Genomic DNA, 72089 nt, shown 5'->3' with positions numbered 1-72089 from the left:
TACGCTTCTGCTACAGCTAAAATTACTACAGACTGGAGATTAACTTACGGACCATATTTATTTTTGTGACTATTAACGTACATGTCATATAGTTCCATATTGCCTGCATAACACAGATACTCATAGTAAGTCAATTAAATAAGTAAAGCACGTATAAAGATGTGAGAAGTTTGCAAACTCTTTAAGAGTTTTCTGGATTTCAGTGTTATTCAACAAACAATACCCACCACATTTTGCTCTTGCATACCGTTATTGAGTCAAGATTTTAAAATATCAAGGTCACTGATGGAAAAAGTATATGAATCCATATATAATCATTAGCGTTACCTTGTGTATTGGAAATAACTTTAACGGTTTCTGGTTAGGCATTATTTTAGGATGTCGTTCTTGCCCTGAAACCCCACTGCACTCCAGGGGGTTTAGGATCAGGACCCTAGCCAGTTTTAAATATAGAACTTCTTCTGTTTCAGCCATTTTGTATTTTTTGTTCTGTGTTGTGATTGAATGACATGTTGTATGGCTCCTTTATGTTTTAATCCACAGACCAATGCATTTATTGATACAGTTTAGAGCAAACTGGTTTCTCCATTATTCCCAACCATCAACACAATATTAGACTCCCTAACCCTCAGCCATGTTTCACACATATTACTGTATAAGGTTTAACTGTTGGTATTCAGCGTTTTGTTTTCTCTCAAAAGCTGTATACTTTTTCCAAAAGATTGAGCCCTTGCTTCATGACCACAGAGCGCTGCAGCATTGCTTTTTTTTTTACAATTTAAAGGTTGTTCTCTTTAACATGAATAAAAGCAATAGTTCCTATTATCTAGTTTCACTTGAGTAAAAAACAGATTACATTTTAGGTCAGATTTATTTAGAAATATTGATTATGCAAAATGGGTTCACAAATTTTTAAACACCACTGTAATTATGTGTTTATTTTGCAGGCAGTATTTCTGTGACATTTATCAGGCACGCTTTTAACTGTCCATCTATTCTGATCTCTTTGTTATTTCAGGTTGGCTGTGTTTGACGCAGCTGTGCTGTGATTATTCCCATACACACCATACTGGAGTAAACGTCTTAAAGTGACACTAAACTCAGGAGTTAAATCTTAAAAATGCATTTAAGTACCCTATTAACAAAAATGTAACTTATTTGTGTATCACTCGGCTGTATATCTTCAAATCATCCCTGAATTTGTGCTGACACTGTCCTACCTTCTGGAGGGTGGCTACTTTTGTTCTCCATGGTCTCTGTGTAAAGTAGCCACCACTCCAAGCTCGTTCCCATGATGCTCTACAATCTCACGTTAAGTTAGCCAATTTGTATTGAAGAGTCAAAAGAAATCTCACCTCTCCAATTCCTTAGCCGCCATCAGGACTCCCCAGGTGCTGGTCTGAGCGATACGAGTATTAAAAACTTGTTTTACATGAATGCACCACAATACCCAGATGGTTCCATAGGTGCTTTGTGGTGCTGGCAGGGTATATTAGAGTGCCCTTCAAAATAAATGTCATAGCAATGCACCACAGCACTGGTTGTTTGTTACAATTTTGCACAATAAAACACGTGTTACATTGCACGTTACTACAATGTATAGGTGTGAAGCCAGCATATCTCATATTTGCTTATTGGCAATTAACCTAATAAGATTTAATTTTGTACCTGTGTTTGTACTTGATGTGAAGCCAGCCATCAGTTTGCAGTTATTAACTGATTTATCTGCAATTTGGGCTACTACTAGGTCTTTTTTAAGACTCGCACCATGTTTCTCTAATTAGTCATATATCAGAGTGGTAATTGATCTCTTTTTTTTACCTGTCGCATATTGCTTATTGGCAATTACCCTAATATGATTTAATTTTGTAACTGTGTTTGTACTTGAACAACTGTTTTTTATTTCAAAGTTTAACCAACTCTACTATTTTAAACAATGCCACAAAAAGGTTAAATAGATTATTTGTATCTACGGGTGCAAAGGGTAACTTGATGATGACTTTGTTTACTTTCACTGTTGGAATGTTGCAAAACGCCCCTCGTTCCTTTTTAAATCAAAAAATGTGTGTTATGACAATAAAGAAATTAAGCGAAGGTGAATAGGATATTGATGGTCACAGTAGCAAACCCTCTGCGGCATCCCAAAACTCTACATGCACAACACATTCTTTTTTTTTGCCTTTCTTATTGCATTAATCAGTTAGTTAGTAAAATGTTCTTAATGTTAACTTAAACCTTATTAATAAAAACTATGGATACAATTCTTTAAAATAAATCATAAAGTTGTTGTGAAGACTAGCCTAGCTACTACTTATCTCTCAGGACACACTTCTCCGCAAACATTGGATTGATATGTCTACTACTCTGGCTATAATATTTTACAAATTTGATTAACTCTTTCTGCCTTTACTTGTTTGGGTATACTGTAAATTACACATCCACCGGACAATTCTGTCCTTTGTTTTGGCCTTCTTATCTGCCTGTGAGCCATTAGTGGGGCAAACCCAAGAGCCATGACCTGGAAAAGTCATGTATTAAACTGTATTGAAAATCTTTTTAGGAGTTCTTAGTGAAGGCCAAGCACTTCTAACCCTAAACCATGAGCCAACACCTAACGCAGGTAAAATAGTTGATCCACGCTAATCTGTGACAATTTACTCAGGCTGTGTTTTCAGCTAATCTGACAAAATTGTTGCAACTCCTGTCTCACTGTGTCCAGCTACAAGAAGATTCACATTATTAAGCTACTTCTGGATGAATATCTAGCTCCAAAGGAAAACAGTTGTCTGCCTATGATCCTACACTTTAATTTGCTGCAAAGTTCCTGCATCTCTACTACACTTTGGAGATTCTTTAAGTACTAACATCATCTGCTTAAGATTTAGAACTTGTTTTAATATTTGGCCTTTGCATCTAATTTTCTACATCTTTCCAGTTAAAGTACAAAGTCTGCTTCATATAAGAAATGGCAGACCAAAAATGATTTCACAGTCTGTAACAGGAGATAGGTTTTGGCTGTTTTCCAAATATAAACAATGTAATACACCTTCACTTGCTGAACAATTTTGACCAGCACTTTCCTCAAAATTAAGAGTAAAAGTCTCTAGGAGATGGTTCTAAAAGTTTGGGAACAGCCTCCAGTAGAGAAAACATACAGTAAAAGACCTGTAAAAAAAGTTTAGATTTCCAGGACAGATTACAATTATCCATCCCTACAACTAGTTCTATGGTACTGTCTTTTCTTTTAGTGTGGCGAAAGGATATTGGTTATGTGCTGATGTCATTTGATGGTCTAAAGAGGGAAATGTAAGCTATAAGAGCACAGACCTCTTGAAAATGCAGGATGCCTGGCAGTATTAGCTTCAATATTTTTTAAGCCATTGACCTTCGACAATGATGTAGCTAGTAAAAGCACAATAAAGTCAGAACTCCTGATCTGCATGTTTGCAGGGCAAGTGACCCAGAAAGCAATTAAACCTCTAAAGAAACATGACATAGCTAGGGGATGATGGGCACCTAAATAGAAGCAGCATGTGTTCAGCACAAAGGACCACCAGCTTCCCCAAAGATGTAAGGCATTGGCTCTTTGTGTAGAATAAATTACAACAGGTATAACCTAGGAAAATATCAGAGTGGACACCACATTTCAATAGAAACAGGCACTGTGTAACAGAATCCGGTATTTAGGCAAATTTATATAAATAAAGACAAAGAAACAGTTACACCAGGAAGGGAGAATCACATACCTCTGGAGCCATGGATTGGGAAACAAATATGAGTAGGCAACAGGTACAATTGCACCTGAGGGCTGGACACTTATAAGGAATATATAATATATGTACATAAGGATATAAAAAGGAATATGTTCTGTATCACAGTAGACCACCAATAAAATGGAAACTACCTATCATAGAATTGAGGATATATACTACTTATCGTGCTAGTGCATATGTAGCTGGGCAAAGTACTGTGCATAGAAAAAAATGCAGGAAATCCTGCAAGAAACCATAGCCTTGGAAGACGATTTGTATTCTAGCAAGACAATTACCCTAATCATAAGGTCAACTTGACACAATCATGGTTTAATAGCAGCAATATTAATATCTTGGAATGGTCAAGTCAGAGTCCAGACCTCAGTCCCATAGAAAATTAGAGGCTGGATTTTAATAAGGCTGGTGACTCACTTTTATAGGCACCGTAAATCAAGTATTGAGCTCAGGGGCGTCCCAAAGCCAAGTGACACCCGGAGCGGAGACCGGGTGATGCCCCCGCCATGCGTCAAGCATGCGTTCCCATCTTATTGAAGCCTTCCGGCAGCCATCTTGGTGATGAACGCCGGCAGAGATAGGAGGGTACGTTCACGCGGGATGAGGCATGCTGCTGGGTCCCCTCCTCTCTCCTGACACTGACTTTTCAGAGGGGGTGACACCAAAATGACTGTCAGTCATTTTGGTGTAACCCCTCCAATGGTGGCACCCGGTGTGACGCCACTGATTGAGCTATACTCCATTACAACCAAAAAGTGGCATTGTGTTCACAATACACATGATGGCTACACTGCATTAAACAAAATCAAGCTTTATTATAAAATGTTGTGAGATTCCATAATCGGAGTATCAGAGTAGGTTGCCTTCTTGGTGTGGGTGAGTAGGGTGAAAACAGTGCCAGAAAGTGCTGAAATGACATGGCCTACTCTCATACTTTGTAAATAAGATTATTAAATGTCACAACATATACCATTTCTCTTTTTTTCTGCCAGATTCCTTTATTTGTGCAGGTTATATTGTCCAGTTTTCCTTTTATTTACAGCCAGAACCTAAGATACAGAGACTATACTATTTTATGATACACCTGTCTGAGCAGACAAAGCTTTTCTGTGGTGTGATATTATATTCCTATAGATTTCATAGTGTATCCTAAGTAAGTCATGCTGCTTATTTTCTGTGACCAGTATGGTTCCAGTTTTGCTGGTTATCTTGTGATTATTATTATATATTTTAGTGATTTACATGTTTTGCTTTTAATTTTTCTTAATCCTTTTTATGATTATGGGATATACTAAGAATAATTATTATGGGTTTTATATAGGGATGCCCCGATACCGGTACTAGCATCGGTATCGGGACCGATACAGGGCATTTTGACAAGTACTTGTCAAAATGCCCCGATACATAGCGCCGAAGCTTGCGCTATGGTTTTTTTTTTCTTACCTCGCCGAGCTTCAAGTCACTGCTGCTCCGGTGGGCGGCGCTCCAGGTGGGGTCCTAATTTAGGTGGCCAGCGACTGCCCAGAGGACCCAGTGACGCACAGCAGTGACGCAACGCTCCTCTTCAGCTCAGTGCCGGGGAGCAGCGGCTAGTCAGTGCTTGTCCGGTGGGAGGAGCTCCAGGTGAGATCCTAATTTAGCTGGCCGACACCTCTGGGCCAGCTAAATTAGGACCCCACCTGGAGCTCCTCCCACCGGAGCAGCGCTGACTCGTCGCTGCTCTCCTGCACAGTGAGTGAGGGCAAGGGGGGGCACTATTAAGCAGGGGATAAATGTAGTACATAGTACAGGTACATATAGAGTGCACTGCAACAATAGATTTACAATTATCCTCTGCTAACATGAATGGTTAAATGATCCATAGTACAGGGCAACAGTGTATTAGCAGTGTGTACTCTACACTGTAGAACATATAGAGTACACACTGCTAGGACACTGGACGTGTGTAATGTATATGTAGTACATATATACAGCACACACCTCCACTACACTACAACAATAAAGTTACAATTCTCCCCTGCTAACATGAATAGGTTAAGTCATGATCCATAGTAACATAACATGTAGTCGTACTATGGATCATTTAAAATCACTTGTCCCTTTAAGAAAAAGTATCGGTAATTGGTATCAGCAAGTACATGAGGGGAAGTACTTGTACTTGGTCTTGAAAAAGTGGTATCGGGACATGCCTAGTTTTATTGATTATTGCTCATTATATATCACTAAACTTAAGTATTTCTGTAGCATTTCACTTGTGTTTTGCAATTAAGAAGGAAACCAGGAGCTAAGATTCAAACAACAAGAGATTAAGTGGATAAACAAACCTAATACTACTATAAGTTGTTTTGTCACATTTTCTTATGTATATGTTTCTTTTTAGGATAGTTGTAACATATATTGCTGCTGCCCTCTGCAATTAAGGCTGGCATTCAACATGCTTTCATAATTTAAATATTATTAAGCTGTTACTATATTTTCTTGGTGCAGTGCTTGCATTTCATTAGTTTTCAGTTTATGTAATTTCCACTATCTGTACATTTAAGTCTATACTGTATGATACCATGTTACTTATAGAGTTGCAATGGCCTTAATAAGGGGCATTTGCATGAATTTATTGTCAATTTACAATTTGTGACATTAAATTCATGTCGGTGCTGAAAACCTTGATTTGCTTTATCTACATATTGGATCATTAGGCAGATCCTATTTGACACCCACCATTCGCTTTAAAGATACAAACATACACCTGCAATATACAATGGTACCTCGGTTCACGAACGCTTCTGTTCCCGAATAATTCGGTTCGCGAACAGGAAGTTCGGCAAAATTTTGCCTCCGTTCGTGAACTCTGCATCGGGTGACGAACATGACCGCAGCCATCTTCCCCGCTCTGACATGTGGTCGTTGCTTCCTCTAGTCGAGATCACGGTCGCAGACAGACCTTCACTTGCTGTGAAGTTTTTTTGTGTGCTTTTTAGCACATACAGTACTGTACAGTATTATTCAATCCAGCATGGCTCCAAAGAAAGTGCAGAGCAAGCATGGTGGTAAAAAAAAATGTGCAGAGCGGTAATGAAGGTGACAAGAATGTGCAGAGCCTTAATGAAGGTGACAAGAACTTGCAGAGCGGTAATGAAGGTAACCAGAAAGTGCAGAGCAAGCATAGTGGGGAAAAGAAAGTGCAGAGCGGTAATGAAGGTAACCAGAATGTGCAGAGTGGTAATGAAGGTGACCAGAATGTGCAGAGCGGTAATGAAGGTGACAAGAACGTGGAGAGCAAGAATTGTAAGAAGAAGGTTTTGAAGAAAATAAACATTGAATTGAAGAAGGACATTTTAGAAAAGCATGAGCGTGGTATTCGTGTGACTAATCTGGCCTCGGAGTACAAGATGGCGAAGTCGACAATCTCGACTATTTTGAAGAATAAAGATGCCATCAAAAGAGCTGATGTGGCAAAAGGAGTAACAATGTTAACCAAGCAGAGGACACCAGTCCTGGAAGAGGTGGAAACATTTTTGTTAGTGTGGTTGAATGAGAAACCGCTGGCAGGGGATAGTGTTAGTGAAGCTATGCTCTGTGAAAAAGCGAAGAAATTGCACAGTGATTTGCTGCAGCAAAACCCCTCCACAAGTTCATCTGGTGATGAATTTAAAGCCAGTAGAGGGTGGTTTGATAAATTCCGCAAGAGAAGTGGCATCCACAGTGAGATAAGACATGGTGAGACTTCCAGTTCTGACAAGGCCGCTGCAGAAGCCTACAAGAAAGACTTTGCGGAATTCATGAAGGCAGAAGGATATATCGCTCAACAAGTGTTCAACTGCGATGAATCAGGGCTCTTTTGGAAGAAGATGCCGAACAGAACCTATATCACGCAGAAGGAAAAGGCACTGCCGGGGCTCAAGCCCATGAAGGACAGATTGACCATTTTGCTGTGTGCGAACGCAAACGCAGATCTGAAGATTAATCCACTACTGGTGTACCATTCCCAGACCTCTCATAGATTCAAGGAACAGAATGTGAACAAGGACAGACTGCCGGTCATATGGAGGGCCAATGCGAAAGCTTGGGTCACAAGGCAATTGTTAATAAAAAATGGTTGCACGAGGTGTTCCCAACAACTGTTACAAAATATCTGTCAGACAACCAACTGCCTGAAAGGTGCCTTGGTGGAGGATATGGACGCTGAGTGTGACTTCATAAGGATCAATCTCCTCCCCAACACGACACCTCTTTTGCAGCCCATGGACCAGCATGTGATCTACAACTTCAAGAAGCTGTACACAGGCACTCTTCACCAGGTGTTTTAATGTCACTGAAGAGACGTCCTTGACTCTGAAAGAGTTTTGGAATAAACATTTCAATGTCCTCTACTGCATCAACCTCATTGACAAAGACTGGGAAAATGTCACGTACCGGACCTTAAACAGCCTGGAGGAAACTGTGGCCAGAATGTGTCACTGAACGTGACTTGGAAGAGTCTGATGCACAGGTAGTGGAGGAGATTGTGTCCATGGGCAAGAATATGGGTCTGGACGTCGATGGGGCAGACATTGAGTTGCTTGTTGAGGACCATAAGGAGGAGCTGACGACGCAAGAACTTGCTGAATTCCAGATTGAGCAGCAGAAGGTGCTTGTTGAGGAGCATTCCACTGAGGAAGAGGAAGACAGGGAGGAGGTTAGCAGTGATGTGATAAAATCCGTAATGGAAAAATGGAATGAGTGCCAGAATTTCTTTGAAAAGCACCACCCCAACATAACTGTGACGAACAGAGTGTTGAATCTGATGAACGATAACGTGATCTCCCCGATGTCCTTATGGAAGTTGACTCTCCCTCCAAACAATAACTCCTCCCCACCCACCTTCCTGTCCTCCAAGCCAGAAGTCGACCCAAGAAAGGTTAGTGTTCACTCTCTTCATACTGTACTGTACTTTGTTTAATATTTTTGTGGTTAAATTTTTTTTAACATATGGTTCAGAACTGATTAACCTCATTTACATTGAACCCTATGGGAAAATGTGATTCTGTTCATGACCCAAATCGGTTTGCGACCACGTTCATAGGGATCAGAACTGATTAACCTTGTTTACATTGAACCTTATGGGGAAATTTGATTCGGTTGACGAACAATTCAGTTCGCGACCAGAATTGTGGAACCAATTAAAGGAGAACTATGGGGTTCTATCTTTTTTTTATTAATGCATTCCTTAGGCTAAATAAGTAAATAATGTAACTTACTCTAATTAGCCAAAATGCACAGTAAGGCTGTAATCCCTTATTTAAGGTGGTGGGCGGGGCTAAGCGCCGCAATGAGAAGACATCCCGACGTATATGACGGGATCCTCCCCACTGATGACTGACAGTGACATCGGATCCGATCAGCAGGGATCTCCAGTGACATAATTTACGATATATGGACTTTCCCATTTGTAGTAAATGCTGAAGAGAGAGAGAGAGGGGGGAAGGAGCTGGCACATGGGGACGTGCAGATAAGGAGAGAGCTGCTGCGCATGTCCATATATTCGTGGACGCGCAGCAGCTCTCAAGAATCACTGTCAGTCATCAGTGGGGAGGATCCCGTCAGATACGTCGGGATGTCTTCTCATTGCGGCGCTTAGCCCCGCCCACAACCTTAAATAAGGGTTTACAGCCTTACTGTGCATTTTGGCTAATTAGAGTAAATTACATTATTTACTTATTTAGCCTAAGGAATGCATTAATAAAAAAAAGATATAACCTCATAGTTCTCCTTTAAATTAATGAACCGAGGTACCACTGTATTTTTAATTGTCCATGCATTCTGTTTGTGTGAAAATTGGAGTCAATGTGAATAAGCCTTCATTGTGCTCTTTATTGACTCCAAATATTAGGTGTTCTATGCTCATAGGGGGGACACAGGTGCATCGATAAATAATTTTGATGTGCTCCAGTGATATCACTACTCACAAAATATGAGAATATATTTTTCAGGATAACTTAAGTTATAATAAACACATTCTTTCTTTAATGTGGTTTAAACCATGTGCAACCTAAATCCTGTAAATACGTTCGAAATCCATTAAGCATAAACAAATTTATTATGTTAAAAGAATAATGACTATATGCAATGTGTACACAACAAAGCAAAGTTAAAAAAAACAACTAATCTACCAGTCTATTACACTTGCACATCATTCTCTTCATCCCCTGACCCCTGCCTACCATTATTAGGAGGAGGAGGGGATCCTTTAATAAAGTATTGAAATCCCTTGTGCCTGCTGAATCTCCCTTTAGCCTTATGGACATCTGTGAAGTTTTAACCAGTATTACCACGTATTCCTTTCTGGCTGGAGCTCCACTGTCGCTTAAGTCTCCAAAGCCTGCAGTGATTTACGTTAAGGCTGATCCACTTGTTTGCTTCAAGTTAAGAGCGACTGGAAGAGACCGTGCCAGGTAACCTTACTAAAGCATAAACACGTTGACAAAATAATTAAGGCAGTATAAAAGCTTAATTTACACTACACACATAAATGTTTTGGAGGAATTATACTAATGGACTAAACAAGTGGGGATAAGGGGATAAATTACAACATTCTAATGCAGCACATTGGTGTAAACATGTCAAGATTTAAGCAAAGGATTTTGACAAATGCATTAGATTTTGCCTGCTCTGGAGAAAATAGAAAAGGGTAATGTGAAAGAACTCTAACATATAATATTATTTAAAAAAAATAAAAGAAAAGAAACAAATGAATACTTTGTATAGGTCATAATGCTAACCATACATAGGGTGATTTATAGGAAGCTTTAACAAAGTTTAGAAGACCATTCTTTAAATATGTAACAAGTTTGATCAACAAGCAGCATCCAGGGTACCAAAACCATCTGATAGCAGACAAGATTGGAAATATAATAATACAAAACACAGAAATTTCACAGAACACTTACCAGCTAGCCTGCAAGAAAAGCAAATTACGCTGTCTAACAATATGCATTAAAGGTTTTACCTGCACATAACATATAGGCTGGGAAATATAGGCTGAAATGATTTTACAACTGAGAAATCTTCATCTGCAGACAAATATTTTTCAGAAATGTTGCCAATTTAATCTTTAAGTATACAGAGGAATTATCGCCTCAAAGATATGTGCAACTAATAAAAGAACAAATAGCTGAAAAGAATGAGCCATCACGTTAAAATTGTGCAAGTTCTGTAAAGTGATTACAAAGTATGTCCCATCATTTTTATTTATTTTTTACCTTCCTAATGTCCATCAAATCTTTTTTGAATCTTCCCCAAAATTGAGCCATTTACCTATATCCAACATAGATTTTATGGGTTATTTAGATTTGTGTGGTGCTTTTGAATGCTTTTCCAGTCGGATCTTTGAAAACATCACAGAAGTGCGAAGTCAGTGATGTGATCACATCAGACAAGGTTAAACCAATGGTACCCCAAGTTACAGGAGATAGAATGACTGGCACTCAGTTAAATGTTACCACATTATCATTTGTAGTCTGGTTGTTGAATTATCATGCTGTTATATGAATATGTTTTTAAATGTTTGCATTTGTATACCAGTCATTCTACTTTATCATTTGCAAAATCTCTCCAATATCAAATTTACCTTTTAAAAGAAAACCATCAGCAATAAAATATAGAATCTGCCATTGTCAACTTGCTTTTGAAGGTGCAAGTTTATACTTAAAAAAATGTAAGGAGCCAGGTGGAAAAGCTGCATTGTTATATAGGTGTGGTAATTGTGCAACCATGTTATTGCCCCTGTACAATCTGAAAGTATGAAATGGTGCCTGAATAAATATGTAATAGCGTGTAGCTATTGAACTGTTTTGATTGCATGTGTGGGATGCTAGATTTGGTGTTTTTATAGTAAAGAGCTTTCCAGACTCAAAAGGACAATGGTTTTATTATCTTAGCTGCATTAAAACACTGTAGCTTTCCATTAACACATACGTAAAAGTTAGTTAAAAAAACGGAACAATCATTAAAAAATAACTGATTTTTTGTGTGGTGATGAGTATTAGCTTATCTAGTTTTAGTAGTGGGGGGGTAATTTTAAGCCAAGGATTTAATTTAGGGGTTTGGTTCACGTTAGAGGTAAGTTGGTTGAGCATGTGCTAAAGTACATGTAAAACCCAAACTTTCTGTTTTAGTTTGGATTCAACTGGTGAGGAGTTAATACCTCTGTTAGGGTGCTGTGGTGATTTACTCTCTCTGTTTGCCTTGGAGATCATTGTCACTGGGGCTGAAAGTGATAGGAAATCCAAAATCTTTGAGTTGTCACCGAAACAGAAATACAGGACAAGTCTTCCAATAGGGAAGGTCCAAGAGGAGATTGCCGTTGCATTGGAGAGATTGCCTCTAACCTCCTGTTGTGTCTAAAAGACATGAAGTAAAGGTAGATCTTCCCAATGGGATACAGATGGCAAAAAACATGGGGTTAAACATGTTATAACCATTCCCTACTACAACACTTTAAGGGTTGGGTTTAAAATAGATTAACAGTTAGTAAGCCACTATTTTTTTTTTGGTGTGACAACAGTATACTGCATGCAGTATAAGTTTTCAGTGCTCCAAATTTGCATGATACAATTTCTGCCATCAAATCTCTCATTGCAAAAACTACAAAGCCAATTTTCAAAGCAAACTTTCAAACATCCATTGAACTTGTCAATCCCATTCTAGTGAGTTAACAATTCTTTTGCTTTTAGCTACAGGGATTGCATTCCCATGGCAAGAGCACCAGCAAGTGTGCAGCCCTGTGCTTATTAAACCAGTCTGCAGGGCTATCTGGCCATCAGCATCAGACTGCCCTCATTTGCACCATTGATGCATACTTTGTTAAAAATAGTATATAACACTTTGTTTAAAATAGCACAAAGCAACCCCCCTCCACACACATACACTGTTCTTCACATAATAAAAAAAAACCTTTAAGTTGTAAATAAATATCAAGAGCTTTTTTTTATATAAAGTTTTGTTTATATGATGTACCTCATTTTTATTTAACTTTCCTTGAAAAGAGCTTCGATAGATCAAATTCACCAGGAAAGAAGTGGGCAACCAATTTAATGCCTTAATTATAGTCCCGAATTATGAGGAACTGTTTTGCCGGGAGCATGTCCTATTTAACCGCAAATCCCAAATTTAAGTTGCTTATGGGCGCATATGAAGCACACTTAAAGGTCTTCTTTGGGGTACCAGCCTGTATGCCTAGTGTTTTATGTTTTTGATTGATGGAGCCACACCTATTTCTTTTTGTTTTGTTTTTTTAAATACTTAGTATCAAGCAACCTACCTGCAAAGCAATTTATTTTCGGTTATCTTTTTCTAAAAGAAAATAATTTTAAACTACACTTGGGATCGGAGTGGATCTGGGAACACAGAATAATGGTAATTAACCCAAAAAATGGAACAGTATAAATTAACAGTATAGGAGTGCCATCAGAAGTATCAAAATTAGCCTAACACAAATAAAAGGGTGTGCAAGGAAGTATCCTTCTTACCATCTTGTCTTGAATTGTAATTGTAATGTCTTCCTTATATTGTAAAGCGCTGTGCAAACTGTTGGCGCTATATAAATCCTGTATAATAATAACAATATTAATATAATAAGTATATGTGGATCATCAGAATATAGGGTAACAATGGTAAACAAAGAAAACCTGTACTGTTGGGAATATGACCTCGCTGACCTCGCTGACCTCTCCTGAAAATGCTAATTGCCTCGCCGTCATGCTGATCTAATGGCTTAAATAACCGATTAATTTAATAAAGCAGGCCATACACATTTATTTTTTCTTGGTCAGCCCATTGGCTGAACGAGAGAAAACTGCTTTACTGTAACTTTCCTGAGCTGACAACCAGTTAGAATGTACAGAAGGAGGACACCCATTAATTTCCATTAATCTTTCAGAACTGGTATAGCAATGCCAACAACTAAATACGAGAAGGCTCATATCTGAAATGAACCATGCTAAGAGATAGTTCTGGCAGGGGGCCACATAAAAACAAATTTCTCTAGTCAGCATGGAAAATAATTGCAATAATAATGGTATGAAATAAAAATGCCTTAAAGCTGTATAATAACTCATTTGTAGCTCATGAAATGTCCTGATTGCCATTTCTACCCTACCTATTGTTAAATCGCCACTGTTTAGGAGGACCCTATTACTAAATGCATTTACATCTATGCATGCATGTTACTACAAAACATGGTCCATGCACCAAAATATGCACATGGCCCTACACTTTTCATTGTACCACAATACAGTGCAGGTCTCAACTGGAGTATGTATTTGGTTGGTTTGGCTTGGTGCAAGGATTAAATGCATTGTTCATGTTGGAAACCACTGGAAATGAATGGGTGCATCTACAGAATGCATGCACAAGGAGTTCATGCATGATGACATACATGTGTTGGAGTCTAAAAAGATACATGCCCTAAGAGGAAAATGTGGGTTGCTATTGCTTACTTTCTGAGAATGCTACTTGCCTGGCTGTCTCTGGAGCATTTAATACTCTGAGTCACTGACCTGGAAAAAGTATGCAGCAGAGTTGGTGACAGTGGAGTCAGAACTTCTGATCTGCATGTTGCTCATAGTCAGTATGTCAGAAAGTACTAATGACAGTGGATCAGCATGACATGTCAGCCATCTAGCATTTTTAGAAGGAACCTTCAGAAATGACAGCCTACAGGTACAGGTTTCAGTTCTTCAACACAGCTAAGCTCATTGTTACTGTTTGTCAATATGTGTAAAATTGGCATTAATTAGTTGCTCTATACTTACAGTTACTTAACAACAAGATTAAACAATCATTTTAGAGGGATTTAAATCAGAAACAGGTAAACACATATTTGTTTTTGTCTAACTAATAGGATATAATTAGCAGATCTTCCATTGTGGGGTAAAAATTAATCATCCCCATTATCAGTGGGGACACAATAGGACAATCTGCCATCTGCAGGGAAGGACACTGGGCTCTGTACCTGGCCAGCCTTGCCTCCTCTCATCACTTCGCATGTGCAAGCTCCCTTGTGTTCATTGCTATTGTGCAGAAACAACACACTGGCTGCCTTTGAGTAATGATAGAGGAGAGGCTTCCTGGAGACAGAGGCTTGGGCTGTTCTGCCAGGGGATATACACCCACTTCCATTTCACCAATTATAGAGGACACGGTTAATATGCATGGTCTGGCCCCACAGCCTACCTGTGAAGCATCCAATATTCCAATATGACGTCTCACAGCATGTACATCCCTCTCCTCCACTGCCAATCAGAGAAGGAGGCAAATATTTACTCATAGCCAAGTCACAGCCCCCTGCCCCCTGATGACCCAATAAAAAATAATGGGCAACATTATTTAGCATAGAGGAGCGGGGCTCCTAAAATACCATCTGATCTGGGTGTAAAATACTCTTGGTACGCAACTGCTGGTGTGCTTGCCACTCATACTGCCAATGAGCTTTCGCACGTTTCATCAAGGAACCCTAAAAACACAGGCACCATCCATTGTCATTACACTAACCTGAAGGCAATAACTATACCATTAGACTAAGAACCCCTCCACTAAAGCTGCACATTGCAGATAATGCGGAGAAGCCTAAATCATATGTGAGGCAAACTGCTTATTTAGAAAAAAAATAAAAAATCTTAGTATGTACAGGCAGGCTATCTGCCTGTCTGCCGAAAATCACACAACTTGTGGATAACAATTGTCTGGATCAGAAAGATCGATATGCACATATTTAGGAAAATAAAATATTAGCAAATTGCAGATTTTCCTGATTCAATCATTACCAATCAAAAAAGAGAACCCCAGCTCATCCACTTAAAGTTATGAAAGAGCTCTACCACATTTCTGGGGCCCTAATTTTGCTTCCTTAGGCCCCATTCACACCAGGGTGGTTTGGTTGCGCGGATTTGTCCTCGCTGAACCGCCGACATGAACAATCCCATACATTCCTATGGGGGACCGTTCATGCAATCGTGCACCTCTGCACAATCCGAACCACCTGCTGCCCAAAATGCCCCCTGAGCTATTTTTTTACGATGATCAGCACATTTTCCATATAGATTGCAATGGAAATGCACTGATCAGCATTTTTGAGCGTTTTTAATTGCGTTTCAGCTCTGAAACCTGATTAAAAACATCCAAAAACCTCCTTTAATAAATTGTGCTGAAACGCTTCCGCCCTGGTGTGAATGGGGCCTTAAGCTGGCCATGCACTGGTAGATTTGGATACGTATATACAGTAAGTACAAAAAATCTTGTCAAAACATTTAATAATGCCATCAGAGACTTGACCTTTGCTTGAAATTTTGCTTGATTTTAACATTTGATTTTGCAAATGAAGAGTTTCTCAAATGAAAACCACATTCACTGTTTAGAATTTTCATCGAGAAAATTTTTCCATCGTGCTCCTTTCATTTTTTTTCATGACTGCAGTGGAAAACAATCCTTGATTACGTCTAATTAACTATTTGAACATTAAACAAACATTCAGAAAACTATTTTTTTTAGCAAAAAAAAAACAAAGAAACTGGTGTATGGCCAGCTTTACTCCTTTACACAGCCTAAACACATTTCCCTCCAGCTCTCATTATCTCTAAAGCAGACCACTGAAATCACAATCTGTCACATTAGCATCATGCAGAGAAACAAAGCTAGTTTGCAGGCACCTGGAGATTCTTGCTATTAAGCGTAAGGGAGCCATTTTTGTCCACAGGTACACTTTAAGGCAAGAATGACAGAGGAGCAGAGATGATGTGTAAGATGGGAAGGTTCAAACAATAAAGTGGTAAAATTAATTTGGAAATCAGAGAAGAGAGAGTTTAGGGAGTGAAGGATGTTAGGGAGGAAGCTAGAGTGGTTTGTGCAGACACACAAGGTTGCATGCTAAAGCCATTTTTTTTCAGTTTTTGTTTTAGTACAATATGCCGCAAAAAAGGCAGTAACTGCATTAAAAGGCCACATAGCTCATGTTAAGTTTATGTAAAGCATGTTTGTACATCAAGAACTACTCTTAGTATTATTTCTCCTCTAGTGCTATTCAGCCACCCAGGAACACATGTCTTTGGACAATGCAAGGGTAAGCATTAGTGAGTAGGGAAAACAAGTTCATGGCTCATTACTGTTGTCATGCAGTGACTTCTGGCTTGCAACTCTTCGTAAAAAAGGAAATAGTGATATGAAGTTGAGACAGAGAGAGCAAAAAAATCTATACAAGTGCTTTGGATTTTGTGCTGAGGGGGTTGAAGGAAGTAGAGATGAAATTATTTAGGTTATAATTAAAATTACATGGCACATGAACCATCATAAAGCATTGGCCAGAAACTGCCAACATGTTAGCCGGGACCATATAATACTAGGTATTTGGCGAGTATTTCCGTTCATGTTAATAATGACACTTGTAAACAAGTCAATACGATTTTGTAGAACAATGGAGGAAGAGTAGAAATACTGAAAACTTGGAATAACGGCAATAGTGTTTTTAACTTTTTGATGGATATTTGATCTTTTACGTCTAGTCAAATTATGTAATTTTTCTTCAATATTCTGGTAAGAGGTAACTGTGAAAGTACTTTAGGAGTCGATTCCTACTCCACACCACATGTCCCACCCTTGTTTGTTTCTACGTGCTACTGTATATTATTATTTATACCGGTTATTACCTTTCCACAAAGTAGCACAGCTAGTTTATTTTTTTATTTCAAACAAAGCATTTTTTTCCTCAATGTCAGTATATTTTATTGGCCATACCTTATTCTGAAATAATTTCTAGGATGTTTTTGGACAAATGTGAAGGAGATCTGAGTGATCTAAGAGGGGACAATACACCATCATCATGTCCTGTAGAAGGGGAAGAAGATGAAATTCCAAAAAAGAAACATCGCAGAAACAGAACAACCTTTACTACCTACCAACTGCATGAATTAGAAAGAGCATTTGAGCGTTCCCACTACCCAGATGTATATAGCCGAGAAGAGCTTGCAATGAAAGTTAGCCTGCCAGAGGTTCGAGTACAGGTGAGACTAGCATAAGATGGGGAGGGTTATGTTCACTGTAAGTGTAATAAGCTCAATTTGTAGTACAACTATACACACACACAACAGAATACCAAGTTAATGCTATTTGCATCTAAACTGACCACATACCGTACCCAGATACACTTAGAAAAACTATGAGGTACATACTTATTGTTCATGAAGTTCCTTTGCTTCTAACAATAATTACATATGCAGATGGAAAAAAGCTGTACACTGTGGGAGCTTATTTTTCTCCCCAGCTTGTCATAGCAGCAATATTGTCTAGAGGCTGGAAAAACAGACATATATGTCAAAGGTGGATCATTTTTTTTTAAATGAAACAAATAATCTAAATTGTTGCTAGGGGTAACTGCTACAGTTTATTTTTCTCTAGTTTTTCTAAACCAACTTTTACCTTTTTTATTATGTACAATACATTTCCCTCCTAATTTGCAACCTGCTGCTTCTTTGCGGGGCCTGTTTATTCAGCATCAGCAATAAATGTATCATTATTTAAGACAACATACATTCCAGGTGCATTAAAACAAAAGGTTTGCACAGCCTCGTTTTTTCCCTTAACAATCAGCCACAGCCTCAATAGATTAGCCTATGTCCTGCCAGCATGCTGTAGAGTGGGACCCTCGCTCTCTTAGCTAGATCTTTAAAATCAGCAGGAGCAAAGGGTTTTTCTGCAGCAAGGCTCCCATTCTGCAGCTGCTGGCAGGGGGCAGACTTTTTTATTAGAAAAATGAACTGTAAAACAATTAACACCTTTGTTTTGGTGCATCTGGAAAGTCTTAGCTGATTTAAACTTTATGTTCAATCGGGCTACATGCAGGGTTATCAGTCATTTATATTGGTCCACATGTGGTCAGTATCTGATCCCAAACAGTCAAATTCTCTTTACTGTTAAAATAAATAATAAAAAGGTGACCATACCCTTTTTCTGATGCATTCCATTGTCATGGTAAATAGTACAAATAATGATAACGCATTTAAATGACAAGTTCCCTTTTGAGAAATGACAAGTTCCCATACGTGTACCAGCCTTTCTCAACCAGGGTGCCTTCTGGCATTGTCATGGGTGCCTTTTTTGCTAAAGGGGGCTTCTGATGTGAAAAGGGGACTCTGATTTGAAAGTGTCTTCTTTTATTATGTTTCTCTGCCTGGGATCCCTCCTTCAAACCAATACACGTCTCCTTTTTAGGATAAGGGTCTGGTATGGATTTTGGGGGGACCACATGCCATCATTTACTTTTTTACATTTTAGACTGCGGTGTCTCGAGATTTTGCATACATTTAAAAAGTGCCGTGACTGAAAAAAGGTTGAGAAACACTGGTCGATACTACCCAGTGTAACTTAAATTAACCTGGAAATCCCAAACCCAGCTTACCTAAACATGCTGGGCACACCCTCCTTAGCTGTTTCTATCTTTTAAGTGAACATTTACTTTGGTGCTGGCCATGCCTGTGCAATGAGCTCTCATAGACTTAATCTGGGCCTACCTCCAAGTGTCTCTAGCCTCAGAGTACAGCTCTATAAAAATCTAAATGCAGGCACGGCCAGCACTGAAGAAGGTAACAGCCCAAACGAGCAGAGAAGGCAAGGTAAAGTAAGAAAACAACTGTGTGGGGGATGCCTAGGTTAAGAGTCCTTATTTTTATTGTTAGTCATCATAATGATACAGTCAAGATGTCTTGCAGAACAGACCCCATACCCTTCAGGTCTATGTGTTTGTGATGTTGAAGCACCACACATCATTTGAAAAAAAAGTCTAATTAAGTAACCTGGTGGGTCATACTAGTAGGTTTATTTCATATGCAGTGGCAAAGTACAATGACTAAGTGCAAAAAGCAGTAAATATTCAGGGAAATAGGAAAAAATGCAGTGACATAAATATATTTTATGAATGATTATGCCATGTTTGTAAAAAAAATAATCTACACTGAGCAGCTGTGTCACAGAAGTACAACTGATAAACATATGATTATTTTATTATCATTCCCTTACTAACAGTACGTCTACGGTGCAGTGTGAGAATATATACTTTAAGATGTCCTTGAAGTATAGAAACACTGAAATAAAACAGGTTAGAATCATACCTCCTTAATCAGCCAATAATGATAAAACACAAAGTTTACCTTGAAAGTCCATGGTGTGTTCCATTATGTTTTACATTTGTTTCTCTAAATAAGATATAGATGTATATTATTTTATCAATCTGACCTCAGAACTACGGCTATGACATTTTATTACCCTGCATTCTTTACTATCTTACCTCCTTACTAATCCATAAACTGAAATATCCAATTTGTGGCCACCTTGATCCGATAATGGGATCCTTTTTATCTAGGAGCTGTCGTTAGGAGTGTTAATTGCTCTTAGCCTAATGCTAGAGATTTTCCCTCTCGCTCCCAACACCTGTCGCTGTACTAAATTCCAAAATACCCCTCTGATTTTTACTAAATACGCATAATTATTTTCATACAGGTTTGGTTCCAGAATCGAAGGGCCAAATGGAGGCGTCAGGAGAAGCTAGAGTCTTCTTCTGCCAAACTTCATGATTCTCCACTGCTCTCATTTTCACGGACACCGATAACTACTAATATTGGGCCACTTAGTTCATCTCTACCCTTGGATCCATGGCTCACCTCTCCCATTTCTACAGCCAGCAGTGTGCACAGCATACCAGGATTTATAGCACCTTCTCAAAACCTTCAGTCACATTACACTGGTCATACTTTTCTCAACAGTGCACCTACAATGACATCTATACAACCTCTCAGCAGTGGCCCCTACCAATGCATGGGAGGCTTTGTTGACAAGTTTCCCATAGATGAGCTGGACCGAAGTTCCAGCATTGCTGCACTTCGCATGAAGGCCAAGGAGCACATTCAGACCATAGACAAGACTTGGCAGCCTATCTGACAACTGCATAAACTTGAGTTATACCCAAAACTGAAGAACTGAACGCAACAATTAGGACTTAAAGTGGATTTGTAAGGATAAACGTACAGCTGCCATTGCTGACTATTTTTAAATGTGTAGACTCTTTCTTCCATATGAAAAAAATGACTACTTTCATCCATTTATTGGCTTCCCTACACAGTAAGCTTGACTGAATGTTAGCTCTAGGCCAGTCACTTACTAGGTAGTGAAGGCAAGATCATAATATCAGATACAGATTCTGCACAGTTAAAACCAAGCCAGCAAAGACAGCTCCCATATTTTGTTCCTCAGAGGTTTACTTTACCTATTAGATTTTAATCACTAATGAGCGTGCAATTAAACCTCTTGTTGGTGACTGCCTTCATTAAAAACAGTGTATTTCAAATGACAAAACTATTTAAAGAAGAATAAATTGCTTAGAAGTTATTAAAATGTCACATGTAGTTGAGTCCCTATTCAACAACATTGTCCCATTGGAGATATTAAATGTGGTATCTGGAATACAAGGTTTCAGAAGTCTCAGGTAATTTGCTGATCTAGTCTTTCCTGACATGTTTGAGACACATAAATATGCTAATAGAGAAACCAACGTGAAAATGCACTGTTCAACCAAAAATTTATTTACATTGGGGGGAATTTATGAATCCTGTCACATCATCTGCGTTCTTTAAACAGTAGCCATGTAAGCCTGCAAAAAATGTGTTGTTTCATTTCGTCTTGTTTCGTTATTTGGTGTTTCGGGTCTGAAATTCAATTTGTTTCGGCATTCGGATTTGAATAAATCCAAATTTAGTTAAATGATCATTACCAACTATAATTTGTTCCAGAAAAGTGTAATTACATGTTTACTTTGTTGCTTTTTAATCTCTGACACCACAAACAAACAAACAAACAAAAAAAACAGCGTTTAGGTCTGGTAGGAATGTTATGGGGGAAACCGTATGTTAAAAAAAACCCCAAAAAACCAACGTGCGGTTTCCCGGCAATTCATACCAGACCCTTTATGTCTGGTAGGATTTTTAGGGGGGGAACCCCAAAGCCAAAAAAAATAAAAAGGGGTCCCCCCTAAAATCCCATACCAGACTCTTAATCCGGGCAGCAGCCTGGCAGGGCAGGAAAGGGGCAATGAGCGAACGCCCCCCCCTTCCCTCCACCATACCAGGCCACATGCCCTCGGCATTGGGAGGGTGCTTTCCAGGGGGGGGACCCCCTGGAAAAGCACCTTGTCCCCATTCCGATTGGGACAAGAGCCTCTTCCTCACAACCTTGACCCAGTGGTTGTGGGGGTCTGCGGGCAGGGGGGCTCATCTGCATCTTGGTACCCCCTTTCATAAAGGGGGCACCCAGATGCCACCCCCCTTGTGAATGAGTAAGGGGTACTTGTACACCTACTCATTCACTAAAGGCTGAAAAAAAATTAAATAAACACACAACACCTTAGAAAAAAATTCCTTTAATTGAACAAAAAACACAAATTTTTGACAATTCCTTTATTTAAAATACATTTTAAAAATGTCACACAAAGTCATTCCAGCGTCGGCCAACAATTGAAAGAAAAACTCCCCGATGCAATGTTTACACCGGACAGTGAGCAGAAATAAACAAATCCTGCTATTGGTTATTTAAAATTGAAATACCCAATAGCAGGCATTTCAATGCATCCGAATGTCCAGATTTACAGAAATTCGTACGAATTTCAATTCGGAACGAAACGAATTGCACATGTCTAATAAACAGTCACAATCATCAATTCAATTGCATATTGCGAATAGGGTTACTATTGCAGTGCTTATTTCATTCATGAATCTCTGGCAAAGATAAACTGTTGCAAAATTGTGACTAAGTATACTGTCACACATTAGCGTTAGTTGCAAGCAAATGTAAACTTCATGAATAGGACAAATGTATCCACAGAGCTGATGAGATTGCAGCTGAAAGTGACATTAAACTCATGAAATAAATCTTAAAAATGCATTCCAGTATCCTATACCTTATTTGCGTATCACTCAGCTGTAGATCCTCAAATTATCTCTGAATTGATGCCAACACGGTCCTTCCTTCTGGGGGGTGGCTGCTTTTGTTCCACATGGTCCCTGTGTGTGTTGTAAAATAGCTACCGCTCTACAGCCTAGTGATACACAAAAAAGCTACATTTTTGTTAACAAGTAAGGTACTTGAATGTATTTTTCTCCCGAGCTAAGTGTCACTTTAATTGCTTCTCAGTATGTGCACAATCTCTTCCATGAAATGGCACAATCTCTTCCAACACATGAATATTTAACAAATGTATCCAATGGGCTGCTGGCACTGTAGCTTTTTAGGAGTTCTCCCAATTAACTAATGTTCGCAACAGACTTTACAGGACCATCTTCATGTTTTGGAAGAGATCATGCAGACTGACAGACAATTAATACAGAACTCCAGGCAAATGTTTTATTAACCCTTGCAGTGGGGCTACCTAAGTGCTAAAAAAAAAAAGTTATACTCACCCCAACCATGGAGCTGGAAGAGGAGAGAGGCTTCTGGGCCCAGACTAAGAGCAAGCTGGCTATAATGATCGGGTGAGTACAAGTTTTTTTTTAGCACCTGGACAAAAACGAGCACTTAACCCTTGCAGTGCGGGGCAGCCCCAATGCAAGGGTAGGGTTGATTAAAAAAAATTCCCCGGAGTTCTGATAATTACTTTAATTGTGTGTAAATTTACCCTTAGAGCTTTTTATTTTCTTTGCACTGATTTTAGAAGTGGTCAAGAGCACTTCTAACATTTGCATATGAATGGCAGAGATTTCAGTTGCAGAGAGATTTTCCCATCATGCAGTTATCATGCTAAAGTACTGTTGTATTTGCATTTCTGTCACAAACAGTCACAGAGCAGAAAAAGCCCCATTTTTTGTTTAAAAAAAAACAGAGCACCGCAAAAGGAATTTGTGTGCATTGTAGAAATGCATATAGGTTGGAAATGCAACTTCTTCTAAACAGACGCAGATGCATTAATAAATTCCCCCCCATTATATTTTCTGAAAGAAAAATAGCTGCTATGTACAATGTATGTCCTTTCCTGAGACACTTAAATAGATTCTTATGTTGCACTTTTTATGGGCTTTTAAAGTGCAAACGTATGCAAATGACTAAATACGCTATTGATATTGTACTGTTTTACCTGCCAAAAAACTGCAGTTCTTTTCAATTAGTTCTCTAATACAGATGCTATACAATATTTGGATCATTTACTTTTCCTCATCAAAGTCACAATACAGTTTGGTGAAGACTGTGATTGGATGATAAAAGAACAGCAGCTCATTTTCATCTTTGTGCTCTCTCCTCTAAACAGCAAACGCCATATAAAAGATTTACAGCACTATGCAATGAAGTGAAGACATATTGCGTTACATTGTTGCCCTTTCTTCTCGCAGTTTGAATGTTTATGTACAATGGCCTACCGCAAAGACAGATGAATGCAACACCTGGCTAAATAGGAATCTTTTATATCTGCTTATGTTCAAACATTTTAAAAAATGCTATATTATTTGGCAGGAATGCATAGTGGAACCTATTTCAAGGGTAAAAATAGGAGTTATAAATGATTGGAAATTTATCAGACTTCAGGTACACACTCTCCAAAATACTCATGCTGTTACAAGACTTTGTATCCCAACTTAAACAAACAAATGGGTTAGTTGTCCCTTAAGTGATATTTCTGCTTTTTGGTAGAGGTTTGAGTTAAACCACCCAAGAATGGCAAAAATATAACGTATATCTCTTAAAGACTTAATTGGTGACATATCTGCCCTTGAATCTCATGTTCCTTGCAGTTTCTGTGAGCAAGGTCCCCAGTCTCCCTGCTGGGTTTCTATTTGTTTTATATTATGGAGTGTAATACATGCAGTGCAGGAACTTGCAATAATATGTGGGAACACCCGAAATTCCCAAGGTACAGAGTTGTGAATTTTTGAAAGAAGATCCAATTGCTGAAGTGTACAAGTCATATAAGAAGCCAGGGACAGATTCAGCCCATTAGACTCCACCTAAAATAAAGATAACAAATTGGGTGGATTGACCTTTATGTATTTTATAACATATATCAGTATTTTAGCTTTTTAGTTACAGGACAACCATATGCACACCATTCCCAGTATTTTGTATATCCATTGAGCAGAATTGTATATGGTTATTGATTATGTAACACACTAACACTAAAAACATACTGTAAATGCATTCTATTCATAATAAACCTCAAGTCACAACTATCTCAATTAAAACAACTGATGTAAGTAGATATAACACCTAAGTCGTGTGCAAGCTGAAGTTTTGTAGTCTTGTTTTGCTTTGCCATTGTTCCAAGAATGGTAGGCTAACTGAAACAAACATTTGCCCTACTCATTAAATGCATCACCAAGGAGAACTGGAACAGTGCCCTTCCATGTGTATATAATTAGTTATTAAACTAAAAGTGTAACTACTGATCTGAAAACAAACTTTCTAATCCGCTTCCGTGGCTGCTGAATACCCAAACAGTGGCTGCATCTGATTGTAAGTTATTTATTTATAGTATAGATAAGTGGACTTCTGCTCCGCTGACAAATTGCCTGCAGATCAATTGCCACTTTGGTTAAAATTAAGTTGAACGGTGGGTCAAATTCGGTGGAGATATCGACGGGACCCAAACTGCATCTGGTATCGGTTCTATAGCTGGTCCCGAGTCCTGCCAATCCGGCAACAATGGTGTACAAACGGACAGATTATCACAGAATTGCCCCAGGTCTTGTGAAAACCGCTGTTTTCCCGTTCTTTCTAGCCATCAAACAGAAGGGGAAGCCCCATCTGTAATTGATGCCTGCTCTCTGTAGTACTTCCAAGAGCGGGCGCAGCACCCTGCGCCGCACCAGAGTCTCTCTAGCAAGGTCTGGGTAGGTATGAATGTGTACTCCAATAAAGTCCGTTTGGGGATGTTCTCGCAATCTCCGCAGAATGGCTTCCTTATCCGAGAAATCGGCAGTTGGCAGATAGCGTCCCTGGGTATATCTGAGGCCATATTACAGGGGTAAACCCGGTCATACAACAGGGGAACGGTAAGTTCTCATCCTAGAATGGTATTAAAGAACCCCCTGAGAGTCTCAGCCGTGGCTTCTGGCCACTGATACACAGGTTATTCCTGCGTCCTCTATTTTCTAAGCGATAAGACACAGTTCTCTGGGAGCAGGCTAAAGAATATACCTGCAGGGCCAATATTACCTTGACATGGGAGTCCAGACGATTTTCCCCCTCCTCCACGCATTGGAGCAAGTGTGTTACTTCCCCCTGAGGGACCGAATGTCCGACTTCAGGGATTACTCGAGGCGGGTAAACATAGTTGTGAGTTCCTCCTTGGTCGTGAGAGCCCTCATCAGCTCGTCCATGGAGGGTGATGACGAGCTATGCTCCCGCTCGTCCCCTGTCTAGGATCTGGAAGGAGGTGAGTCTACAGCACGGTCCCATGAGGACGATCCGAAAGATGGGTCAAGCCGGGCAGGGGAGCTCCGCGGTTGGTTCTGGGAGGGGGAAACCAGGTGGCGAGTCATTACACGCCGCCTGGTTTCCTGAATGGGACTTCCGAGTGGCGAAATAAAAATATTGGTACTCATACCGGTGCATCTGCAGCAGACCTTACCAATCAATCACAGCCTCCTCCCAGCAAAAAGGTAAGCAGGAGAGGGGGCTCTGTATTTTATAGGTGGGCGTGCGGGGGGACTGGGATGGTATTTTACATGGTGGCAATCACATAGGGGGCTTCTTAGCCCCCCCATGTGATAGCAATAAAATTGTGTAAAAAAAAAAGTTATACAAAAATTAAAATCATAAAAAAATAAAAGCATTAAAAAAAATTAAAAGCAATTTTTTAAAAAAAAGTCCTCCGCCCCCACATACACACGTAGATAATCGTCGTGTGCACCTACGTGCGAAAACGATTGTTGTTTTTGTGCCGCACATGTTACATATAACCGCGAACGTCGGAGTGTGAGCAATAATTTTAGGGCCATTAATTACTGATAACACTGGTCTGATGAGCGGTAACAGTTTTAAGCGTCGCCTATGGCCAATTTTCAGTGTGGTCGTTTGTTTGCGATTTTGTGGGCGCACGCAATTTTAATGCTTGACATATTTGGTGTCTATTTACCCGACGTGACCCCGTCTTATATTTTACCAGAAATATGGGTAAGAATAGATGTTTTATAACATAACTAAAACATTTTTTTATTTGAAATTTACGCTACTTTTTTTCATTATATAGTAAAAAATAACCCCCCCAGTGCTGATAATATACCTCCAAAAGAAAGCTCTATCTGTCCCCAAAACTTTTTAACATAATTTGCAAGGCTATAGTCCGGTCATGCTGACTGGTGAGATTTTTGACCGACTGGTGACACCCTAACATTTTTAAAGCCCTGCCTATAAGTGTCCAAGACCATTGCACTCTAAAAATGGCTTCCACTGTACATTGCATAACTTTTACAACAGCATATAATAACAAAGCGCTCCTGATAGTAAGGAGCAGACAGGCATAGGATGGAACAATATTATGCAAAACAATGGGGTCAATTCACAAAGAGAAAGATTATTTGCTTTCTCTAGTTGTTAATTTACCTCTCCTTATTTTTCCTTTGAAAACATGGTATTAACGAAAGTCCCAATTGTAATTTAGCATGCTCGTTAAGGCTTCCGACTGAAGCTGGAGTTATTTTTACGTGTTCCACGTTATTTTAGTAACTGAAGCAAAAACAATTCCCCTCAAAAGTTACTTTTACGTCTTAAATCATAGAATTAACATTTAAGGTGTTAAAATACGGTTGACTAACGCATTCTTGGGTCCGCTGCTCTGTGGGAACAATAGCCAGTAGCATTCCTGCTTATGGCTATTTCAAATTGCAATAACCAATAGCAGAACGGTTATTGCTCCTGCAGAGGAGAAGACCTGAGAGTGAAAGTTCTCACGCAGGCCCTCTCCTCTGCTCATTGAGAGAAGGTAGTGGAACAGCCAGCCTGCTTTTGGCTATTTCAAATTTGAAATAGCCAATAGCAGACTTTGTTTATTTTTCCAGAAAATATGAAAGCAGAAAGGAAGCACCACATCCTAGCACATTATCTGGGTGGATAAGGGGTTAAACAATGCAAAACCACAAAGTTGCACTCACAGAGATGGGCAGAGTGTGACTCGTACATCAACTGGTAGATTTTGGATACATTGCATCACTTATTTTAGCTGCTACATGCAACTCTCACTAGATGTATATTATAAATCAGGTGATGCAGGGAAGGCTGTGAATGGCAACATGTATGAATAAAAAGAAAGACCATTGCCGATAGTGTATAAATCCAAATTAAACCTTATTTAAAGGTGCCATTTACAGATACCCTCTGGACACGTTCCCGTAGCCAGTTCTCTATCCACATACACAACACCTCATCTATGCCCATAGCCCTCAGCTTGTGTAGCAAGCGTTTGTGTGGTACCGTATCAAAAGCCTTTGAGAAATCCAGATATACCACATCTACTGGCTTACCTCCGTCCATATCTCTACTTACCCCCCTAATAATATTTAATAAAAACACAGGCAAACGGTTCCATCTTCCAAAAACTGCAAAAAAAGAGGCTTCACTGCCAGAAGTTATCAATTCACCTCAAAAATCTCCCTTTCAAAGGCAGAAAATACTGCCCAAAAACAACACTTTTTTGGCTTATGAAACAATTGCCTAACGGTCGATAAATGGTCAAACAATCTTTGTTAATTGCACTTCTTTACATATTTAAAGGAGAACTATGGGGTTAGTGTTTTTCCCCATAGTTCTCCTTAGGGTAACGGGAGGACACAAACTAGCATCCTCCCGTTACCCTAAGCTCAGTATACCGCGAGCTACAGCTTGCGGTATTGAGACGCCGCAGCTGGAGCGGATCCCGACCTGGACGTCAGGATCCGCCCAGCTGCGTGAGTGACCGCTGGCTCTGCCTATCTAGAGGCAGAGCCAGCTGTACCCGCCCCCTCCCCCGTCCGTTCTGCCAGTGAGCGCTGGCAGATCGGAGCGGGGAGAGGGGAATCCAGCCCCTCCCCCTGTCACGGCAGAGAGCCGTGACAGGATCGAGAGGTGAGCGAACCCGGTATGTGTTCGCTCACCTCCCGATCTACTGAGCCGACCTGACAGTCTCATTGTCACAGGTCGGCTAGAACTATGAGGTGAGTGGAAATCACTCATCTCATAGTTCTCCTTTAACAATTAGGCTTGTTAAAATAAGGCTTGCAACATGAAATAACGAGTTACCTGATAAAATATCACTTCTGCAAACACAGACAGCAAATGGTGGAGATTCCAAGCATTACATCATTTGATGAATTGAACAAACTGAAATAGCAAGCGATATCTATTAAATAATGGCTGGAAAAAAAAAAGCTTTGTGACTTGAACCCCATAATCTAAAATGAAGCAGACTTTTTGGTGTAAGCCCCTAACAGTAAAATTCTGATCAAATTTGTAAGGCTTACTTTTATTCACATTCTCATTAAATTTCAATAATTATGGAGACACAATTTTAAGAAAAATAATTTAATTGAAAAGTCCTGGATTGTTGAATTGAAGCTTACTAAAAAGCAACCACTGCATAGTACAAACACAACAAGGCAGGATGATTTGTTCATCAGAGTTTCTTTGCTTTGGCTAGACGGTTGTTCCTCCACATATGCAGTTTTCGAAGCAGTTTCCAGTACTCAGGAGTATCTGGACTTCTCTCTTCCAAAGGTTTAGGTGGACCTAGATCTAATTGGAAAAGCCTATGAGGAATAGGGAAATGACAAAATATTTAGGATCAAAGTGGAGCATCCTGAATCCTCTCAAACCCCACAATCTGCACTGAAAAGGCTTTACTTACCATTCTGGGTACTGACACTCATCCTTCAACTTGATATCTGAACCATTTTTGTATATATTCAACCCCATAGCATGTGTGGTCAAGATAAGTGGATCTTTGCAAACTTCAGGACCTTTCTGAACATCTTTGGCAAGTCCTTTTCCTTTACCTTTAAAAACTGTGAACAAATATCTGTGTAAATAGTTTATAACCTTTTTCGCTCTTCACTGAATTTACAATTTAAAAACAGGACGTTAAGATGTTCTCTACTCCCTCCGCCTAATATCATTATTTTCCAGTAAGAGTATATACTAAAATACTTCAACTGGTCTTCTCTGAACTTCATAAAATCATGCATTTCTAAGGCTGGGCACACACCTTACAACCATCGCAAGACTTTTGTCTTGCGATGGTTGTAAAGTAATTTAAAAAACGTACGATCTTCCCATCTTGGACAGGCAGATCGTACTTGCGATTATCGCAAGCCGCGCCCCCATGAGGGGCGAGCTTCCGATGACCGCAATTCCGAACGGGCAGTGTGCGCTTGCGCACACCGGCCCGTCTGGCATTTATCTTACGAACATGCTACACACCCGCCGAACATCGTACGATGCTCGGCGGGTTTTCAAACATGTTCCTAAGATAAAAATTGTGGGACCTTACAGTAGTAGAGGTCGCACGGCTTCCACACACCTTACGATCGCTGGATTTCCCGCGATTATCGTACGATCGCAAGGTGTGTGGGTACCTTAACATTCAACTAAATTTCAGAGTGATGCATCAATTACCATTTGTTGCCTGAAGGAGCATTTTATCGATTTTCTTTATGTCTTTCCTGAAGGTTTGTTCTCCATGTCTTTCACCAATAGTAGTTTTACCAACAAGTTATTTTCCTGTTACATTGCTAGGCTGACTTTTACTGGTCGCTTCTGAGCACGCTTAGTGACATTAAAAGGATATTTTTTTCCCTCCCCCCCAATGATAGTGTATGGCAGGTGTAGCAAACCTCCGGCCCTCCAGCTGTGGTGGAACTACAAATCCCATGAGGCATTGCAAGATTCTCACAGCCACAGACATGACTCCTGAAGAGAGATGCAGCATGGGATTTGTAGTTTCCCCACAGCCGGAGGTTTGCTACCCCTGGTGTATAGACTTACTTTAAATCATGCCTCTTAATCCGATCTTCTTTAGCGTAGTTTTAAAATGTCCCTCCAGCGCTGGTGCAGGTCTCCGATCCAGCGCTGTCTCCTCTGTCCTCCTCTCCTCTGATGTCCCACAGAGTGTGTGCAGGTGCACACTGCTCTATAGACTTACCTTATGTCTCTCCTCTTCTCCCGGCCGAACATCTGAAATGCGCATGCGCCAAGCCCAAGATCCTTTGCTTTCAACTGAAACTATACAGATGTTCACTATCTAAACTGCCATACTTGTCCTCTTTCACAATTAATGGAAGAAAGTCTAAGATCTGCTGACCAAGTACAAAGGACCACTTAAGAAACAGGCAAGTAAATGAAGCATTTTAATAAATGTAATTGAAGCTATTCTACAGCATCTCTAGAGTAGTAAAATGTTGACTAACCATTCATAATTGAACAAGAATCACTTGCACCAACCCATTACCCACTTCAGAATGCGAAAGCTACATCTGCATTTCACACAAGTTGAGAAAGGGTATTAATTGCTGTTCCTGTCCAAATGGAGGAGTAGAACTTCTACTCCCCTACTTCAACTCTGAGTTCTCATGTATTCTCTTTCCCCCTTACATATACTCTGCACACAATAAAATCTACTCACACTAAAGCTGGCACTTCTGCTTGCCCCTGTCGGAAGTGATTGGATCAGGAGAGGGTGCGTCGGTCTCAGTTTTGTGTGGGCTTGGGCAAACTAGGGCAAAATGAGTTTGCACCAAGCCCCAGCTCATCACTAGTTTCAACCCTTCCCTCTTCTATAAAATTAACAAAAAAAAAGTCTTTACTTTAGACATACTTTAACCCTAAACTGATGAGCTGTAAAGGTTTTGAACACAATAAGTATGTAAAACGTAGGTAAAGTGTTACGCAGACACCCACGTAACAGTGCAGTTTGATGCTGTAATGTCAACGTCCGCAACTTGGAGGCCTGAAATGTTTGGTATTCACACAATCTCATCTTCTGCATTTTACAAAAACAAAACAAAAACCTGGGGATTATATTGTATTTGTGTGCACTATTCTAATAGACCGGTAAGGAGTGCAGCAAGACACCTATATATATCAGGGGTGTGGAATTCCTATCGCCCGACGCCCGGAACATGCAGTTTCGGGCGCCGGGCGAGTAGTTTTAAAGTACATTCAGCCCGGCTCCGGACAAGCAGAGCTGAATGTACATTGTGGAGCCGCCGCCGCTCGTTTAATACAAGTGGTCTGATCAGATTGTTTCTGCCCGCACCCCCCGCCGTAGTTTTCGGGGTTGCCCGCTCTCCCGGGGAACCCCGAAAACTAAGGTGTACTCGTACTCACCCAAATGCTCCAATACCTTCCCCGATATTGGAACTTAAGGCCAGATGAAAATTTCCTCTGACTGGCAGTGCCGTAGGGGAACATGGAGCCAGCTTCCCGTGCAATCAGGAAGCCGTGCGGCAAGTAATGAGCCGCAAGTAATGGTTTTCTGATTGGCCCGGGAAGCCGGCTCCTTGCTGATTGGCTGGAAAGCCGGCTTCCTGGCCAATCAGCATCGAGCCAGTTTCCCGGTCAATCAGGTCATTACTCGCCACCCGGCTTCCTGATTGACAGGGAAGCAGGTTTCCCGGCCAATCGCAATCAAGCAGGCCAAACAACATGGAGCCGGCTTCCGTGGCAATCAGGAACCTCTGCGGGATGTCATTACCTGATGCCCGGTTTCCTGATTACCAGGGAAGCCTGCTCTATGTCAGCGGAAGCACCGGTATTAGTATTCAGTGTCGGCGAGATCCGAAAGCAAAAAATCGGTACTCGTACTCGATACCGAAAAACCGGTATTGGTGCATCCTTAGTTTTGATTAAAACTATTTTTTGTATTGTCGTGAAGGACAACTAGATTTGGCCCCCACTTTAGCCCTTGGACAAGTAGTTTTTAAAAAAATGTCCACACCCCCTGTATATTACCCAGGGCACCAGAGCCGTACCTAGCACCTTCTGCGCCCGAGGCAAGAACAGAAAATGGTGCCCCCAACAGATGTGTGTGGTATGTGACATCATGCGCCCCGCCTCCAGGATAGCGGCACGCATGCGCAGAATGCGCTGGTGGCCAAATCCAAAATAGCATAAAAATTTGTTCCGTTTGACAAAACTAATGAAAACATTTTAAATTTCCGTTCATTTTGTCCGATTTTTGTTTTGTTTTAGACTTTGCACATGTTTAGCAATATGCGTGCATGAGTGTTTGTGGGGGGGGGCTTCGGGAAAATATCAGGGGTCTAAAAAGACCCCTGACATTTCCCTTTTGAAATAGAAAAAGAGATTGAGGACACAGTCCTCTGCCCATACAGGTGGGGGAGAGCAGCCGGGATCCGAGGAGAAGCTGCAGCCTGTGCTGCTCTTCTCCCTGCCGAGTCATGGCAGTGTTGGCCACCTGGCACCCGTTACCAATGGTGCCCTGTGCTCGCCATGGCAATAGGGGCAAGAGGGTGCAGCCAGGCTGGCCCTGGCTGTGCCCCCTTTCAGCTGTGCCTGAGGCGAGTGCCTCACTCGCCCCATGGTAGCTACAGCCTCGCAGTGCACATAGAAAACACTTGTTGCCTGTGTGTTCATCTTGTGCAGAAAAGGCAGGGCACATAATAGGCCTTGTTCACACAGGCTAAGAGAAAGCAAGCTTTTACAGAGCAATTGCAGAATGTCTGGCTAGCTTTGTTGAAACTTTTAAAGCACCTTTCAGCTCGAGCATGGGAATGTTAAACACAGATCTTAAAGAGGAACATCAACGACCTCCCCACCAAAATACATACTAATCTGCCCAGCAAATCCATCATTGTCCTGCTGCTGCAGCGTTGGTTCTACGACGCCATCAGGAGCTGGCCATCTCTTCCAGGGTATTCAGTTGATATGCAGCCAGGCCAACTGGGAGACCCTGGTCCTCATGTTATATGTGACAGGGACATAACAGGTTGCAGAAGCAGGGACACATTCTCATGAAAGGGAGGCAAAAAGGGACTGTACTACCGTAGGTCTAGCCAAAAACATATATAGGCAAAGAGCTTAAGTGGACCTTGGCAGTGAAGGTCTACTTTAATGCAAGTGCTGTCAATGTAAACAAGCTGCTAGCAGTTTTGAGCATAACGTAAAGCTTGTTGAAAGCCAACTGGCAGCTTGTTTAAAGTGAGTCAACACTCCTATTAAGATCTGTGTTGAACCTATCCAAACTGGAGCTGAAGCAGGGTGGCTTCAAAGGACCCAAGAGAGCTGTTTGAATTGTAGTGTTCACACTGCTCTTCTACACGCTGAAGGCCGTGTGATTTAGGGCACAGTGAAACCGATAGCGTCCTCTCTTCCCTCACCCGCTTTCTTAGCGTATCCCCGCAGCTGAACACTCCCGTTGCTCCTAAGCAGCGCGGACACAGCTCTAAACGTCCCTCCAGCAGACATCCTTTACATTTATTCCGGGTCACCAATGGCGCGCTGCATCATGGGACATGGTTTTCTGAAGGTTAGATGTAGGCCACGCCTTCTCCCTTGTCTTTTCCTATAGCCCCCCCCCCCATCTATAGTGACAGAGAGTGGTGAAATGCAAAAGCCGAAGTTACTAGAGAGGAGTAGTAGTAAAAGTGTATGAGACCCCCAAGAAGTGCTGAAGAGTTTGGAGTCATGCTGAATGAAGTGCTTACGGAGGCGTGCGGCAAGTGAGCCATTGCTTACAAAGCAGCGACAATACTAAGGCATTAAATGTGACACGTTGCATAGACCCCGGCAGAACGGAATGGAGTCCGTGTGTGCACCCCCTCACATGGACACGGAGAGCCCAAGCTGCTTTGCTGGGGCCAATGACGCAGCCCCCTGCAAGGAAGGCTCCCCTGACCCCGCGGGAAAAGGCCCCCCTCGTGTTGCCAGCTACTCAGAAATGGACACCAGACCCCCTCTGACTCCGGATACCATGATGGCCTTGGATGTGGACTCACACGTAGGCAGAGATTCGTTGGGGGATCCTTTCCATATGCAGGAACTTCTAAGTGAGCTACCAACACTGAATTGCCAGGCAGGAGAGCCACACTCAAACTGCTGTACTGAGTCTGACCGTCATTTAAACACAAGGCCGAGCGGGGATCAGGATTACCAGGAGAGTGCCAACCAGTGCTCACCGTGCCCTTTGCATATAGCCATAGGGAAAGGGCAGCCACAATTAATTAATCGATCCTCCGAATCCGACCTACAAGCTTCTAGCAGTCGTGGACTGTTCATGACAGACGATGACACGGGGGAGTTGCTTAGTCTTTTTCAGTACGAGGGGGGCACTCTGGCAGACGTAAATACAGGAACGCCCTTGGCTACATTAGATGGCTTAACACAAAATGAGGAGCGTTCAAGTACCGGCATTTTAGCGTGGGATGAGAATGAGACGCCTTCCTCCTCCTCTGAGCTTAGCAGAGAAGACAGTTCTAGTAGTGTGGCTGAATCGGAGATTTCCGATCAACAGCGACCCCTGCAGGAAAATAACGAGGAGGTAAGAAATCGGGGAGTCTCTTGTGTACTCGCATGTAGAATGATTGTACATTGCTATGACAAACCTGTGTTGCAAGGCTGGCCCATACACTGAGTTTCAACCAATTCACAGGAATCATCCACCATGCTAAGGACCCTTTCACATGGGCGATCAGGTCAGTTTTTCAAGCCGACCCGTTTGGATGCCCAATGCTAGTGTATGGGCAGCCGGGTCTAAATGGACGGGCATCTATTTTAACTTAGTTACCCCTGACTCTGGCCAGGTCCAGAAAATCAAACAGAACAGTGTTCTGTTTTGACTGACCTGATCATGGCGGATTGGGGGTAATACATTCGATTCCCCTTCGGCCCCATTCACACTGAGCGATTTGCATTTTGCGCGATATCGCGCAAATGCTTGCATTGAGCAAGCTAGAATCGCGGCAAAATCCGCTCCAAAAAGGGTCCTGCTGTAGCGACGCACAACCCGCGACAGCGACGGACAACCCCATTGCCATGCATTGGAGAGCGATATCGCCGGGTAAATAGACGCGATATCGCGGGAATTACCGCGCGATAAATCGCTCAGTGTGAATGGGGCCTTAGGCTAAGATGAGGTCCAGTAATTTCAGTTTGAGGATGAAACTGGACAGACATGCATGTCACCGTGGTGATACCCGATCCGCACTGCTCCAATCAGGTGGGGATCCTTGCACGGATTTCCTCCTGATCAGTCCGTGTGAAAGGGCCCTTACAGTGGGGGTGGCCCCGTTGGCTCATGCCCTGTGCACAACAACCTGAAGCCCTGTTCACACATCCGTAACATGCATATTGTACCGTACCAGTTTGATGCAGATCACAACAGGGACACATAGACATGAGTTGTTTTCTATGTGTCCCATTCACACCACAACACGTTTTATTGCAGCATGCTGGATGCCACCGAGGGTCGCTTCACAGCAGCTCTCTTGGATGCCATCGCAGGTCGCCACACAACAGCGGAGCACTGCTGTCCTGAATGGAGTGTACACATTGCACACTCCACATTAAGTTAAAAAAGAAAAAATGTAAACAATGACAGCTGCATTTTATTGCCATAGTGCACTAGCCTGTCCGCTAAAACACAGCTTGATTTGAACCTTCACCTATGACCAGCTTTAGTGCAGCAGCTTTTTCTGCTTCTGTATATGCTATCATGCCATATTATGGGCCCTATTGGGCTGAATGGTTACTCTTCCACTTTTTCCCTTCAATTGGTAGGCTACAGTCACGCTAGGTGCATTTATAGACATTTAAAAAGCTTTTCTAAATACACATATATGCATCTAATGACTTCCAATGGATCTATTCACACATTGCATCTAGATGACTTTATCTAAAGTCAGTTTATCTGCCTTTTCAAAAAAAATAGAAGTCATGTGCATCTAGGAATCAATTTTAACTTCAAAATGCATGCAAACACATGAAAATGCTTTGACGCTAGGATTTGGTACCGAATGGATCTAAATGCATATGCATGTAAACGCATGTAAACACGCATCATTGAAAGCATCTAGCAGCATAAACACAGCATCCAGCCTGACAGATTTTGCTCTGCATCTAGAGCACAAAAACACAAGTGTGAATGTGGCCTTAAAAAGCATTTAAAATAGTATATATTCTCATTTTTCCTATTTTGTTGCCTTACAACCTGTACAGCGTGTGGAGCTGTGAACAGGGCCAACTGATCGGAAGCCGATTAATCGATTATTGAAAAAGTTGACAACTTTTTCAATAATCGATTATAATCGATTATGTCGATTAGTTGTTGCAGCCCTAGACATACACACAATAGTCCAAAATGGTGAAGTGAAATCAAGAAAATAAACTTGTTTAACCACTAAAGTCCACGGTATTAAACCCCCTTTCTTGTCCAGAGCGTTTAACATCTTTCAAGTGAATTGGAAATTAGCAACCATGGACATCTCTTCCCTATACACGAGTATAATCAACACTGAGGGCCTGAGAGCCTTTGAACACTTGTTAGTGCGTAGAGAAAAGCATGACATTCCTGCTGAATTTATTTTACAGGGATTGGATTTTGTGTTGGATAATTTGTTTCTATTTGAGGATACTTTAAACCAGGGGTAGCAAACCTCCGGCCCTCCAGCTGTGGTGAAACTAAAAATCCCATGATGCATCTCTCTTCGGGAGTCATGTATGTGGCTGGAAAATCTTGCAATGCCTCGTGGGATTTGTAGTTCCACCACAGCTGGGGGGCCAGAGGTTTGCTACCCCTGCTTTAAACAAACAGATCCGGGGCACTGCAATGGGCAGTTCAGCCGCACCGGCTTTTCGCAAATCTGTTTGTAGGCTACCTGGAGGAGTGCTATATATTTCCATCTGAGCTATATTCAAAACATGTCAGAGGATGGATGCGTTACATTGATGATATTTTCATTTATTGGGAGGGGGATGTGAATGAATTTGTTCAATTTCTGAATGAAATGCCGGCAGGTTTTCTGATAAGGAAATATCTTTTCTTGATGTCTTGGTTACAATCAGGGATCACACAGCATCAACATCAGTATATAGAAAACCTACAGATAGAAATACCTTACTCCATTACAACAGTACAACAGTGCTCATCCCCCCCCCTATCTTCTGAATAGCCTACCGATTTCCCAATTTATGCGGGTAATCCGCATTTGTTCAGATCCTGACATATGTTCTCAACAAATCAGGCAAATGTTCAATAAATTCCTACAGAGGGGGTACCCCCCCTGACATCCTCGAATCAGCACTATCACGGGCCCTGACACACCATGAGCGACAAAACCAAAGAGAGGATCCCGTTTATAATGCAATTGCAAGGAACTCTAACATCCTTCATGCAGATAAAACTATTCCGTTCCATGTTAAAGACAAACCCCTTATGGTGTATAAGAAAAATGAAACGACTAAAGATGTTCTGGTACAAGCTGACCCCAGAACAAAGTATGCTAAAACTCCCTTTGTCCTCTCACAAAAAACAGGTTGTGAAAGGAAGAAATTAACTTAGGCAAGAAAGACTGCCTCGGTCCAAGATTACTTTCTCTTGGTTTAAAGACAATGAAAGGTTGCTGATTCAGTCATTCGGATACTCTCCTAGCTGAGGTAATAGCAACCAGGAAGGCCACTTTACGAGTAAGGTCTTCCAAACCTACACTTTGCAGAGGTTCGAAGGGAGACTGCTGTAAATATGAAAGCATCAAATTAAGGTCCCATGAGGACAATGGGGAACTCCTAGAAGAAACTAAATGCGCAACAGCCTGAATGAATGTCTTTAATGAGTGAATGACTGGCAAGAGGCTCTTGAAAGAGATTTGTTAAGGGCGAAATCTGACCCTTTAATGTGCTCAGTTTTATAAACCCGTTTTGAGGAAAATTTAAAACCTGATTAACTGAAAAAATTCTCGCCATGCTCGGTAATAACACCATACAAATTGAGGGCTTCCTTTCCTGAAGCAGGGTAGGAATGACCTCCTCTGTTAACTCTTTCGCTGTTTACAATCCTTGTTTTATTGATTGCATGTAATATTCTAATTTTCTGAGATTGTGGATTTGGGGTTTTCATGAGCTATAAGCCATAATCATCACAATTATGACAAATCACGGCTTGAACTATCTTGCTTTGCATGTAATGAGTCTATCTCCTATATTAGTTTCACCTTTTTAAGTTGCATTATTGAAACAAATGAACTTTTGCACGATATTCTAATTATTCGAGTTTCACCTGTATATCAGAACGATTCCCCTGACTGTCCTCTTTAAAATAATAGCTGTCCTGAGTGGCTGGCGGCCTAACCGAAAATCCGGGCGCCCACCCTTCGGCACCTGCAACCCCTCTCCTGCCCCCTCACCATGCTTCTCCTCGGATCCCCGCTGCTCTCCCCTGCCTGTATGGGGGCACGGATATGGGAGGGCTGTCATCCAGGAGAGGAGCCACAGCTGAGCGGTGAGGAGAGAGCAGAGAGACGCTGTCATCCTGTCAGTTTCAGGGTGGCAGCGTCTCTGTGCATGACCCAGCGGCGATCGGTTATTATCACAGATCCTCTGTGTGCAGAGCAAACACTGGAGTGATCAGGTGATCGCTCCAATGTTTGTAAACAACTGGGGACACAGTACTATGTGTCCCCAGTTATGAATGAACACAGAGTGCTTTACATCACTTCCTGTTCATTCATGACTTTTTCAGTGGGGAGAAGCATTCAGTACAGAGGCTTCTATATATGAATAAACTGGTTGATAGTAAAACATTCACTATCACCCGTTTGTGAATGAATAGGGAGCCTCTGTAGTGAGAGTTTTCTGATGCATATGCACTGCGGTGTGTTCTTAGAACGCATCACTTGATTTTTTTTCTTTTCAAAATTACATTAATTTAACTCTGGCAGCAAGGTGCAAAGCATTGTGACGCATTACCTTGCGCTGTGATATGCTGTGTTGCGAATAAATCTGCATCATTTTATCACAACACATACACCAGCACAGCTCACAAACAATATTTAACATAAGTTGCTTTTTTACATTTTTGCGTTATTTCATTTTTTTTACCAGTTTGCAAAAAAGCGCAATTTAAAATTTACAAATGTGTTATTTATTAACTCAATACAGTTATATCTTTTAGATTTAGTCCAAAAAGTATTTTTTGTGTGCACTGATACTGATTTTAGTGTGCTTTTATCAATTTAATTGTGTATTTTAATCGGCCTAATATTGATTTGACAAACATTTGCGCAATTATCGCAGGACCTACAAAATTAGTAGCACCATTTTTTTATTTTACCGGGTCTGTACTTTCAGAAAATATATGATTTGGGGGGTCTTTTACAAATGCTAGCAATGCAGCAATAGAACATCAAAACAATGGGAAATGGCAAAAATGTTGTTGCCAGCTGAGGTTAAAAGTGTTCCGGAGGGCTGGGCAGCGAAAGAGTTAAACCCCTATCTCTTAGGACTTGAGCTTCAACAGCCACACCATAAAATCCAGTCACTGAGAAACAGGGTGACAGACTGGACCTTGAGAGGAGTAAACCCTGTACCTCCGTTGCTGCCGCTCCTGATATCCACGGGGCCCGGTGCGGCTGGGACAGGCACGGCGACGCTGTCAGTGGAGATCGAAGGGAGTTCAGTACACCATCTGGTCCCCGAATGCGGGAAGTGATGTGTATTACGCATTCAGTGTCACTCTCTGGTTACAGATGGCGGTGAGAAGCTGATGAAGCAGATCTCTGCTTCATCAGCTTCTCTGGGGGTCCCTAGGTGACAATAGCCCTATTTTTTTCGTCAGTGGAACGGAACGCAGGCAAAGTTGAAACGGTGCCGTTGAATTCAATGAACTGCCACGCCGCCTACCGCCCTAGAACGCGGGTGGAAGTTTCGTTAGCGATCGCAGTGCGTTCCAGCAGCTACCGCTCTGGAATGCACCGCTTTTGGTGTGAACAAGCCCTGAGTCTAAAAAAAAAAAAAGTAAAACAAATGTTTTTTTTAGTCTCCCGCCCCCCCACATACACATGCAAACATGCGTCTGGTGCGCCAACGTGCAAAAGCGGCGATTCCGCCTATTGTGTCGCACATGTTACATGTCACAGTGAGAGCAATAATTTTAGGGCCATTAATTACTGATAATACTAAACTGAATAGCGGTAAAAGCTTTTAAAGTGTCGCCTATGGCCTGTCAGAATGTTTACTCAGATAAAAATAAACAATTCTTTATTTATGAAAATAGGCCAGGATCTTCTTTCACAAATAAACAAAAATAATAACTCGAGTTCATTTTATTTGCGCTAACCTGAAGACAAACATGAATACAATAGCTGTGCAAAAATATATATATTTTATTATTAACTAAGAAATCAGTGCAAAAATTATAATCAAACAATAATTGGTGATACACAAGAAATCAATTGGATCAAAGTTTCAATAAAATTGATCAACACAGATAATGAGAAAAATAAAACCACAGGATATTATTTCAAATATGAATGAAACAAAACTCAGTAACTCCTGGAATGCAGTTAGTAGCTTGTCATTAGCTCAGCAGAATGTAACAACACAATTTACAGATTTGACACGTGATCTCTCTGACAACAGATATTCAACCGCTCAAAATTTATACTGCGCAAGATATATCATGCACAGAACTGGCTCTTAGCCAAGTTTCTATTCAAGTCAAAAACAAACTTCCACTAAATTATTTTTAATTTAAAGTATACACCACAACCACACCGTAGACTAAACTGAAATCAGTTTCGGAGAGATATATAATCAGTAAGAAACAAATCAGTTTCGGAGAGATATGTACTGCAGTTAGAGTGATCTGAATTCAAATCTCGATGCTACTAGGACCAAATGGTTTAGTAATGATGTATATGGTTATCAATTGCCTGCAGATAAATAGAAATGATACTTTACCAAAAATGTTTAGCTCTTTTTGTCTGAGAGATTTCAGCTTTGTGTCGACGGGCCTTGGACAGCCTGTCAATCAGCTTCAGATCTCCCGTATGAAGAAGAAACTCTCGTATAAAGAATAATCCAGTATGAATTCAGTGTCAAGAAAAAGAATCCTCCAACCCCCGAAGAAGAATCATCCTCCTCCTCCTCATCATCTTCTTCTCCTAACTTTTTATCACCCAAAAATGTGGGCCTGGTTTGCTTATCTTTTATTTTTAATTATGATGCCAGAGGGGTGTGACTTTCTAACACGATCCCTGTGACTACCGGAAGAGGGCAATGTTGGATTAGAAATCACTCTTGGACCTTCTTTAAAACTTCAACATAAGATTGAGAAGCAATTTGCTGACACACTGGTTACCTTAAAATTCTTCACTATAGGTCTTATTGTCCAATTCTTTTAGTCTCAATAGTTCTGACAGGCCATGTGTGGTGTCTATTTACCCGACATGATCCCGTCTTTTATGTTTTACCAAAAAATTGGGGTGATAATAAATGTTTCATAACATTTCATAGGGAATTTCACAGCTGTAATTTTTTAGGTGCAATTAGGGATTCCTGTGTCAGGAATGCCAAATCTGACGTTTACAAGTGGCAGCTGTCACTCATTCAAGTTAATAATCAGGTGATAGCAGCTCCATGTAAACGCCTGAATACCGCATGTAATGATACATGATATGATTACATTCGGTTAGAAATCAATCACTCTCCCTGGACACATGGATTGTGCATCCAGCGAGAGTGTTTTCTAACCGCAGTAGTGTACTGTCGTGTTTGTGAGCTGTATGTAGTCTGCTGCTTTGTCGATATAGCATAACTGATGGAAATAAATATGCACTAATGGCCAAGATATTTTGGAATATAGACTAATCGTATAAGTCCTATACAATCTTACATATTTGTTGTAAATTTTCAATATATGTAATTTTATTTATTTAGTGTTTTCTTCCCACAGACTCTGATGCTGTTCCCTCACTACCCAGCTATGGCAAAAGGTATATATAAATATATACAGTAAAGTAATCCATTAGGTTGGAATGGAAGCCATTGGTCTCTTAAATGGTAATTTTACATCCAGGAGCATGACATTATAAGTAAACTGCCATATCTAATAGACTGACCTTTTAATGTAAGATATAAAAGCTATATTAAGAAAGTGTTTCTCAGTAACTCAGTAGCCATTTAACATACAAAACAAAAAACACCAGGCGCCTTTCCTGGTGCAAATAATCCTTTTTATTTGTTTACAAAGCTTAAAAGTGATAAATGGTACTCACAAAAGAGGTGGATAAAAAGCGTGTTGGACATAAAATCTCAGGATACATGCAGATTCGAGAAAACAATCCAAATATGCTGCTAGACCAGCAGAAACAAGCTGACTCGGCTGAACGCGTTTCCCCTTCTTCAGAGCTAGACGGCTCAACTAGCTTGGTGCAAATTTATATCGAGTGTTCGATTACACAAGCCACTATGAGATTGGAAGCTGACTCATCACAGCAAAGCATTCTGTTAAGGTGCCCATACACCTTACAATTATCTGCAGACTTTCTGTGGTCAGATGGAAAAAGTGCAACATATTCCTCCATCTATGCTAAACTGTGTGGATGAAGTAATCTCCCACTGGGCCAATCTTCAGTATCTTGCTAGTCGGCCCCCCTAGCAAGATACTTGCTGATCAGCCGGGCTGACCAGCAAGATTACGCAAGCTTGGCCCAGGTGGAGATTACTCCAGACACACAGTTAAGTGTAGATGGAGGACTCTGTTGCACCTTTTCCATCTGACCACAGAAAATCTGCATATAATTGTAAGGTGTATGGCCAGCTTTGATACTTCCTCCCTGTCAAAATGCCCAATCAGAGCTGAGAGGGCATCATCAAGGCAAATGCCTGATCTCCACAGATGAAGACTCCTGCACAATAAATTCATAATTATACATAAGAACACTCCAGATAAATTAAGCACCAATAGCATCACATTTGAAGCTGCACCTGATAAAGGAATGTCTTCTATAATGTCTTAAATGTTTTCTAAAGGTCCCCACACACCTTACGATCGTAAGATAATCGCGGGAAATCCCGCGATCGTATCATTATCGTAAGGTGTGTGGAAGCCGTGCAACTTCTACTACTGTAAGGTCGCACGACTTTAAACTTACGAACATCTTTGCAAACCCGCCGAGCATCGTACGATGTTCGGCGGGTGTGTAGCATGTTCGTAAGATAACAGCCCGACGGGCCGGTGTGCGCACGCGCACACTGCCCGTTCGGCATTGTGGTCATCGGAAGCCCGCCCCTCAGCGGGCGTGGCTTGCGATCATCGCAAGTACGATCAGCCTATGCAAGTTTTTTTTAAGTACCTCACAACCATCGCAAGACAAAAGTCTAGCGATGGTTGTAAGGTGTGTGCCCAGCCTTAGACGGTGATTCTAAACATACCTCAGAGGCCACCAACAGCTACTTTAAAATTAAGCAAGCTGTAAAACCGCCTTAACTCTTCTACGCAACATGTAACTGGCCACCTTCCCCTCTTCCGAGCATCCCTCACCATAGTTCACTGGCTCTTGTAGAAGCCTAGGACCAGAAACAACATCTTCAGGATGGTGATCACGGTGGGGGTGGGGACCTGTAATTAGGTCTGGAGCCAAGCGGGGTACATGCTAACTGATGGAGGCTTTGGCGTGGACCTAGCACTGGCCACTGTGGGAGGGGTGCTCAATGCGGTGCAGTGTTTGAAGAATCTGTTGGTCTGGTTACATGTGTGCTATGAGACAATGGAGTTGATTTACTAAAAGCAAATGTGCTGTTCACTTTGCAAACAAATTGTCCATTAGCTTAGTGACTGAGGTTAACCTCTGCTGACTTCCAACATCCATTCATGCGATAGGAAAAATACTGTTTTGTTTTCTTGCACGTAATTGGATATTCTTTGCAAAGTCAATTTTCACCACATTTTCTTGTGCTTTTGGGTCAGTAGTGGTGTACGTCTTAGAGTTCTGGCATGGAAACCTTCTGAGTTTGCCTTACTGTGCAAACTGAAACCTCAGGGCTTGTTGACACCAAGTCTTGCTTTCAGGTCTTTTGCAGTCACTCGAGGGTTTCTCTCAACCTGCCTTCTCAGAAATCTGGTTGCAGCCATTCCTTTTTCTGCCCTGTCCAGGTAGTTTAACCACTGTTCCTTTAGAACTTGCGAACAATTTTTCCAACATTATCTCTAGGAACATTTTGTGCCTTTGCTATCTTTTTCTATCCTGTTCCTTGTTTGTGAATGGCTATGATCAACGCTCAACTTTTTTTGACCATACTTGTGACTTAGACCTATTTCTAACATTCAGTCGAATGTCACTCAACAAACCCCTAGCCAGTTCAGGTATTTCATGTGTTCTAGCTAGGGATGCACTGAAATTTTGGCCGCTGAAAATTTAGGTCGAAAATGGCACTTTGACACCAGTATGTTTCGGCATGATTTGGTGCCGGACCTCACTGGATCGCATCCCGGCCGGCTCACTGCATTCCGGTGCGGGAGGGGGCGTGGTGGTGCATCGAAGTCTGCATGCACTATTTTTTCTGATTGGTCCAAAACGCAGGCATTGATGCTCCACGCGTTCTGGTGCGGGCGATCGCCCTGCGGCCGGGGGGCGTGGAAGGGCCATTGACTTCACTACCCTGCCACGCCACCTCCCGCTCCAGAACCCAGTAAGTTGGCTGGGATGCGATCCAGTGTTTTCCGTCACTGAGCCATGCCGGAATACACTGGGGCTGGCGCTCTGCACATTCTTGTCACCTTGATCAGTGGAGATCAAAGGGAGTCAGTACACAATCTCCCTTTGATCTCCTCTCTGGTCCCTGAATGCAGGAAGTGATGTACATTACATCACTTCCGCATTTAGTGTCACTCTCCGGCAACAGATGCCGGTGAGAAGCTGGTGGAGCGGATCTCTGCTTCATCAGCTTCTCTGGGGGTCCCTAGGTGACATTAGGGGTCTTGGAGACCCCTGATGTCTCCATAAAGAGGACCTGTTATGTGAATTGGCTATCACATAGGGGGCTAAGAAACCCCCTATGTGATAGCAATAAAGTTAAGTGTAAAAAAAAAAGTTGAACAAAAATTAAACCATAAAAAAAAATAAAAAGGCTTAAAAAAAGTCACAAATAACAAACATGAAAAATAACACAATGTTTTTTTAAGTCCCCCGCCCCCCTCCCCACAGACACATGCAAACATGCGTCCAGTGCGCCTACGTGCGAAAACGACTATTCCGCCTATTGTGCCGCACATATTACATATCCCCATGAATGTCGCAGTAAGAGCAATAATTTTAGGGCCATTATTCACTGATAACACTAAACTGATGAGCGGTAAAACCTTTTAAACATCGCCTATGACCAATTTTGGGTGTGGCCGTTTACTGCGATTTTGCGGGCACACGCAATTTTAAGGCTTGACATGTTTGGTGTCTATTTACCGGACTTGACCCCGCCTTTTATATTTTACCAAAAAAATGGGGTGATAAATGTTTCATTTCATGGGGAAATAGTTTTGTTTTCAAAATTAGGGTACTTTTTTTGTTATAGTAAAAAATAAAACCACCAGTGGTGATTACATACCATCAAAAGAAAGCTCTATCTGTCCCCAAAAAATGGTATAAAATTTGTTTCAGTACAGCGTTGCATGACGGAATACAGGTCAGTCAAAGTACCGCAGCGCTGAATACGGAAAAATGGCCTGGCCAGGAAGGAGGTTTAACACCCTGGTTTTGCAGAATCAGGATCAGATGTCAATAAAGGCTTCTGATCGTTCCAACAACGATCAGAAGCCTGCAACATTGTTTCAACAAAAGAAGCTAAATATTTCTATTGCTGAAACTTTAGAAGAAAAAAAAGCCAGTATACATCGGGATTTCCTAATCCCGATCTATACCAGCTGTCAAAGTGTGACGGCAAAGCTGTAAATACCGCTCTGCTCTCACTGTCAGACACCCGATTCCTGAAAGGGGATCGGGTGTCCGAAAAAGCTTAACTCTTTCATTAATAGAGGCCTCAATACTGAGGCATCCATTAATAACCGGTCACCGGTGATTCTCAGCGGTTAACAGCATTACAAAGGCCCAAATAGCTGATCACGTGCAGTTTACGTGATCAGTCATTTGGGCACTTAGTGGCTGGGATGTACAGTGTACGTCTCCCATCACTAAGGGGTTAAACATGTTATGATGAAGGAAATGTATCTGAGAGGAGAGGGTTGACAGAGAGGGTTAAGCGAATTGGGGCACCAACAGCATCGATCTGATTTTAGACACCAGGTCTTCTTTGGTACCTGTCCAGGTCAAAAGCAAATCACCAATGTCGCACTTGTAGAGTAAATCCTTCTCCCCAAGCAGCAATAAGCAGGAGCAGTGACCGTTCACTCTGATGCATAAAAATATTAGCAAAAGATTGGGCTACATTAAAACCCATGGCTCTCCCAGGGGTTTGCACAAAAAATTTATTCTTAAATTTGAAATAGTTGGGTGTTAGGATTTCAACAGGAGGTAATGTTGTGACTGAAATAAAGCTTGACACATAGTAATGAAGCCATCACTATGAGTGACAACATTATATAGACTTTTGACATCCAAAGTGGCCAAATATGAACCTGAAGGGATAGAACCTAAATCAAGTACAAGTTCTATGACTGAAGTAGAGTCACAAAGAAAAAAAAAAAGGAATATTGGCTACAATGGATTGCAGGAAGTGATCCACAAAAATTGCAAGGGACTGTAAGAAGGAGCCACCGGGTGATCTAATTGGCTGTCCGGATGGATGAGTAGAGTTCCTGTGTATGTGTCGTAACGTGTAAATAATCAGACCCTTAAGATATTGAACTGACTGGAATTTACTGGCTCATTCTTGCTTATCCAAACATGATAAAAAGCTTTAGCCCTGGTTCACACCTAGGCATTTTTGAGCAGTTCGAAAAGCGCTTTTAATTGCCCAACACAAGAAATTCCATGATCTTCAATGGTTCACACCTGAGCAGAAAAACGCCTAGCAGGAAAACGCCAGACGCCTGAAAAGATACAGGAGCTTCTTTGGGCAGTTAAAAGCGCTTTTCCTCCCCGTAGACTTCATTGGAAATGCCCAAAAATGCTCAACAGAAGCATGCTGTACATTTTCGTGAGCGGTTTTGCGCGTTCTTCCATTGCCCACAATGGTTTATGAGCTGCCAATCAAAACGTGCGTCTTCATGTACGTGTGTTAAAACATGCATACAAATGTGCACAACGCACAAACACGCAAATAACCGAATGCTGCGAATGCACGTACAAACGCGCACAGATGGTGCAGCCTAGGTGTGAACTAGGGCTTTAGAGATTAAGCCATCTACAATTTTATCAATAACTCATAGTGATCGTAGGAGCAAACAAAGCCCCCCCCCCCTTGTCTGCTGGGTGCAAGACAAGAGTATAGTCATTTGCCATCTCCTACACTGCAACCCATTTAGTTCTGTACAAATTGTTATACGTGTGGTGGTGTTTAAGCACCTGTGAAATCTGTCGGATTTGATGAATAACAGATGCTTCCTAAGTTCATCTCACTTTAAATTTAGATGTTTCAGGGCTTGATGGTCAATTGTTAAGTCTTTTTAAGTGGCAACATTCTTTTCTTTCAAATTGTGTATATGTGCAGACTGTGTAATAAGTGTGTGTGTGTGTGTGTAATATATATATTAAGGAACTGAAAAATCTTTCTTCCGATATGCTGAGAAGCATGCTGCACAATAATGTTATGTCAAAGAAAAGCCATAGTCTATAATTTTAACAAAATGTGATAGTTTAGAAGCGCAGAAGCTTTTTCTAGCAAAAGGCTTCAAAATACTTAATTGTCTAATATATCCTACCTGTTCTAGCAAATAACATCCAGAACATCCTATAAGGAGTTCTTGTTACTTTGTTAAAATATGGGATAAATCTTAAATGTAGATATCCTAAAAACAAAAAGCTTCCATTATCTCATGGTGGGGAAAGCTAATCATTTTTTTGTATTCTAATCAGTTCCAGGCCCTTGTGAACCAGACGATTTGCTGGATGGGGTTGTTTTTGGGGCCAGGTATCTTGGATCTACACAATTGGAATGTGCAAGACACCAGATGGCAAGTACCCGAATGAGACAAGCGCAAGAAGCAGTGGACAGGGTCAAGGTGAGAGAAGTAAAAACTACTGCTGTTCAGGTGACAGTAGATGGAAAATCTAAGTTGAGTTGAGTTAGATGTGTAATGCAAAATAGGTACAAAGTAAAAAGCAAAATACAATAAAAAGCAAAGTATCAATAAAGTATATAAAAAATATCTGCATAAATGAACAATAAACATGATAGCTGTGATATGGCAGAGGTATGCCTAAACAGAACTAGACATAAAATGGGGTAGAATTATAAAGTAGCGCACGTGTCACTGGAGGTGAATTACACTTTCATTTAAAACACATGCACCTGGAAAATTCAACTGCAGTGAATGTTTGATAAAAATCACTTTATAAATATAACACCAATGTATTACAGCCAGCTCAAAGAGGGAAGCGGGAACTCTGAAAACAACACTGTCAAATACAGAGAGCAATGCAAGCACTAAATATATTTAGAAAAATGCAGAGTAAAATGCACTTGCAAAACCGGATTTCTTTCTCACCCATTGAGGGACACAGGAAGTCACAGGTGGTTTATATTGTTAATGCTGCTACCGAGATCAAAGGGAGTTCGTATACTGAACTCCCTTTGATCTCCTGTCACAGGGAAGCTGCTCGTCGGGCTCCACTGTCTGCTCGTCACAGACGAGTGGACGAGTGGATTTTTCGAGCCCTGTATATATATATATATTTTTTTTTATACATAAAGAAATAGTAATGTTTCCAACGTTTTTGCTAACACATTTTTACTCTCAGATTTGTATTCATTTATTTCAATCAAGATTCTTTTTCTACATCGTCGCTGGAGTTTATCTCTCAGATTTACAGCAAGCTAGTGCAGTCATCTTCAGCCTGGCTTTTAGAGTATAACATCAGGACCCCCACCTGAACTAGACACTGTGGGGACAGCCCAGAAGTAACTTTGAGGAATTGGGCTCCGCATGGGGGGGTTTCCAAACTCCATTCTGGTAAGTTAGCAGCTGAGTCTCTGGCATTGTCCTGTCTTTGAAGAATGACTAAATGAGTAGGCCTGTCAGGCCAAGCATTGGGAGCTACCTCTTTAACATTATTATACCCTGCTGTTTTTTCCATGAAAGGGGTTAATGCTGTGGGATTGAGCGCTGACATCAGCCACTGGTCAAAGTGTTGTGCCTGCTTGCCCTTCGTACTCTTGCCTACCGTACAGTGTTTCTGCTACTAATTTCAAGAGCTACGTGGAACTTTGATGTTTGATGCATTCCTACTGGCCACCCACAGTGGCTTTGGTCAGTCTGGCCATCTGACCCTCAACTGCTACCAACTGTCTGGGTTTAGTAAGTACCTGGGTCCTTGCTTTCCTACCCTGAGCCTATACATTGCCTTACTGCCACAAGGTCACAACATATCTGATTCCAGAAACAGAGGGGACAGTCCCCCACTGTTCCAGGTGCCCCTGACAGTGCTGATGTCTGCAGCCTGGAGTCATGTTGCACTGCTTTTGGAGTTTATCACATCCTCTTTGGCTCCATAGGGTACAGCATCTCTTAGACTGGTTCTTGACACTATTGTCAAAGATGCTACTGGTGCAAGAGCACCCATCTTGCCTAAAGAACTGACTGCAAAGTCTTTTCCCTCTGTGAATGTTAAGAAATGTTCCTTTTTGTTTCTGCACTCCCACATCCTCCTTGTCAAGACCACCCAAGCTTTGTATCCAGTCCACCTTCAAGGTCTGACACTCAGTCTGCCAGATCCTCAGAAAAGCCTTCCACTGCATGAAGGTGTGGGGACCACTGTCTAGAGTTGTTAACCCTTGCGGATGCTTGGACAGCTTGCATCTCAGACAATTAGGTGCAGAATGTGATACCCCAGAGCTACAAACTGGAGATTCACTCACTGCCCCCTCCTTGGTTTTTCACCTCCAACTTTCCTGTGTCACTGAACAGATTAGCAGATCTCTTGGGTCTTCATTGCCCCAGTTCCTGCAGCAGAACAGTTTTAGGGATTTTCTTCCAACCTTTTCAGCGTTCTCCAACCCAAAGGGGGGTAATCCCCATTTTAGATCTCAAGGCTCAGAATGTACTAATGCGGATTAAGAAATTCTAAATGGAATCCATTAGATCTGTCTTCTCCTCTCTTCACTCAGTAGACTTTCTGGCCTCTGTGAAGATGATTATTTACATGTCCCAATCTCCAGTGCATCAGTGGTTCCTACGCTTTGCTGAGGGGCCCCCCATACGTCCAGTTTGTGGCCTTGCCTTTCCACCTTTTTTGTCTGCACCTCAGGTATTCAGCAAGGTGCTGGTCCCACAGTTAGCTGTCCTGTAATCTAGTGGCATCCCCATTGTGGGATACTTGGATAACTCGCTGTTGAGGTAGCCATCACCATGGACTGTTGGACAATGTGTCTTTGATTGTCCAGATGTTACAGTTGTTTGGATGGATCCTGAACCTTCAGAAATAGTTGCTGGAACCAACTCATTGTGTGGAGTATCTGGGTCTAGTCCTGGCACAACTCAAGCCAGTGTTCCTTCTACAGGAGGAACCTTTAGACTTTCTTTATATCCATGCATTTGATCCTCCTTTCTTCCTCCCCCTACAAATATGGAGGAATAGGTCTTCCTGAACCTCATCTCACATATATGTTTAAATGGTGTTGTCGTGCTCATCATGCTCATGAAATGATGGGTTCAAATTGAGCAGGACAGGGTTCCAGTGCCCCTTCAATGTCTCCCTTGGCTCCCTTTATGCCACTCACAAGCTCTCAAAATCCATCCAACCATTGTAGATACCTTACATGTTCTCTAACAGATTTTCCCCTTAGCAGTGAGCACTTCTCACCCTTCACCCATTATGCCAGTTGTAGGCCACCAGGCATAGACAACATTGCAATTAATCTTGATTCCTCCACTTCCCTTTCTCAACAGCTTGGTTAAGTTCAGAGAGATTCCAAAATCTATTATCTCTGCTGGATGACTGGGCAGCCTACCAACGTTGCCAGTTTTGAAAGTGATCCCATGCTACCCCCAACTTGCCAGGCACACCACCCCCCTAGGGACCTTTGCCGGGAAAAGCCCCCAAACTTCCATTTACGCTCCTACCTATACAAGCTTATAGCAGATCCTCCTAATGATGTCATACCTCCTTAAATCTGAAGATGACCTTCAAACTGAATTCAGCACCGCACAAATATTTAGAGCTAATAACTTAATTCACACATTGTCTAAAGCAAATTGATTCCAGGAACAGGGATACAAGCTATCCTGATACTAATACTGATACTGATGCAGGGTACAGACAACATTTCCCAAAATGTACCTACAAATTACCGTGACCTGTTGGAGCTGCCATTCTGCACCAGACACGCACGCCTTCCACTAGTGCATCTGTTCTGGGGTATAAAAACAAAAACATACAAATCCTAATTCCCTTTTTGTCATCCAGGATGGACCCTGAAAGGGTGCATCGGCATGTTGTTCCACCATCTCTAGGTGGCTCAAGGTCCCCACACACCTTACGTTAATCGTACGATAATCGCGGGAAATCCAGCGATCGTACGATTATCGTAAGGTGTGTGGAAGCCGTGCGACCTCTACTACTGTAAGGTCGCACGACTTTAAACTTACGAACATGTTTGCAAACCCGCCGAGCATCGTACGATGTTCGGCGGGTGTGTAGCAGGTTCGTAAGATAAAAGCCGGACGGGCCGGTGTGCGCAAGCGCACACTGCCGTTCGGCATTGCGGTCATCGGAAGCCGTCCCCTCAGGGGGCGTGGCTTGCGATCAATCCAAGTACGATCTGCCTATGCAAGATAGGCAGATCGTACGTTTTTTTAAGTACCGTCCAACCATCGCAAGACAAAAGTCTTGCGATGGTTGCAAGGTGTGTGCCCAGCCTCAGACAGATCATCTTTCCAGTTTACAGTCTGCACGTATCAGATTTTACCCTTTCCTGTCAAGGTGCACTCTACATCTGTGAATTCTTCATGGTCTTTTCAGCACCAAGTAATGGTTTCTCAAATTTGCAAAGCTTCAAGCATATCTTTCCTGACTTTTTGGTGTCATCTAATGCCAGCTTCGGGTGCAAGGTCCTTTTAGGCTGCGTTTGAGCTGTAGGAAGTCCCAAGTTATCTGTTGTTTTTTTTTTGTTATCTGTTAGTGTTTGCCCCTCAATAAACAAGAAAGAAAATTAGTTGTACATTGTAAAACCCTCTTCTTGAAGTCCATTGAGGGACATAAGTCCCATCCCTCTGTATTTATGATCATGTTGTTATTACTGCTTTGCTACAAAACTAGGACATGCTGGTAGTAGGATGGATTATTCTGGCTTTGCCAGTGTCTAATACTCCTGTAGGCAGCAGTATAACCCAAAGGTTAAAGACTTATGTGTTCCTCTACAGACTCAAAGAAAAGGATTTTACAAAATAGATAAAAAACATTTTTGTCTACATACCTCAGACATCACTTCCTGCCACTGGCCAGGGCAAGTTTGGGAGATGGGCAGGGACTGGTTGTTACCCACTAGCTTTTTTCACTGTTACACCACCAGCATTTGTGAGTGCATTTTAGTTTGTTTTTTCAAGAGTTTTTTTCTACATATACAACACTAACCACTGCTCTTTCTCTGGTTGTTTTTGACAGTTGTTTTGTGAAGGTGAGAGTTGAACCTAAATTAGATCTCTGATGTGGTTACTGTAGCAACAAGTGAAGGTAATGCTTTGTACTATAATGTATTTACTTTTTGGTTTAATTTTTTTTGTGTGTAAATTTTCAGGCACCAGATGGAGAGTCTCAACCCATGACAGAGGTGGATGTTATGGTTTCCACAAAATCTATTAAAGTGCTGACCGCAAATACACAGGTTAGAATTTATTATGTGCCTTTTTTGCTTATAGTAATAAAATATATAGTGGATAACTTTCATATGATTTTTTTTCATTTGTACAATTTTTTTATTATTGCAACTTTAGGAAGCCTTGATGGACCACCCATTGCAGACAATTTCCTATACAGCTGACGTTGGCAGTATTGTGGTTATTATGGTACACAGAAAATTACCCCGTAGCTCAGACAAGCCTTCCTCCAATAAAAGACCACATAGGATTATCTGTCATGTCTTTCAGTCAGAGGATGTAAGTGACAGCAACATTTCTTGCCACCCTTCCTTTTAATGTCTTAATGGGCAAAAAAAATATGTAATTTTAACTGCCCTTTGATTCTTTTTAAGCATGTCCATTTATTACTAGTTTTCTGCATACACAGAAAAAACAATAGGTTGTATAGTGTTTTTGGGGGGATGGGGAAATCAAAGCCTAGACAGACTGCATTAACTTCATTCCTTGTGCTCTGTAGTTGCCTCCCCATACTAGCACTGTTTATGGGATTTATGCAGATTTTAATAATAAATTGGGATTTTATCTAGAAATATTACAGATTTTGGTTTCTTACAATTTGATTCAATCTTTTTGGAGTGAATTATTTTATTATAAAAACTTAAGTAGTAAATATGCCTTGTTTTATTACTTTTTGACTGTTACATTTTGCTGTTCTGCTTAGGCACAACTCATTGCTCAGGCCATTGGTCAGGCCTTTGCGTTGGCATACCACAATTTTCTTCAGTCTGAGGGTGTAGAACCTGAGCAAACTGAGAAAACACGAATGACTGAACGGCTCTACAATGCAGATCTTGCTCACTTTACCAAGCAAGACAACTGCAAAGAGGTAGGTATACATGTACTGCCATGGGTATAGGGCAGGGGTAGGCAACCTTAAACACTCAAAGAGCCATTTGGACCCGTTTCCCACAGAAAAAAAAACCCTGGGAGCCACAAAACCCTTTTGACATCTAAAATGAAGATAACACTGCATATATCGTTTTTTTTCCCTTTATGCTATGTATAAAAGAACTATAGTGTGTTGCATTTATGAAATCAATGAACTGCTACAGAGAAAACACCTGCAGCAAACCAAAAAATGGCGTCTGCTCTGTGTGCCGTCATGCTTTTTTTGCATGTGTACTGGAGCGTGCAGGCAGCTGTCAACCCGAATAATAAAAAAAAGGACTATTTCACTGAACAATGTAAAATATATATTTGCAAAATAATAGCCAATTAAAATATTTATTTTACCTGGTTAATGTGATTTTTGCGCCTGAACCTCAGCGCACAGCGTCTGCACATCAGGGCTGTAAGACGTCATCTTCACACAGAATTGTAAGTTGTCATCTGTGAGGCGTGAGCGATGTTTGTTTTTAATATAGTTCATGTTGGAGAAGACCTGCTCACATACGTATGTGGATCCGAAGATCGACAGGACTCCAAATGCATACTTTTTCATGTTCATATAAGTGTCGGGGATGGCATTCCATGTTTCGAAAGCAAGTTTGTCCGGTTTGGGAAGGTTTTCAATATCACTCCATTTGTGATTCTCAGCAAGAATGGCCTTATGGCGGGCAACATCTTCAAGATTAGCTGTCAAACATTTGAACTTGGACACCCATATATCTTTGTCGTCTATGTCGGCCAGTTCAATCTCAAGATCGGGTTGACTTACACCTGCAGATGCAGTCATATTCAATAGGGATGGATCGATGGTCAGGGGAGTGACAGGGAAGGATAATGTGTCTTTTTCCTTTCTGAAGTCACAGAATCGTTTTCCAAACGATGTTTGCATTGCGGAGATTGCAGGCTGCAAATACTCCGAATGTATTATATCATGAGCTTGTTTGAACTCTCTCAAAGAGGGGAAGTGAGACAGTGTACCTCTCTGTAAATCTCTGGCAAACACTGTCAACTTGCGCTTGAATGCCAAAACCTCCTCCAGCATATGTAGGGCTGTGTCTCCTTTCCCCTGAAGACTTGTGTTCAGGTGCGCTGTCATATCTACCATGAAGTGTAGCTTTTCCAGCCACTCTGGGCATTCCAGCTCAGGAAAAGTGAGCCCTTTGCTGCCCAGGTAAGTTTTCACCTCTTCCAGACATGCGGCAAAGCGTTTCAGCACCTCCCCTCTGGACAGCCACCTGACTTTGTTGTGCAGAAGGAGATCAGAATACATGCTTTCCACCTCGTCCAGTAGCTTCCCGTGCCTGAATATTTCCAAGCCACAAAACTAGCATATGTAGTTGCATTTGCAGACTTCATCCACTTCTTGAAATTATTTTTGCTCTGATCAACCTTCCGCTTCAGTTCTGAAACGGCTTTTCTCATCTCCATCCGCATATTTTCCAGCAAAGGCTGTGTGTTAATTCTGGAAATGTCTTGCAACATTCGACTTTTTGTTTGCAAATTTCTCACCACATATTAAGCATACTGGTAAACCAGTCTCGTCAGTAGTGAAAGCAAATGAATCTTCCCATGTACCATTAAACGTTCTATTTTCTTCAGAAATTTTTATTTTCTTGGATTTATCCATGTGCGTGTGTGGAGCCGTGAACAGGGCCATCTGATCGGAAGACGATTAATCGATTATTGAAAAAGTTGACAACTTTTTCAATAATCGATTATAATCGATTAGTTGTTGCAGCCCTAGAAAGCGATGAGTGGTTTCTTTGCCCTCTCTAGGATCGCCAGTGGGTCCTAGATCTTACACTATTACTTAACATGCCCTTACCATGAAAATATATCTGATATTTGGTCTGTTTTACATACAGTAAATTCTGAAAAGAATAGATTGTAAAGTAAAAGCATTAATAGCAAAGTAAAATATACTTACAATGAGGTTTCAATATGCATGAAGACAATTGATTTCACAATGAGACATTTCATAAAATACAGGGAAACACTCTGCAATTTGAATTCTTTTTTTTTTTTTTTATTGTATTTTTAAATCCTTTTTCTAAATGCAGCTGCTACCCTAGAAATGTTGGTGACTGCTTTAGGGCAATTATTATGGAAAATTCACACATGCTGGATTATTTGTATCCGACGACTTTTTAGAGTGATTAGCACTGCAGTTCTCTTTTTATTTTGTCATCACTGTCAATTCACAGAACTTTATTAGTTAATTTGCATTCTCACTGTTAACATCAGGTAGAAGCTGGTGATCTGTTTAGAAGCCAAATGTTTTGATCTTCATTAAATTACTTTTACATAAAAATATATAACATGATAATTTCAGCACCTTTGTTTTATTTTTATTTCAATATGTTTTTATTAAGGGTTTTCAATAAGACAGATGCATGACATATTGGCAAGCGCTGTAACAATACAATGGTAATGTTTAAGTCAGTAATAAATGTAAATTAGTATTTGTAAGCAAAATAAAATATGTTATAATAGAACAGTCAATTATTATCATCTTATAGCAACAAAGAAAGCGATTAAAGATAGGAAAAGGAATGAAGAACCAATACTGGTATTTCATTAACCAAACAAGTTTAGATCGTGTGAAGTCAGTACAATATAATGAATTTAACAGGGTTTGTATTTTAGGGTCCAAAATTTCCAAGTATTTTAAGTGAATCTCAAGTGGATTGGTGGAAAAATATAAATTCAGTATTAGCACACATTGCATGGGATTGAAACTACTACATGCATTAGGCTTTTATGTGAAATAAAACTGTTGTGTATTCTGTGCATATTTGGATGCTAGCTGTTTTTCTTTCCTAGTGATTATTTAGAGTGACCTGCTGGCTGGCATAGCATTAGTTGAGCTATATAAATTCATGGAGTTTTCACAGAACTCAACATATTTGATACAAAGTTATTTTGAGACGGATATGATGCCATACATTTCTAACTTTTTGCTGCTCTTGTGTAAATTAATCCATAGGTTTGTATCCAGAAACAACAAGGAGAAGTGCTGGGTGTGACAGTTGTGGAATCCGGTTGGGGATCTCTACTTCCTACTGTTGTCATTGCAAATCTTATGCATGGAGGACCAGCAGAGCGCTGTGGAGAGCTGAGCATTGGAGACCATGTGATAAGTGTCAATGGCACAAGCTTAGTAGGGCTTCCCTTTTCTACATGTCAGGAACTAATACGGGTGAGTTGGGAACTCTAAAGCATGTATGCTTTTCACAACCAATATGATCCAGTAAAGTCTGCATCTAAAACAGCAGAAAACTAGTAAAAAGGTAGATTGTATCGCTTCTCGGCCTTTTGTCTAAGATTTTAGTCAGACTTAAAAATAGCATATGCCAGTACACTGGGTTTTCCAATGATAACTGTGCAGCAACAGCATGAAATTAATCAATTTTTTACATCTCCTATACAATCATCCATTGTGTTTTCCAGGAGCTAAAATGTCAGTCTGAGGTGACCTTGAGAATTGTGCACTGCCCACCAGTTGTCACCGCCATCATACATAGACCTAATACTACCTATCAACTGGGCTTCTGTGTGGAAGATGGAGTGGTAACTATGATGTATTTAATTTATGTGCATCCATAGTATTCTTGTCCATATATATTTACAGTGAGTTTTTATACAGATTTGCAGCCTTGTCCGTGGAGGAATTGCTGAAAAAGGTGGAATCAGAGTTGGACATCGAATCATTGAAATAAATGGACAAAGTGTGGTGGCTACATCACATGACAAAATTATACAGACACTGCTGGATGCTACAGGGGAGGTAATGATTAGACCTAGGATTGTATTTGGGGTTATTTTAATTTACTTTTATGATTTAGGTCTTACTTATCGTATAGTAAATTTTAATCTAACACATATTCTTGCTGAAAATTGCTAGATGCCTCTTACACACATCACATAATTCTAATTGGTATTATAAATAATCTTTGACGATGGGTGTCTTTCAACAGGTCCAAATCAAAACCATGCCAGCCTCTACATACAGGCTGCTGACTGGTCAGGAGACCCCGACTTATCTCTGAAGAATAGCTGAATTCTTATCGAGTATACAAGGACAGCCTTAAAACAGACATGATGCTGAAGATCCAGTAATACTGTTGATATATGTAATAACATATCTCTACATGTGCAATTCATTTTATATCAAGACTTTGTTCATCCTTTCCTTGTCTGAGATGTTAAACAAGGACTGAATATTTAAGCTTGAGGCTTTGGCTACAGTTTAAAGTAAAATGTTAGTCATTTACGAACAGAAACCAAAAACAAGCTCAGTCATGAAGGGGTTAAAAGAAAAATCCCTTTTATGTCAGTAAATACAATGCAAGGAATTGAGCAATACTTATTGTACATCTTGGCAGAGGTCTGTAAATATTGAAGCCATTGCTGAAATCGCACACAATTAACATACTTGGGATATACAAGTAACTCCTCAAATTGGAACTCGGTGGAGTAAATCCAGGGAAAAAATGACCAAAGCGAGTACTTGGTGGGTAATGTGCACTACCATGAAGTGTTACATTGTGTAAATTAGAGTGGCCTGAGTTCTGCGAACCCTGTTAAACTCTAGTAGACTGATGGACACATGCAGACACTAGTTACCTGCACTTTTTGACTACTCGCAGACATGTGCACTTTAATTACATTAACTGGTGTGATATTCTGAATGTTTCAGATGATTAACTCACCGAACAAAGACCCTGACATCAGTGACAATGCACTTGTTTTTATATGGAATATAATAAATATATTCTTTCACTAAGCAATGTCTTGTTTGTGCTGCAGGCATTAAGGTAACTGTTATTAGTATAATCTACGGCCTTCATTTTCTCCCTGTGAGCGCTTACCACGGTTTTAATGAAATTCATTAAACATAGTTTTTGAAGTTAAAGCAAATGTTAAGATTTTTTTTTTCCCCCTTCATACAGCATGCATTTCACATTGGAACACATGTTCCTGTTCTGTTGAAAGAGTGGGTTTCCTTTGGTTCTCTGACTGAATGCTTACAGTTTTAAAAATCCAATCTACACTGTAATTTAACTTTCCTGGTGGTAATCCCGAGTGTGGCTCGGGGGTAAATTTTCCGTACCAAAAGTGGTAACCCCAAGCCACACTCGGGCATCGTCCGGGTTCCTTCTCTGCGAACGCCGGCATTCCAAGGGGGCGGAACCGGCGAGAAAATCAAAAGTAAAAAATACTGAGAGATTCATACCACCAGGGAGGTTAAATGAGACTCCTGATTCTGTAAATGTTTGAATGTATTTAAACACTATTTACAATACAGATGGGAATGCATTCTAACGCATGTGTCATTACACTGAGAACCCGGCAGAGCCGCTGTGCTATCACGGCGGCTCCGCCAGGTTCTCATTGTGTAATGACGGTTCAGCATCTCCTGGTTATCTAGTAACCAGGGGACGCTGGACTGTCATTAAACACTGAAAACCCGGCGGAATAGCGGCTTGTGAGCCACTGATGACAGCTATTAATTTGAAGGGGACAGTCCAGGGAACAGTTCTACTATAAGCTCACTTTAAATGCCAGGTCCGTACGGCATACTGAGCTGGCTAGCCAGAAGCACTTTTGTACCTCCGTTTGCCGTACATCCTTGGCAGCGAAAGGGTTAAAGGTGAACTATGGGGTTAGGGCTTTTCCCCATAGTTCTCCTTAGGGTAAGGGGAGGACACAATCTAGCGTCCTCCCATCACCCTATGCTCAGTATACCACGAGCTACAGCTCGCGGTATACTGAGACGCCGCAGCTAAAGCGGATCCCGACAATTATGTCTGGATCCGCCCAGCTGCGTGAGTGACAGCTGGCTCTGCCTATCTAGAGGCAGAGCCAGCTGTACCCACCCCCTCCTCCATCCGTTCCGCCAGTCAGCGCTGAAGGAGCGGGGAGGGGGGAACCCAGCCCTTCCCCTGTTACGGCAGAGAGCCGTGACAGGATCGAGAGGTGAGCGAACGCCAGTATGTGTTCGCTCACTTCCCGTTCTACTGAGCCGACCTGTAACAGTCTCATTGTCACAGGTCAGCTAGAACTATGAGGTGAGTGAAAAGCACTCGCCTCATAGTTCTCCTTTAAATTATCTTCCCCTTTGAACCCTCTGACACAGTTACTGAGGGAAAGGAAAATGGAGTGGAAAACGTTATCCCTCCTAATAATTGTCCCGTAAAAGGAGTGTCTTTGGAACCTTCTTGTACACTGGGGGAAAGAGATATAACTTTTTAGACATTTTTAGCCTTTCAGGAAGTGGTTGGTTGATACATGCCACGGACAAGTCCTGACCCTGCTTAAAGGAGAACTATGAGGTGAGTGATTTCCACTCATTCTCATAGTTAGAGCCGACCTGTGACAAAGAAGCTGTCACAGGTCGGATCTATCGATCGGAAAGTGAGCAGAAACATGCACTGATCCGCTCACATCCTGATTGTCTCCCTGCAATGAGCAGTGACTGTCAGCCACCGCTCCCCGCAGGGATTACCCCCTCAACGCTCTGATCCTCCAGCGCTGAGTGGGGGAACGAAAGGGGGAGGGGGCGGCACAACTGGCTCTGCCTCTAGATAGAGTAATCGGTAACTTACGCAGCTGGGTGGATCCCGACAGTATTGTCGGGATCTGTCCCGGCTGCAGTGCTCTCAGTATATCGTGGGCAATAGCCCGCGATATACTGAGCTTTGGAACAGTAGAAAGGCATCATGGCACACTCACAAACCAGCATGTAAAACAACTTGTCTCACCACTAAGGACAATGACAGAGGTTTGGATACACGTCTTCTGCAAAGGATGTGTAAGCCGCACTGCCGCGCCAAGGCACCTCTTATAGTGCGGTCCTAACTCTAAACTATGAGAGTCTCCATCTTGGAGCACATGGGGGCAGAAGATATCAAATTGGGTGCAGGCCTGTCAGGAGGACGCCCCACCTCCTTAAAGGTACAGAAACACACAAGGAATCCCGCACATCCCATTGGCAGCTAAGAAACCCCATGCGTCGCTGCACCAAATCGGTGTTTTACATGCTGGTTTGTGAGTGTGCCATGATGCCTTTCTACTGTTCTACTGTTCAAAGCCCATTTCGTGTGCACCTTACTGTATAACTGGTAACAAATTGTTGAGTGCGTTTGTCGTTTGTTTTGCTATACTGAGCTTTGGGTCACGGGAGGAGGAGGTTAGTATATGTCCTCCTGTGACCGCTGTGATATGTACAGCGGCCCACTCCAGACCTTTTAGTCCAAGTGTAGGTTCTGGATTCTATTCCACTACAAGCCTTGGGCTCTCAAACCTTTTCTAGCATATGAGCAAGTCCTTTGCAGATTGTAGGGAGGCCCCCCACTCCTCTATGTAGAAGGGGGTTCTGTTTGCCTTTGCAACCTCCTGAAGTTTTAACTTTTCTGATGTGGGTGTAGAGGATGTAATATCCAATGATAGCTAATATTTCTGTTTCTGTCTTCAGGTTTCAGACTTTCAAAACTGCCAATCTTCCTGTTAGGGCTAGCAGGCGTTCGAGCACTGTGGCTCAACCACCCCCTTTTTGGACTATCTTATCTCCAAGCTCAACAACTATTGAGCAGGTATGTCTCCAGGGACCCTTTAGCTTTCACAGTACATACTCTCGTGCCTCCATGGTATAGGTTCATTCTGATCCACCTTTGCTTCTGAGACTCACTTCTCATCTGCTTTGCTGGAGTGACATGGATGATTTATCAATGCACCAAGCTGGTCCAGGCGGTAGTAGTACTTGGACCTCGTCAGACTCTACATGGGCTCCCCCAGATCGGCTGGATGTTTTGTTCCAAGGACCGTTTTTTCAGACTGGATTTTTAACTTGATTTTGCAACCTGGATCCTAAAGAATAGGGGCCTCCTCAAAGTTTAGAGTCTACCACCATTCGTCTTAGGAGTAGTTCCAATGGGGTAATGCAGGGAAATTTTATTCCTGGGAGTTCACCGATGAACGCATCCTGATGTTTCTCCAGTCAGGTGTGGATTAAGATGTAGACTTTAGCAACGTCAAAGGCCAGATCTCGACTGGTGATTACTTCCTTCTTTTTTTGGTGTAAGCCTTTGTTCAGGGTTTTTCTCGCATAGTTCCATCAGTGCAGTAACTTGTGACTATGTGTGGTCCCATCCCAATCCTGTTGGTTCTTTTTATTTTGTTTTTTTACTTTCTTTTTCCTAAACCAGGACATTATACTTCCTTTTCCTCTGTCCCGCTCTATCACATCTCAGGTAGAGTCTCCATTTTTTGAACGTAGTATGAAGTGTTCATGTTTATCTTTTTTGGCCATGTTTCTCCTTCTTGGCCATGTTTCTCCTTCAGCCTGACTCTGTCATCCCTGCCCCTTCTTACACCATTATAGGTAGCATAGGCAGCTTATCTTCAAGTCCATAGACTTAGGACAGGGTTCCACCTTTTCCTATCAGGGCACACGCCTCTTGATCAACACGTAATTCTTAGATATTTTAGCATCAGTCCTCTCTTTTTCTGAGAAGATACTGAGCCAGACCCTGTGTTTGGCTGAAGGTGGCCACTTATTTAATAGAAACCAGGAAATGTTTCTGCTATAACCCTAAAACCCTAAGGTAGGGAACTTCTATTCTTTAGCTAGTGGTAGATGCCTCTTCAGTCTTCTAGGTGCTACTTGGAACTTTGGAGGATCAAATCAGAAAGGAGCTCATAGACCATCTAAATCAAAGTTGCCAGATGGATATAAACAGACTATATCTTTGTTATTGAAGAAGGATCAAATGTTCCTCCTTCATATAAGGCACATTCTGTCAGATTTTGTAAAATAATGAAAGGAAAGGCGGGAGCCTCAGTGCAGCAAATCTGTAGAATGGCTATTGGTTACCTTCGTCTGTCTCGGTAATATGAAGGTTTTTATGCAATAAGACCTAGTGTTCAGCAGTAAAGTGCTACAGATAGTGGTCCCACCCTGGGGGTCGGCTTGTTTATTTATTGCTTCTCCTGTAAGGTTGCTGTCTTGGAAAATGATTGGGGAAATTCCCAGTTAGACTTACCGGTAACGGTATTTATGAGAATCTTCCAAGACAGCAAGTCAACTTCCCACCCTTAGTTGTGGTGATTGTATTTGGTGTTGGCTTTCCTTGTGCACTGGTGGAGATTGTCTACTTTAATCTCAACTGAGGGAGGTGGAAGGGGGTTTTCAAACTGTTCTAGTGGTGTTTTTTGTAGACAGAGGAACCAATCATCTGGCAGGTTGCTGTCATGGCAGATTCCCAGAAATACCGTTACTGGTAACGTCTTACGGGGAAATTCTTTTCTGGAGATTTTTTTAATTTTTTTACCATTTGTTGCTAGCAAACCATTTTGATTTGGTTTTTTTTCTTCAGCTCTGGGCAAATAATACATTAAAGACAAATGCAGTGGTTTAATGCATTTCCTACAAAAAAGAAAATCACAAAAGGTTTTACATTTCTATTTTATTCTTTGGGGCTACATTGTGGACATGACTAAGTATAATACCAGAACATGAATTCTAGTCTCATAACATATTTGTAATGTCACTCAAGATTTCCCATGATTCAGTGTTCCAGAATTCTCGGGGCTCTGAAAACCATTCTTCATCTGGGGATGGAGGGGGATTCAGTGCAATTGCATGGTGTATATAATAATAACAATATATTTTTTGTAGTAATGGTTATGCATTTGGTGCGTGATTATCCATACACATTTACAAGGCAAGCATAATTTTCATCTATAATTGCACTATTCCGGCCCTCGACGCGTTTCGCTCGCTAAAGCTTCCTCAGGAGGTTTATTGGAGACAAAACTCTGTCATTTCTTTGTAGATCCAAAGCTAAGATAACTTCTGTTGGAAAATTGGGCAATGGATGGGTCCACACCCCCGGAGGACTCTAACCAACCAAGAAGGAGAGAGGGTGGCGAGAACAAGTCGGCAAAAGAGCAGGGGGGACAGCACATCTATCCTGGAGTTCCTCATTGTAGGAAGGATTTCTCTCCTCGTGCTGTCCAGCCACCCCGCTCCAGCCGCAAGTCTCTCCCACCCCCAAACAGCGCATCTGGTGAGAGGTTCCCTGTCCAAAAACGGGCCCCTCCCCCCTGGGCTCATTCGCGCATTGGGGCAGCATCAAAACAGACTGCATCGCCCCAATACCCATCCACAACCGCAGATCTCTCCCCCTGCTAGTTGTGTCCATCATTGGGCCTGTTTTCATACGCAGTTAAAAGGATTAAATTCTTATCAAAATGTCAGACTTCCATTCATGTTGCAGATGTAGTTATTTATATTGTAAAATCAAATTGTAATTGGCTCCAGTGCCTATGTTCATAGGAAGTTTAAATTATTCATACTGGTACAGTGTAAGTTGTGGTATCCCAAAAACACCTAATTGAGACATTAAAAAAAAAAAATGTTTCCACCTTACTCCTGATGCAGCCAGTTGGGCTGGTGAAACAGGTCAGGTTGTCAGAATTCACTTCCATGTCCCCCTGAGATAAAGTGATGCTCCTTGAATTACTAGATGAATTGACCCACAAGGATGAGTATACATGAACTCTATATAGAATATATAAAAGTTGAACAGTGCATGGCTTTAGTGGAATGCATAGCAAACCTTTGTACATTTGTTATACTTGGTTGGAAGACCAGACTGTTGCAGTTGCCCTTCTAGATCAAGAAGTACATGTTTTTCCATATATTATTTTAATGTCAACATTGAGATGCATATCTCGTTGAGATGAGATGTACATTGCTGAGGCACATTTGGCAGATATCCATTTTCCCTTAAATATGGCTGCTGTGCCAGAAAATCGATCACATGAAAATTACCTACATTGCAGAAACGTCTTGGAATATGCACTGTTGGATATGGAATGCCTTGACTGATAACTAGCATGGCACATTATACTGATGAGGCCACCTACTGAACATTTCTACATATGAACTTGGGGCTCACATAAGCAGAGGTCCAGGGTTGAAATGTTTGCTGTGTCGGGGTACTTTGTTGATTAAGTATAACAATCGTGGATTCTGTGATTAAGACCAAGGCTCTTACTTTGCATTGAAGGCCATCACTTATGTTATTTATAAAGACATGCAGCCTTCAGATATGATAGCAGCAAAGAATTAACTTCTGATGATTACACGTAACTGAATTTCCTGCAGCCTTAAAATTAGTGTGGATCAACATTGTATAACCTTTGTGATGATATATTTTATGGATCACTGTGCAGCCATTTTTTGAAAAGGGTCTCCTATTTTCCCCCTAAGTGGGTACTTGCAACAGTATAGTCATGTTTAAAATCCTGAAGTGATTAATAAGATGTTTATCCCTTACAATTTCAACACAGTTTTTAGGACACATCTCTTACATCCAACTCCTCTGCCACTGCTCCCCCTGCTGCTATTGGATATTATCAGCTGTTACAATGAAATAACCAGCTGTCAGAAACCACCTTGGAAAATAGAGGCCTTGGCCCTAAAGACAACCTTGTCTTTATAAAAGCACAAAGAAAAAATTATTTACAGGTTAAGGCTGGCAACTCAGAGTCCCGCCTTGACAACGTGACCTTATGCCTGAGAGTAGATAGGGGGATATCTCTAATAGGTTCAACCAAGTTAATATCCCTCTGAGTCACTGAGGAGCATACAGTGGGAACAATGTGGTTAACACCTGGTATACATAGTTACATAGTATTTGAGGTTGGAAAAAAAGACAGTTCCATCAAGTTCAACCTTTGTGTGTGTGCGTGTCTCTTGTGCATGCGTGTGTGTGTGTGTGTGTATAAGAGTCCATGTGTGGTCTAGTATTTAAGTGTACATATACATATGTATGTTATGGTCTCTTATGATGGAATCTAATTTATTTTTGAACGAATCAATAGTCTTTGCAGATACCACTACTGGTGGGAGAGAGTTCCAAAATGTCACCGCTCTAACGGAAAAGAAGCCCCTATGACCTTTGTTTTTCCCACCAATTTTAGGTGGTGGCCTCTAGTCCTTGTTCTGGAGTTTACAGTAAAAAGTTCAGTGCCGATGTTGCTATCACCACTGAACATTTTGTAAAACAAAATCATGTGCCCCTCTTAATCCCCTCACTTCCAGCGTGAACAAGTTTAAATTTAGCAACCTTGTCTCGTAGTCTTGATCCTCCAGCCCCTTAATTAGCCTGGTTGCGCTTCTTTGGCCCTGCTCCAGCTCCAGGACATCCTTTCTGTGGACCGGTGTCCAAAACTTAACCGCATATTCAAGATGAGGCCCGAACCAGTAATCTATAAAGTGGCAAAATTATTGTTTTGTCTCTACAGTTCCTTCCCTTTTTAATACAAGACAGTACTCTGCTCGCTTTGTTTGCCACTGCCTGGCATTGCCAGCTATTGTTCAGTCTGCTGTCAATTATGACCCCCAAATCTTTTTCTGAGTTCCCTAGTTGAGTACCCATTAATGTGTATTCCTCTTGCCTGTTTTAACCCCAAAGTGCATTACTTTACATTTCTCATCATTAAACCTCATCTGCCATATAGTTAAATAGGAATGCCACTGCAGTCCCCTCCATGTTATATTTTATAAATGCCAGCTTCTTTTCTTTGATGTGTTGTTTTACCGTTTTGTTTAACCATGCAGTCTTGGCTCTCGATCTTTTGTGTTTGTTACCCGATGGTATGCACTTGGTAATAGTGTTATGTAATGTATTCTTAAAACAATCCCACTTCTCATCAGTGTTCATTGTTAGAAATAATGTGTACCATTTGTTGTCATATACTAGATAACGCAGCTTATCGAAGTTTGCATTTCTGAAATTTAGAGTGCTTGTCTGACCAACACACTTCTCTTTGCTATAGCCAACATTAAAAGTAATCATCCTGTGATCACTATTACCATTGTATCCCTAATCGCTGTGTCTACAACTAGGTCCGCATTATTGTAGATTACTAAATCTAGTATAGCATTCTTCCTGGTTGGGCCCTCAACCATTTGGTCCATGAAATTGCCCCGCAACAGTTCTAGGAAACTTCCTGCCTTTATCGAATGAGAGGTTCCGTTTGCCCAACCAATGTCCAGGTAATTGAAGTCACCCATTATAATAACATTTCCTTGCTCCCCAGCCAATTCTATTTGAGAATGTAGTAGAGTCTCCTCCTATATTCGGGGATTTATAACATACACACAAATTAAGTTTACCACTAGATTCTGTCTTTTCTAGTTCTAACCACGACTCCACACCATCGCTACTATCTGCCATGATGTCATCTCGTCTATGTACAGTTAGGTTGTTTTTCACATACATGCATACCCCTCCCCCCTTCTACCAACCTTGTCCCTCCTGAACAGGTTGTACCCTTGTACATTAGTTGCCCAGTAATGTGCACTGTCTGGCCGCGTTTCTGTTATTCCCAATATATTGAAGTCTTCTTCAAGTAACATGAGTTCGAACTCCTCTAATTTATTTGCTAGGCTTCTAGCATTTGTGTACATACATTTTAGTTTAGTGCTAGTAATACAAGATTCGTTATTGCTCATACCTGGTTCACAATTATTGACCTTATTATAGTATGAAAATTACTAATTTGTACATTACTAAATAGTTTGACTGGAGTGAGCCCCTTTTATAACTCCCCTCTATTTTAAAGACCCCTGAAGTTACATATTCTATGGGGGGGAATGTATTAAAGCATTGCGAGTGTTTACACTAGCTTGATAAATCTGGTGCAAATATTTTCCGTGCAAGTTCAATGTTGATAAATGAGGTTTAATAGACTCCAAGAAAGACTTCTAACTTCAGGCAAAAAGCTTAACTGTTGCATCTTGAAGAAGAGGTCAAGAGGTCATGGGGACTTCTTAAGTTGTAAGTGTTTTCTTAGGTGATGCTCCAGTTTCAGACAGCCCAGAATAAGTGGAGATGAAAACACATGCAAAAAAAGGTGCAACAAACATGCAGTTGAAAAAGTAGTGCAGGCTCTGAAGTAAACATAATTTTTTTTTTTTATGTGCAAATCTGTCTACCAACATGTGATTCGAAGAGGCTAAAACTGTCGCAAGTGTTTTGATAAATTCCCCCCTATGTCTTTTTCCCCATCCCGCCCAATCTAGTTTAAAAGACTGGAGGAGCTTTTAAGCATTTTCTCCCCCAAAAGTGCTGCACCTTCCCCATTAAGATGCAGCCCATCTCTGCTATAGAGCCGGTAACCGACTGAGAAGTCAGCCCCGTTCTCCATGAATCCAAAGCTCTCTCTCTGTTTCCAGCTCCCCTCAACTCCCTCTGCCTCTCTGGAGTAGCTTGTGGCACCGGCAGTATCTCAGAGAATACTGCCGTGGAGGTCCTTTTCTTCAGTCTAGCACCTAAGTCTCTGAACTCGTTTTTTAGGACACTCCATCTGCCTCCAATTTTGTCATTGGTGCTGATGTGCACCATGACAGCTGGGTCATGCCCAACCAGTAACGTGTCCATCCGTTCCGCAATGTGCCGAACCCGAGCCCCTGGTAAGCAGCAGACTGTTCCACGGTCCCGATGGCAGATTACCCTGTCTGCCCGTCTGAAACTAGAATCCCCACCACCAAAATCTGTCTTTTCTGCCCCACCATCCTGCTCCCATCCTTGCTGGAGCAGTCACACTCCCTGTGGCTAGAGGAAGCGTCTTGCTGCAGCAATGTCACCCTGATTTAATATCCCCAACATCTTTCAAACTAGCATATTTATTGGGGTGTATTAATTCAGGACTGACCTCTCTCACACTCTACCCTGCCTTCTAACGGTCACCCAGTGAGTCAGATCCAAACTCTTTCCATGTTGTTTATGCTCCGCAGTATTGCCAGTTTATTGTTTCGATCCAGAATCTGGGCTTCCAAACAAACAACTAGCTCGCATCTGGCGCAACAGTATTCACCCTCGAACGCGTGTTCAAGAAACGCATACAATCAGCAAGATGTGCACCGGGTTGCATACCCACTCATGGAAAACATTTTTTACAAATTTTATTTAATTTTAGGCCCGGATGTAACTCAAAATTATTGCTATATCACACCAAGTGCCCAACAAAGTTTTCAAAGCATATGTTTATATTGCCTGCTGATTATGCACCTCACCAATTATCCCAGGACTCCAAGCAGATTAATACTCTTAAAGCACAGCAGTTACTGAAGCCACAATTTGTACCACAGCTATTCCTTTACAGATTAATACAGCCATTGTCCAGCAATTAATAATCCAGTAGTTTATTCCTCCAAATGCCCAGCAGATAAAAAGTAGCACAGTTAGTACCCCAGTAAATACCAGCAGATTATCACTCCCAATGCCCAAAAAGTTTTTTTTTTAATGTCGTACCAGAATAATTCCCAGCAGAAAATACTACTACTACAAAATGCCCTATTAGTAACAGTACCACAGAGTTCTCAGCAAGTTAGTAACACCGTTAGTACCGCAGCAATTTCTCAACAAATTATTGCTCCCAGTGCCTGGCAATTATTCCTAAAACAGTTATTACCACAGCAATTCCTAGCAGACTAATAATACTAGTGTGCAGTAGTTGTTAGTAACACAATTTGTACCACAGTAAATCCCAGCAGATTGATGCTATTAAGGCCCAACAATTTAGTAATAGTTATTTCCACAGTACTTTCTCTGCAATCAGTATCACAAACCCACAGTATCACAGATGCACTCAATCAGTAACTCAAACTCACCTTTCTCAATCTCCACTCGGTCACAAGCATGAGCTCCTGTCACAGCTCCGGGCCACCCCACCTCTCCTCTGATTCATTCTCCGGTCACGCTCCACTCACCCCCTCCCAATGCGCTTCAGTGATCAGCTCCGCTCACTCCTCCGCTGATCACTGCTCTCCGGCCGCGGGTCTCTGATCCCCCGGTGATGAGACTAGGCAGCACGCATCTGCTTGCCTCTGCTTCCGCTCTGCATGCCACTAACCGCAGCCACTTGTTCAAGCCCCGGTACAATCTTGCCTCCGATTCCTTAGTTTAAGCCTGATAGAAAGGCTTAAACTAAGGAATCAGAGGCAAGAGAAATGCTAGATGATAATTAGGGCCTAATTTTAATTCAGGTCAGGCTCGAGAAAAGCCAGGATTTGACCTACAGTGTACTTCTTGGGATACCTTCCAGGTGCAATGGCAGACTTTGTGAGAAGTCTACTTTCTACCTTTTAAAAGTGTAGGTATAATTGAATCAGATAGACCCATACCATTTAGGTCCTGGGCTTCAACAGTCAGGTTGCTGAAGCCAGCAAAGCAGGGTGGTAAAGCGTTCCTTGGGACATATGATCCTGATGATCTGGAAGGGCCCACAGAAAGTCTGCCAGCAGACTGATGAGGTCTAAGTACCACCTGGGCCAGTTTGGTGCGATAAGAATTACCGGGTTGCCCTGCATCTCTACCTTCCAAAGTTTTAGAGGGATAATGCATAGATCAGGTTGAACCGATCCTACTAAGCAACCACTGTGAAAGCCAGAGCATCCATGGTCCTGGAGAGTAACTTGCTCAGTGGGTTGTTGAACATGTCTGGTGCCCACCATCTGCGACAGAGGTCCTACACCTCAGGATATAGAGACAATTCTCCTGATTCCAAACGTTGTTGAATGAGGAAGTAAGCCTGCCAATTTTCCTTGCTTGGAATGTGTAAAGCGGTCAGGGCTGAAACAGCGTTTCACCCATGCCAGTGTTTCTTCTGCTTCTCTTTGAGCTGCAAGACTTCTGGTTCCTCCCTGGCTGATGTACGGCACAGCTGTGGTGAAGTCTGACTGAATTCTGGTGAAGTGACCTTGCAGTTGAGAGGTCCAGCACTGAAGGGATAGACAGGTCTGAGCTCCAGAATATTGCTTGGGAGATGAGGTTCTTCTGGTTCCCTGTACCAAGAGGGAATCCAGGAGTCCCCCAGCTCAGACTGGCGTCCATCGTTAGAACCTTTCATAGTAAAGGAAAGGATTTTACCAACTTGTGATCCACCAGGCCAGGGAAAGCCTGGTCTTAGTGTTTGAGCGAATGTGCTGGTCTAGAGACAGCCTTCTAGTCCAACGCAACCAGAATGTTGAGGTGCAAGGATCTGGAGTGAAAGTGGGCTTATGGGACAACCTTGAAGGAGCCCACCGTTAATCCCAGGACCCTCATGCAAAAGCGAAGGGTCGGTCAGCTCCTAGACTAACTTCTGATCAGATTCCATGCAAATTTTTTTAGCACTTTTGGAGCCGCTCTTCCTCTGGGGCAAGGGCTACTGCTCCTTGTGCAAGGAGGTGTGCCAGAGCAGCTTGGAGATCTGATGGTTGTTGCAGGGAGGTTGGCTGTTTTGGCAAAATGAAGTGGGGTCGAAGTAGAGAGCAAAATTCCAGCTTGTAGCCCCTAAATATCACCTTTTAGACCAAGAAGTGCAAAATGGCCTGGGGCCACAAGGAGTCCCCAAAATTGGCACCTGCC

General features: G+C 41.5%; 3 protein-coding genes across 4 annotated transcripts; 2 read left to right on the top strand and 1 right to left on the bottom strand.

The window, feature by feature from the left end:
- The first annotated feature begins 17554 nt into the window (after positions 1 to 17554).
- Positions 17555 to 20735, top strand: RAX2 (retina and anterior neural fold homeobox 2). The gene is made up of 2 exons (XM_018562206.1): positions 17555 to 17797; positions 20289 to 20735. Exons 1-2 carry the CDS (start codon positions 17555 to 17557, stop codon positions 20724 to 20726), a joined length of 681 nt encoding a protein of 226 aa, XP_018417708.1. The 3' UTR covers positions 20727 to 20735.
- An 8588-nt stretch (positions 20736 to 29323) lies between these two features.
- On the bottom strand, positions 29324 to 34967 carry MRPL54 (mitochondrial ribosomal protein L54). 2 transcript variants are annotated; one of them, XM_018562208.1, is made up of 3 exons: positions 34133 to 34235; positions 29644 to 29800; positions 29324 to 29545 (listed from the first exon to the last, which is right to left on the bottom strand). In XM_018562208.1, the coding sequence occupies exons 1-3, from the start codon at positions 34218 to 34220 to the stop codon at positions 29413 to 29415; spliced, it is 378 nt and encodes a 125-aa protein (XP_018417710.1). In that variant the 5' UTR covers positions 34221 to 34235; the 3' UTR covers positions 29324 to 29412. The 2 variants fall into 2 exon arrangements, with proteins under 2 accessions (XP_018417710.1, XP_018417712.1); XM_018562210.1 differs by lacking the exon at positions 34133 to 34235 and adding an exon at positions 34931 to 34967 and having other exon boundaries at positions 29325 to 29545.
- On the top strand, positions 34430 to 58848 carry LOC108791668 (amyloid beta A4 precursor protein-binding family A member 3-like). Its single transcript, XM_018562207.1, has 10 exons — positions 34430 to 35292; positions 42700 to 42739; positions 48776 to 48921; positions 53655 to 53741; positions 53851 to 54012; positions 54437 to 54601; positions 57650 to 57862; positions 58114 to 58233; positions 58310 to 58450; positions 58641 to 58848. The coding sequence occupies exons 1-10, from the start codon at positions 34552 to 34554 to the stop codon at positions 58710 to 58712; spliced, it is 1887 nt and encodes a 628-aa protein (XP_018417709.1). The 5' UTR covers positions 34430 to 34551; the 3' UTR covers positions 58713 to 58848.
- Positions 58849 to 72089: the final 13241 nt, after the last annotated feature.

The sequence above is a fragment of the Nanorana parkeri genome, unplaced genomic scaffold (assembly GCF_000935625.1).
Source record: "Nanorana parkeri isolate BGI_ZX_2015 unplaced genomic scaffold, ASM93562v1 scaffold565, whole genome shotgun sequence".
Classification (NCBI taxonomy): domain Eukaryota; kingdom Metazoa; phylum Chordata; class Amphibia; order Anura; family Dicroglossidae; genus Nanorana; species Nanorana parkeri.
Note: the sequence above shows the minus strand (reverse complement) of the source record. Positions and strands in the feature narration are given on the sequence as shown.

Coding starts and splice junctions, on each gene's coding strand:
- RAX2 (XM_018562206.1), top strand. CDS start 17,555: ATGTTTTTGGACAAATGTGAAGGAGATCTGAGTGATCTAAGAGGGGAC. Junction 17,798..20,288: donor TGCCAGAGGTTCGAGTACAG/GTGAGACTAGCA, acceptor ATTTTCATACAG/GTTTGGTTCCAGAATCGAAG.
- MRPL54 (XM_018562208.1), bottom strand. CDS start 34,220: ATGTCTGCTGGAGGGACGTTTAGAGCTGTGTCCGCGCTGCTTAGGAGC. Junction 29,801..34,132: donor GGGATACGCTAAGAAAGCGG/GTGAGGGAAGAG, acceptor ATTTGTTCACAG/TTTTTAAAGGTAAAGGAAAA. Junction 29,546..29,643: donor GAGTGTCAGTACCCAGAATG/GTAAGTAAAGCC, acceptor TATTCCTCATAG/GCTTTTCCAATTAGATCTAG.
- LOC108791668 (XM_018562207.1), top strand. CDS start 34,552: ATGGAGTCCGTGTGTGCACCCCCTCACATGGACACGGAGAGCCCAAGC. Junction 48,922..53,654: donor AAGCAGTGGACAGGGTCAAG/GTGAGAGAAGTA, acceptor GTAAATTTTCAG/GCACCAGATGGAGAGTCTCA. Junction 58,451..58,640: donor TGCTGGATGCTACAGGGGAG/GTAATGATTAGA, acceptor GTCTTTCAACAG/GTCCAAATCAAAACCATGCC.